Source organism: Cololabis saira, chromosome 7 (genome assembly GCF_033807715.1).
Source record: "Cololabis saira isolate AMF1-May2022 chromosome 7, fColSai1.1, whole genome shotgun sequence".
NCBI classification, from domain to species: domain Eukaryota; kingdom Metazoa; phylum Chordata; class Actinopteri; order Beloniformes; family Belonidae; genus Cololabis; species Cololabis saira.
The window spans coordinates 5,521,943-5,592,906 of NC_084593.1; the positions used below are offsets into that span (position 1 = coordinate 5,521,943).

Genomic DNA, 70,964 nt, shown 5'->3' on the forward strand with positions numbered 1-70,964 from the left:
GCTAATGGGGGGGAAATCCCCAAAGTCAAATTCTGTGTAAAAAAGAGACTTTCGATATTTTCTTCAGCCATGTGTGACTTGCTAAATTGAACATTGATTTTTTTTGGTGGCATACATAAATAAAAGGAAAGCCAGATTTTGAAACTACATTATCTTTTATTCAGAGTTATTTTTTTTTATATAATTTTAAATAGGGCATATTATATATGCAAAAAATAAAAGAATAATAATGTTTAAAAAAGTTTCACCTGGTTTAGAGTATATTTTTGTGTCTGACTACTAAATCAAAAATGATTTTTGCATCTAATGGTCATATCATCACCAGAAGCGGGGAAAACGAGCCAGCTTCAGAGCTAGGCTAGCCGCTACACCGCACAAACCAGCAGTTCCAAGTGTTTTTCTCGCCAACGTTCGCTCCCTAGTCAACAAAATGGACGAGATGAAACTACGGGACATTAACAACTGGATAGACAGCTGCATCACGGTAATAACGGGTCCGGAGATCGGGCCTCCCCTGGCCGGGGGGTGCACAGGCGGGCGCGGCGGCGGGGTGGAGCCATTCTCAGGTGTCTATGTCTTATGTTGTCAGTATGAATGGAGGGATGTTGGACCGTTTCCCCCTCCGCCTGGGGGCTCCGACGGCACCGGAGGCGCCCGTGGAGGTACGGTGGGGCCCTGGCCCGGCTCGCCTGGCCCGTCAACTGGATGGCCGGTGAGGGAGCGTGGGCGTCCTTCCAGGGCCGGCTCCGCTGGTCCTGCCTCCTGGCTTCGGCCTCCGCTCCCCCTCCTTCCCCCCCTTACACGCACATAGGCAGGGGCGGGGGGTCCGGGGCGTGGGGGGCATTGTCCCGCATGGCCCGGCACTCCCCGCCTCACGGTTTTAACAGCACTGTAGACACTGCACATTCAACATTTAATAAATACATTTAACAAGGATACTTAGTTCTGCAGGGGGGGGATCATTGTCAGCATGATACCCTGACCTCCCCCTCCCTGTTTTTATGGCATTAATCACATGCACTCAACACCAGGGTCGGGAGGGGGGCCCACATCACCCGCGTTCCCTCGCCGGCCTGGGATAGGTGGGTCGCGATGCCCGGGCCTGGCGGGGCTCGCCGCGCAGCCTGGGGTGCCTTCTGGCGGTGCTGGACCCCCCCGGGGAGGGGGAAACGAGCTGCAGGCTGCTGTTATGGCTGGCCTTAAATTAAGGCTCCTGTTGCTATGTGGTAACGCGTGAACCAATTTACTCTAATGCCGTTTGGGCATTTCTTTCCCCCAATGTGATGACGTGACAGTTATATCCAAAAACAATGTGAATTTGAAACACTCGCATCCTACTTTCTAAGATCACCTGCATATTTATGGATGTGGAAACATCAATAAACTCAAGGTTTAAGACTTAACATCTTTACTCTACTAAAAAAACACAATAATATTGAACAGCAAGTAAGAACTCTGAAACACTCAGTCTGTCTATGCTTCTCTTCATGACACATATCTTACACTTACCTTTCATAGGTAACACTTTCCAATGAATGTGCATGTAAAACATCTTTCAGATCACTTTAAGCTGTGTCCTTAGAGCAGAAAATGACAGACAGGTCGGAATATTATCTCTGACATATGATTACTTCATATCAACATGGCTCTTGGCTATAGCAAGTCACCTCTAAAAGCAGCATCTCTGTAATGACACGCATCGTTTCGTCTGTTTGGAGAGGAGCCATGCTGCCAGAGGATGCTTTGAGACGGAATGTGATTCCACTCTGCTGTATTTTTTTTTACACAAGGTCTATAATAGTATATTAAATTGAAATCCACCACATTAGTTACTGATATACAGCTTTTATTGTCTCATTTTATCAGCAACCATCAAAATATTTCTGCTCTGCTATTCTTTCCTGTTTAACCTTCGGAAAATCACAACGACTCTATATTCAATTGTATTTATATATAGCATCTGTTACAATACAGGCTTTCCAGAGACCAGAACATGAACCCCGAGCAATTATCACTAACAACGGCAGGTAAAAACTCCCCTAGTGGGAGAAAAACCTTAAAGGGGACCTATTATGGCATCTAATACCTATTTTAAACAGGCCTTGAATGTCTTAAAAGCAAGCTTTTGATTGTTTTTGCTAAATAAATTAGAAATTCAGCCTCTGAAGACCAGCTGAGTAGAGCAGGAAAATGGAGATAGGAAAGAAAGAATAAAGAAAAGAGACAGGAGAGACACAGATATGTTGTCAAAGTTACAAAAGACAAGCTACAGGTCAGCATGCAGCTCTTGAAGCTCTGGCCTGTGAACATCTACAGAAGAGAAAAAGAAAAAGAGGGGGCAGACCAACACAACAAACTACAAGAACAAAGCGCAATATGATGTCAGTAAAATATGAAATGCTTAAAAATCATGTTGTAGTATTTGTATTATGGTATATTTTATGTGTTAGTAAATAAGGGGGCTTCTGTAATCCATCTGACCGCTTTGTTCTTAATCGTTCCTAGAACAACCAAAGGAAGCAGAAGTGACAACAGGCTAAATCAGGGGTCGGAAACCCGCGGCTCCAGAGCCGCATGCGGCTCTTTTTTTTTTTCTTTTTTTTCTTTTTTCTTTCTTCTTTTTTTCTCTTTTTTTCTTCCTTTTTCCTTTCCTTTTTTAATCTCGACATTTCGACTTTTATCCCGACATTTCGACTTTTTTTCTCAACATGTCGACTTTTTCTCAAGATTGTACTTCAACATTAATCTTGACATTTCAACTTTTTTGTTGACATTTCGGCTTTTTTCTCGACATTTCGACTTTTTTCTCGAAATTTTTACATTTTTCTCAACATTTTAACTTTTTTCCCGAGATTGTACTTCAACATTAATCTTGACATTTCAACTTTTTTGTTGACATTTCGGCTTTTTTCTCGACATTTCGACTTTTTTCTCGAAATTTTTACATTTTTCTCAACATTTTAACTTTTTTCCCGAGATTGTACTTCAACATTAATCTCGACATTTCGACTTTTTTCTCGAAGTGCATAATGAAAAAAAAGTCTTCCTCCTCTAAAATATTATTTTTATTTTTCTCCTGCCTGGCCCTAATACTCTTCCGTAGATTTGCAATCACTTCTCATGGGGTCACAAAATATTCGTATTGCAGAAAATCTTGACATTTCGACTTTTTTCTAGAAGTGCATAATGAAAAAAAAAATCTTCCCCCAGTTCTAACTAATATAGAAACATGCAGCATGTGTTTACTTCATTCTAAGGCTGATACAATACTATGGCTCTTTCAACATTTTTGGTTGCCGACCCCTGGGCTAAATGGAGGAAAAAGCTGTTAGTTTCTGATGGAACGAGGTCTCTTCTTGCTACAAGTTTAGAAGTTGTGTCCAAGACAAATGCATTTGTTCAGCATTAGTTGGCCGCGCAACTTTGCAGATGTGTTTACCTGTTTTTTGCTGTTGCAGTGCCTAAATAAGGGAAACATACTGCGATCAAAGGCAATTTCACAATTCGAGGAACAAAGGACATGTTTTTTAAAGTTTGTTGAACTGCCAGTGGGTGTGTTTGAAAACTGGGGAAAATAAAAAGTAATTTTATTAATCATACACACTGTATAATTGCATTTTAATCACTCTGATTCCCCTGAAAGTTCAAAAAGTACAATTACTAGACGGTTACGATACATGTACGCATTTAAATTTATGTCTGTTATTTTTACACCTTCACAGAATATGATTAACATTCAATACCATGAATGAACTAACAATTCAGACAATGGTGATGGATGTTTACTTTTCATTTTACAGTATGTGGTCAGATGTGATACAAAGAGCTAGATTTTTCAATCTTGATATTTTTTACCTTTTGCACTCAAAAGTGAATAATTTTGAACGGTAATGTAATTTGCTGCATTTTAAATGCACCTGACACTCTCAATTCAAGATGATGACCGTCAGAGAACATCTGGCGATTAAACACTGTTCACTGTAGACCGTTAATCCCAGTCCTAATCAGCTAAGCAATATCACAAACTGAAGAAGCACAAATGATGCCAAGAACAACATCCCCTCAGAGATGAAAAGTTAATTAGGGTAAACACTGGACTTCCTTTCACTATTATTTTAACAATCTCGGAAACTGTCTTCATTTTCTGGCTAATTTCATCCCATTAGCTCTTTGTAACAGACAGGTGGACACCGTGCAGTACATTTTTTTTAAGATAGAGACAGTACTCGAGTTGTAAAAAAAGAATCAGGGGGGATGGTGGATTTTATCATATGGGGACAGATAATTTGTGCTGATTACAAATAATATAATATATTACAAATAATAGCAGTGACCAAAACACCTGCAGAAATACTGCAGGAATGACATAGCAGCAGTTAAATGCAGCCTTCTGTAAGCTTTAAATATCCACTGGAATTACATCAAATACATCAAAACACAACAATAAAAAACACTTTTCTGAACTTATCAATATGACTCTGTCCTTCACAGGATAAGTAACATGGATCACTGCAAAAACTCACAATCTTAACAAGAATATTTGTCTTATTTCTAGTTAAAATGTCTCATTTTAGTAAAAAAAATCTCATTACACTTAAAACAAGACTCATCACTGGAAAAAACAACAATTTTCACCTGTTTCAAGTAGATTTTCACTTAAAATAAGTAGAAAAATCTGCCAGTGGAACAAGATTTTTTTGCTTGTAATAAGAAGATAAATCTTGTCCCACTGGCAGATTTTCCTACTTATTTCAAGTGAAAATTTACTTGAAACAGGTGAAAATTGTCAAATAAGTTATTTTTCTGGTGTTATTTTTCTGGTGATGACTCTAAATGTTGAAATAGCAGTAAAACCACATTCATTGATGAAATGACAAAAGGGATGGAAAGGGGCGATGGCAGTTTTACAGGGGGGATGATTTGGACCGTTTTTATTTCAGGGGGGGATGCCGTCCCCCCTCATCCCCCTCAACTCCAGTACTGGATACAGACCCTCTGTTATAAGACTTTTATCTTAATTAATTAATTTATCTTTATTATCTTAATTGAATGCAGTCACCGTGCAGTGGCTGTCATAACTGGTGAAATACTTACGTTACTAGCATTTCTGCAGCTTTTGCTCTTGGGGGCCCCTGCAGTACAGGAGCTACGGTCCTTAGCTAAAAGGACGCTAGTACTGCCATGATGCTAATGGACAAAAGAAAAAGTTAGTAAATTAAATTTACTTTACAAAACCTAGAACCACAGACACAATATGGAAAATTTGGCCTTTCAGATCGTAATAAATGATGAAGCAATAAAGAGAGTAAACTCTACAAAGTTCCTTGGAGTCCTCATTGATGACTGTCTAAATTTTAAATGTCATATAGATCACCTTGTGGAATCTAAATAATAAATATGTCGGTCTGTTTTTCAAACTGAGACAGCTGCTTCCACGCTCTGCCCTTCTCACTCTTTATAAAACCTTGTTTGAACCTCATTTAAATTACTGCAATATTATTTGGTGTAATACTTATCCCAGTCATCCAAAAAATTAGAAGTTTTACAGAAAAAAATTATCAGTGCTTCCATCTCCTGGACTGAATTTAATTCACCTACTCGCCACCTGTTTGCCCAGTATGGTATTCTTACTATGGTATTCTTCGCCTTAAAGAATATAACTACTTCCATAATGCATGTACAATATCAGGTGGTCTCAGGTTTGAATCCCAGATTAACTCAACTCATCCCAATCTCCGTTCCCCCAGCACACCCACAAAACTAGACACAAACACCTTTGTGGCAGGGTGGAGGAGCAGCCACTCAGCCGATTGGGCACACCTGTGCCCAATCAACCTCTCCACCCTGCCTGGCTACATAAGAAGTGGCTGCACACCAGCAAGAGGTTCTGCTGGGAGAAGGTTCTGCTGGTGCACGTGTGGCGGTGTGATTGAATAAAGGAGTTCCTGCACTAAACCCTGTGTCCTCTGTCCTGTCGGTCGGCCCCAGTGGCAACGAGCTTGCTACAACCTTATTATAGGGAAAAAACGTAAACTTGTGGGAACAAGTTTGAGTGTTGTGTGTCGGGGAAACACAGATTTGGAATGAGTTGAATGATGAGCCTTAAAAAGTCACAGTCCATCTCCATATTCAAACGCCAGTAAAAGAAACAATTGTTAAGCTCATATATATAAATGTACACTTCGGAATCACAAAACGTTTCCTGTTAAGTGTTTGTAATGTGATACGTTGTATGTAAGTGGTAGTCTAGTATAAAGTGCATGTTGTGTTGTTTAGTGTGTATTAAGTGCAAGTGTATTCCTGTCTACTGTATTTATGTTCATTGGCTGCTACCATAAGCTTTTGAAGCTTCTCCAGGAGACCAATTCACATGTGTGAGTGTGAATAAATCAAATCAAATCAAATGTGAACATATCTTGGCACAGCTTGATAGGAACATAAACACTAGTTTCAGTCGAATTATTTGCTCTTAGACATCAATCCAGACATGTAGGGTGTCATCATGTTTGTCTAAAGATCAACAAACCAGATTGGATGACATTAATGGGACATCAAAACAGGAAACCACACAATACAGCAAGCTCTCCATAGTGCTGTTCCTCGCTATTCTCTGAACATTGTTCTCTTTTGTTGTGTGGAGAGTAGCCTCACTGTGACCCACTTCAGAAGCTCCACAGAAGCGACAGTCTGCTCTACTCCACTACGGATACATGACCAGCCAATTTTGGCGCTCGACCGCATCTAATCTGCTTCAGTTTACACACGGCAGCTCAAACTGGTCGGCCCTCCGTCAGAAGGTCGATGGTTTGGTTCCCGGCTGTGTGAGGTTCTCCCCATGCTTGCAGGCAGTACTCCAGTTGTAAAACAAAATCAGGGGGGATGGTGGATTTTATCATATGGGGACAGATAATTTGTGCTGATTACAAATATAATATATTACAAATAATAGCACTGACCAAAACACCTGCATGAAACTGTCATACATGTATCGTACCTGAATGCGTGAAATTCATAGCTCAAGTTTAATGTAATAAAGGAAAGCTCTTCAGAATTACTGCAAAAATAATATAATGAATAAATAAAGGAGGCAAATTTGAAACATATGGTCCCATTTCCATTTCAGATTGTCCACAGACTTTTCAATATGAGGATGAAGTTTTATTTTTTATATTTTGTCATTCATGTACTTATTAAGAAAAACAATTCCTACGTTTTCTTTATATCCACACAGCAACCCCGCAATTTAGTTTAAATGGAGCAACTTTCAGGAGAATACCAATGAAAACAGGTTGTGCAAATCTTCAGGGGATCATCAGCATTGTTTCTTTTTCTTTACCCACTTCTTCTCTGGCAACTGAAATCATAATGAAGAGTTTGAGGTTTCACGCTGCTTTATCATTTCACAAAATGAACTCTGTTACAGTTCATTATATTACCCCACACTCTCCCTGCTGAGGTCTGCCGTACTCTTAAAAAGAAAAAGAGTTCCAAGGGGCATCAGTGCATATGAGTGCAATTTGAATATGTGACAGAGCTGGAATCATGTATAATGAATGAAATAGATGTTTCCTTATAGCCTGGGTCTTTAACGACACATATTCTGACAGTCATTAGAGGGAGCAAAGCAGTACTGGAGTTGTAAAACAAAATCAGGGGGGATGGTGGATTTTATCATATGGGGACAGATAATTTGTGCTGATTACAAATAATATAATATATTACAAATAATAGCATTGACCAAAACAGCTGCAGAAATACTGCAGGAATGACATAGCAGCAGTTAAATGCAGCCTTCTGTAAGCTTTAAATATCCACTGGGCTTACATCAAATACATCAAAACACAACAATAAAAAACACTTTTCTGAACTTATCAATATGACTCTGTCCTTCACAGGATAAGTAACATGGATCACTGCAAAAACTCACAATATTAACAAGAATATTTGCCTCATTTCTCGTTAAAATGTCTCATTTTAGCAAAATAAATCTCATTACACTTAAAACAAGACTCATCATTGGAAAAAACAACAATTTTCACCTGTTTCAAGTAGATTTTCACTTGAAATAAGTAGAAAAATCTGCCAGTGGAACAATATTTTTTTGCTTGTAATAAGAAGATAAATCTTGTTCCACTGGCAGATTTTTCTACTTATTTCAAGTGAAAATTGACTTGAAACAGGTGATAATTGTCAAATAAGTTTTTTTTCTGGTGATGACTCTAAATGTTGAAATAGCAGTAAAACCACATTAATTGATGAAATGACATAAGGGATGGAAAGGAGGGATGGCAGTTTTACAGGGGGGATGATTTAGACGGTTTTTATTTCAGGGGGGGATGCCATCCCCCCTCATCCCCCCTCATCTCCAGTACTGGAGCAAAGGTAGGAAGTTTGAACTTCTTGTATTTGACAAGATGCTTATGTGGGAGTTTGTCTAGTGAGTTGATGAGCTTGTAATTGTGTCACAATAGCCATAGTATGTCCATGTCCCCCTTACCCTCTAGATGAAGTGAGACGTCGACCTCGGTGAGTCACAGCACAACTCACTGACTGTGGCATTTGATAAAACTCATTGGTCGATGTAATATGTTCAGTCTTCTTGCTTCTAAATATATATTGGCCCCTGGGATTTTTAGGAAACTAATATAAAGTATTTTTCAATAATTCTGTTTTTCATTGTTTTTATTTTTCAGATAACTTGCTCTTATACCAACTAAATTTATCATCTCTGCATGTATTAACCTTTTTTGAGGTTTTTCTTATCCATAGTGGGAAGAAAACATATTGCATAAGAATCTCAAGGGATAAACCGATTTTCTGCATTAATTTGACACAAATCTTAATCTAAGTTACAATGACAGACAAATACAATGTGCTCAAGCTGATAACACATGCAATTTTAATTTTACGTCTTTATTGAAACATGCATTAAACATTCACAGTGCTGGAGGAAAAATGGAAAGAACCCACAGACAAATGACTTCATCAAGTGCTAACTAGAAACAGCTGTTGAAATGAGATTGAAAATGTGATTTAAAGCTTTTTCGATTGATGAGACACTCAGATATGTTTGATTTGTTGCCCATAGGAAGCATGTGTCAGTGTGAACCAGGTCTGACAAATAGGAGACTTCTGGAAACATGATCAAGGGTGGTTTTCCTGCATAAGGATGCAAAGGGATGCAAAACAATGTCAAAGGTTTAGGCATCTGTAAGTTCATAGTGAGGCAAAGGGTCTATAAACAGATAGAGTTAAGTACTGTGAATACTTTTCCTAAAAGTGTATGTCCTGCCGGGATGACTCCAAAGACAAAAAACGGTATCAGTCTTATACAAGTCATTGAATAGGAATGTTATGAATGGCAGAACCACGATGGGATCCACAGATTTAAACGAAAAAAGGAACATGTCTGAGCAGGTAAAGGCTAGTAAAGAGATCTATGGTAATTACAGTAGCAACAAAACTGAGAAAATGCTTTGTTGTGATTGATGAGTCTAAAGCCTGAATTATGAATTAGTTCTGCGTCAAACCAACGCCGTGCCTACGCCGTCACCGTGACGCCGTCGTGAACCTTCGGACTTCTCCGTCACTCCATTTCTCCGCGGTGCAGTTCCCCCCGCGACCGCTAATTCGCAATCTTTTCCTGAATGGTTTATCCGACTTTTTCCGGTCACAGTGAATCAAAGAAATAAGGACAACTGAAAGTTCACGACTGCTTCAAAGCGGAAACCGGAAATGCGTTGCTTCCAAGTGAACCAATCACAGCCCTCTCGTCTGCGTGTGGTCTGCGTCGCCTCGACGCGTAGTTACAATTTTCGGGAGGTGCAGGTCAGTGGCGGCGTCAGTGGCACATGTAAGTGGCACGCTGTGCTGTTTTGAGCATCGTTTTATGTGCGTTCCGGGACCTGTGCTTGTCGCACCTGCACATCATATGTATTTATGTATTTCGGCACCAGTGCCTTCAGACCAGCTGCAGAAACAAATTGAGGGGGGGGCATTACATTTTTCCAGGGAGGCACACCTATTTAAATCTATATTTTATGAGCTTCTGGCTTAACAGCAGCTCCTTAGCAACTCCCACAGTGTTTTCTCACTAACAAGAGGCAGTTCCTCTTTAAATATATAGAAATAAAACAAAATAAAATAAATAAATAAAATTAAACTAACAAAATAGAGTAATGACTGTTGTGCTTTGTTCATTTATTGGAGTAAATGTACACAGAGGATAGAGGCGTTCAGAGCTGCAGCTACAGCGAGGCAAAGCTCTTCTTCCAGCTCCACTTCCTGCGTGCAGAGTTGCAAGCATGAATGTTTTTTTCCGGTGTGACTGTTTGCTTTGGTGCAGGTTCCTAGAAGTGGCTGCCGCTGCTTCCTGCTCTCTCTCGTCACTCGTCCTTTTTTCACACCTTTTTGCTTTCTCTCTCACTTCTTCTTGTTCTTCTATTGTGTTGAAGTCTGGGGGAACAGCTATAAAACGGTAATAAACCCAATTTATTTACTTCAGAAGAAAGCCATTAGAACTGTTAGCAAGTCTGATTATTATTCGCCTACAAACCCACTGTTTATTGACCTCAAATCCTTAAAATTAATTGATATAGTTGAATTAAACACTGCACTCCTAATGTATAAGGCACACAAGCATCTCCTTCCATCCTTATCCAGAGTCTGTTCCAGCTAGAGAGACTGCCATGTATAATATAACCAAAACTAGGATAAATACTAAAGAAAGATTCATATCAGTTACAGGAGTTAAAATATGGAACAGCCTAAATAATGAATTAAAAAACTGTAGTTCAATAAATACATTTAAAACGATGTATAAATCCAATATAATCGAAAGATACAGAACATTAGTGTGATACAAAACTATATATATATACTATATGTTGCTAAAATATAAAACTTGCGGGCCAAACTAACATTACCTTTCATATTAAGGTGGGGGGCCACAAGATACCGGCCCGCGGGCCGCGAGTTTGAGACCCCTGCTCTAAAGAGATGCGTTTGACCGGTCTACAAATCATGACTGCAGCACATACGTAGGTCTTTATGGTTCTATGATGGGTTTATCTTATCTTTGTGAAAAGCGGTATCATTTAAATTATAGTATAACCCAAGATGGATAGATGGATGGATGAATGAATGAATGAATGAATGAATGAATGAATGAATGAATGAATGAATGAATGAATGAATGAATGAATGAATGAATGGTTTATTTCGGACAGAATACATTGAGACATTTACATGTTCAGGCTGAAGCCAAGGGCTTATTATAGCCTATCCTGTGCAGTGTGTATCATTCACACAATATGGCATCCGGTGGATGATAATACACAAATAAGAAAAAAAATATATAAAAAGAAAACAAAGAGAAACTGTCATTGCATTATGTTATATAAAAATAGTAATACCAATAATGCAAAAAGGGGTATATAGTGGTGCTATTTTCATGTTAATCTATAATAGGCTATACCAACATAATTAACAGATTTCTTTATAACTGTTTATCGTTTTATATTTAAAAAATGTTTTGAAAACATAAATTGGGGTAAACATTCTTAAATCCTTATCACAGCAATTCCACAATTTGACACCTTTCACGGAAACACAGTTTTCTTTTCTTTCTTTTTTCTTTTTTTTGGATAGATCTACTTTGTGTACCAATATCACACATAGCTTTGGCATTTCCAATACTGTGCTGTGATGGAAAGGTGACATTTCTTTTATTCCCACTTTGTCTATGTTTATATTAGTGGATCATTGACAGACTGGTGTAAACGCCAATGACAAGCTGATGCTGATCAAATCATTTGAATCACAAGTAGGTTGGAGCTGAGAACATCTAAAACCTGCAGAAAAGTGGCTGAAGAACACTGCTTTAAAGGTCTTCAGTGGTTGATATCTCAAATATTAACATTTCTACATCATCAGTTTATGCAGTTTCTTTTTTTTTAATCCACAGTCTCATTCTGGAGCAATTTTACTGGCAAGTTTCTTTTCTCATTTTCACAACAAAGCATTAGACTCCAACACTGCAGGTGGAGAATCTGACTTTCATTGCATTAAGAGTTTTTAATTCTATCGTATATAAACACAAATGAGCCTCTGTCTATGAAAACAAAGGCCGGCATGCATGGAGTGTTTGAATTGCATGATTCTTTATATAAAGAAAGCTGAAAGATTAGAGGATTCATCACGTCCTCTGGGAGTCCAGATGAGTCATTCTGTGTTGGCAAACAAAGCTGCTGCAAGTTAATAAGGGAGAGAGGAGGACAAGAGGTGGTTTTGACGAAGAAGTAAGGCTGTGGCCTCTTCTTCTCCTCAGAGACGGCAGTGCAGTCAGACAGTTGAGTTCACTGAGCAAAAGTATCGCTGCTTTGTCGATGAAAGAGAAACTTGTTGCCACTCCTGATTCTTGAGTCAGCTGTGAAGTATCCCTAAACCAGTCTTGTATAAGCCTTAGAATGAAGGCAACACATGCTGCATGTATCTATATTAGTTATAACCGGGGGAAGATTTTTTTTCCATTATGCACTTCGAGAAAAAAGTCGAAATGTCGAGAAAAAAGTAAAAATTTTGAGAAAAAAGGCGAAATATCGAGATTAAAAAGGAAAGGAAAAGGAAGAAAAAAAGAGAAAAAAAGGAAAAAAGAAGAAAAAAAATAAAAGAAGAAAAAAAGGAAAAAAAAAGAAGAAAAAGGAAAAAAAAAGGTCAAACATTTTTTTTAAAAAGTTCCAGGAGCCACTAGGGCGGCGCTAAAGAGCCGCATGCGGCTCTAGAGCCGCGGGTTGCCGACCCCCGCCCTAAAGGAATTCCCCAGAATCTTAAACAGACCTTTTACATAAGACCCAAGAACTTAGCCTATACAGCTGCAGCATAAATAGAAATGTCAGTTTTTAAATCTATAGCTTTATCAAAAGGACAAATTACCAACTTAAGTTCTACTACATTAAAGAAAGAGGGGAAAACGATCATTTTCCTCTTCATCCAAACCTTATTCGCTGGAAGGCACCCCTCCTATGAGCTAGTTTTATATTCCCTCTGCCTCGGGTGCCTCTCCATTAGCAAACACGACTTCTGGGAACTTATTTGGGCTCACAAGTCCCATCCCCTTTGGCATAGATTTTAACTTGGTGCTGATTGTGCACACTGCAGCCAGGAAATGATGTTCAGCCCAGCGTCTAAGCCCCTTTTAATTTGAGTCGTCTTTTTTCATTCACATCTATCATCTCTCTGTATGCCAAAACATCAAAAAAGCACCTTCCATATTTATCTTACTGTTATTGTTCTTCCTTTTTTTTTCTTTAAAGGGGACCTATTATGAAAAACAAGTTTTTTTCTTGATTTAACATATATAAAGTGGTCTCCCCTCACCCTGCCAACACAGAGAAGGAGTAAAGCAACCAAATTCTGCAGGGTCTGTTCACCCCGCCCGGAGGATCCTTCCAGTGTCACGTGACTTCTACGAGCCGTTCAGATTGGTGCATTTTCTTTACGTCACCAAAATGCAAACCACGCCTCGGTCTCCTCCGCTGCTGAAACCACGCCCACAACTAACTCCGCCGGCCGGAGCGTCCGCCATTGTTTGGAAGCGGTGAATCTTGTGACAGTAAAAATGAGGTTTTGCATCGACCCTTACCCTCATAAAAGGATCAGTACCAACAGTACGGACCCGACAACTGCACACGAGTCAGCGGTAAGTGACGTTATTTTTTTATGTTATTTATATTTGTTTACCGGTATGATCTTTGCATGGGCTAAGTATTTAGCTTAGCTCCGGACTGGAGCCGGACCGGTGAGCAGCTCCAGTGTTCCCTAACGGAGTGTTAGGTAACACCGGAGCTCTATTAGTAATACATTTTTCTTCTGTTTATGGTTTCAGATCTTCCAAGCACCTGAAGCTTCAACGACACCTTGAGAAAACGCTCGGTCCTTCCTTGAGCCGTCAATAGTGCATAAATGTTATTTATATACATCTTATGTTCTTTTATTTTTTTTAACAATAAAGGTGCCATTTGTGAACATTCAGTGTTGTGATTTCTTTACAGTGAACATGATTAATTTGTCTTGTAACATAAGGAATGAAATGATCAGGAATCGGCGTAAATAACTGTGGTTTAACTGTTTAGAATTCAATTAAATCTTCCTGTGTGAATTAGTGTGAAGACGAGGTGACCCGTTCCCTCTTCAGGGAACTAAAGCTGATTTATGGTTCCATGTTACACCAACGCAGAGCCTACGGCGTAGGGTACGCGTCGATTTAACGCAGAACCGTAATTCAGGCTTTATGGAATTGATCGTATGGGACTAGGGCTGCCACCTTTCAGAAATAGAAATAAGGGACGCCCTGATTTCAGCAGCACAGGAGCCAAAAAAAATGCACTAAAACTGAATAAAAATGTGTTTATTTTATATGAAAAACAAAATGCTTTGATTTAAAGTTTAAAATGCTTTAATAGCATTGAACTTTCATGACTGTAGAGACAGACAACCATATAGCAACTGAAATAGCCTCCTGCTACGTATGCTATGTATGTCCACATCAGCCCAGATGTATAATATACATACAGGTGAAGAATATGGTGTAAAAGTTAATTTATTTCAATAATTCAACTAGAATATGGTGTAAAAGTTAATTTATTTCAATAATTCAACTAGAATATGGTGTAAAAGTTAATTTATTTCAATAATTCAACTAGAATATGGTGTAAAAGTTAACTTATTTCAATAATTCAACTAGAATATGGTGTAAAAGTTAATTTATTTCAATAATTCAAATAGAATATGGTGTAAAAGTTAATTTATTTCAATAATTCAACTAGAATATGGTGTAAAAGTTAATTTATTTCAATAATTATACTAGAATATGGTGTAAAAGTTAATTTATTTCAATAATTCAACTAGAATATGGTGTAAAAGTTAACTTATTTCAATAATTCAACTAGAATATGGTGTAAAAGTTAATTTATTTCAATAATTCAACTAGAATATGGTGTAAAAGTTAATTTATTTCAATAATTCAACTAGAATATGGTGTAAAAGTTAATTTATTTCAATAATTCAACTAGACTATGGTGTAAAAGTTAATTTATTTCAATAAATACAAATCGCGTCCCATATTAGTTAAATACGGGACGCAACATTTTTTTCTCAAATAAAGGACAATTCCGTATTTTACGGGACGGGTGGCAACCCTATATGGGACATGGTTTAATAGTTCACGCAGCCGCTGCTCTTCTGCCAGAGCGAGGCTTTGTTCCCTCCCCTGCTACACGTCATTCAGACAGCCAATCAGCACAGAGCCTCATTATCATAGCCCCGCCCCCTCAGAATCCCTCATAGAGTAGGAGGTTAGAAGCGGTAAAAATGAAGACATGGCCCAGAGCCTGAATTTCGGATTTATGTAGAAAAAACAAGCTTTTGATTGTTTTTAAGACATTCAAGGCCTGTTTAAAATATACATTAAATGCCATAATAGGTCCCCTTTAATCTCTATTACTGCCACCGAGTGGTATGAACTGGTAGGTTTCTAGCTCAGTGGATCCTGCCGGGTCGGCACTGTAATGGAGACGCATTAGAATAAAGGAGTGAACAAACAGTTTCTCCACCATTCACCACTGGATTCGTACGACCAACACAACTATCATGCTGACAAAGTACATCATTTACAGTAACAAAAGAACCAGTGGCTTTCTATCCAAGCCTTCTCGGATAATCAACAATAGTCTTTAGTTAACCTTTGTTTAAGGGCTTTGGCATTTTACCTTTTATTCTTCCCTGTTCCATTTTCCATGTGTGCCGCCATCAATCATACCCTGGCAGTTTGAGTAATATCTCATTGTAGCAGAGACTTGGCATGAGAGGATGTTCCTGGCTTTGGCTTTAGCCTGGTTTTGTGTTACTAGAGGTCACTGGGTTTCAATCACTTCATTCCTCCAAAGAAACAATCGTTATTGTAGTCTCAGTGCACAAAGCAAAGGCTGGGGATGAGAAGGCAAGGAGAAGAAGAAAAGATGGCCAGAAAGAGGAAAAAGATTTGGAGGAGGGGGATTTTGTTTTTGCATCAGGGATCTAAAGTTTTCAGTTGTATTTGACTGTCGTACTCACAGAGAAATTCTACCAGGCACGCCCACCTTCTTCATTTACATCAGGCCTAAAAACATTACTGTTTACTGAAGCATACTCCTAAATTAAATACTTACCTGCTGTACTCTACTGCCCTTATGATTTTATTTTTTATTTAACCTTTATTTAACCAGGTAGTAGCCCATTGAGATCAAGGATCTCTTTCACAAGGGTGACCTGGCCAGGAAGGCAGCAGTGCACGTCAAAACAAATAAAATCACAAGGTTAAAAGACAGAATACAAAACAATAACAGAGGAACAAAGTAGCAATAACATGATAAAACCACGTCTTATAAAGTGCAGATGCATAGGCGGTCACAGCCAGTTAACAGTAGGTAATCACATCAATCATGTAAAGTGCAGATGTTGAGGAAGACATAACTACCGTCAGCTACAGAGACACTAATGCTTTCACGCTCTAGGTCCTGCAGGATCCAACCAAAGTCATCGAAGGATATCAGGTCCGTCAGTTTAAAGACTTATTTTTAAACAACTTGTGCTTTTTATCATTTTACCTCTTTTCTTATCATTTTATTTCATTTTATTTGTTATTTAAGCGTACTCTTAAAGGAGCTTGAGGCCGGATTGTGGCAAGATTTATGAAAAAAATCCGTATACATTTTAAGTTTTCTAGTAATAATGTCAGATGAAGCGTTCCAAACCCAAAAGAATGTTTCCTCTAGTGTATCTCTCCTTTGCCTTGAACAGGCTGTGTGCTGCAAAATGTGCTGCAATTCAGTCCCGAATTTCCCGCGCTGTCCTGTGGATGTGACGTCACATGACGCTGCATGCACGTTCTCCCCGTTCTCCCGTGCCGGCTTCACTGTTGGCTGCAGTACCCCCAACGGCTGTCGTGGTGAAGGGTGGCGCTAGAGAGTCTCATTTCTTAAAAGGAGCCTCAAGCTCCTTTAAAGCAGCCCAATGTAACTTTCAGCTTTTGTTGAGTTTGGCGGCTCCTTTGGACAAAAGCGGTAGTGCTTTACCAGAAAGAACTACATTTCCCATGAGCACCAGCGTGTACTGCCGGAAAACTCCTGTCCCCGTCGCTGCATTTGTTTTGATATTGAATGAAATAAGACGGGACGGACTTTCAGCCCGGTGGCTTAGTGGTTAGCACTGTTGCCTCACAGCAAGAAGGTTCCCGGTTCGACTCCCAGGCCCGGCAGGGGCCTTTCTGTGTGGAGTTTGCATGTTCTCCCTGTGCTTGCGTGGGTTTCCTCCGGGTACTCGGGTTTCCTCCCACAGTCCAAAAACATGCATGTTAGGTTAATTGATGATTCTAAATTGCCCGTAGGTGTGAGCGTGAGTGTGGTTGTGAGCATGGTTTGTGTGTTTCTATGTGGCCCTGCGATGGACTGGTGACCTGTCCAGGGTGTAAGCCCTGCCTCTCACCTGAAAGTAGCTGGGATAGGCTCCAGCAGACCCCCGTGACCCCGCAAGGGATAAAGCGGGTATAGATAATGGATGGATGACTTTCAAAACTACTTTTCTGTTTTCAGAGGTCGTTTGCAGGATGGATAGAGAAGAGGTAATGCATCTATTTTTGGCAAAACAATATAATATGACGATGTTGAAAATCACTAAGTTCAACTTGGTTTTATTAGTGAAGTCACCCCCGCCCCCCTGTCCTGTTTCAGCCAGATAATGCACCACAAATTACAATAAACGCTCTGGTTTTGTTCTACTGCACCTTTATCCTGTCACGTTTTTTAGAGGGACTTCGTCATATATTAGTATTTCAACATACTTGCAAATACTTAACAATTCTGTCTCATCCCTCCTCGTCTTTCAGCTCACGCCAGCGAGTGAACGCCGGGCCAATGTTTATTCTTGTCCGGGCATTTATCTTGTTACTCTCCCGCTTTCTTTTTTCGCCTCCTCCGATAAAACTTTTATTTTCTTGGGTTTTTCCGCTGCTTTGGCCATGACACCAGCTTCTGCTGAGCTCTGCGCTCCACGCCCCGCCCAGCTTTCGTCTCCACTACGAATCGGGAAGGAGGGGGAAGTGACGTATGCCGTAAAGCAGTCAAAGCCGTAAAAATGTGTAGTTTTTTAGTGTGGCAGGGTTCCTACCATGCTCCTCAAAGTTACGTAGTGCCAGTGAAGGAGATACAGACCCCTCAGACCATGACAGAGGTTCATTAAACCTGTTGGAAGTTGATGTTCCATCACAATGATGATGATGAAATATTAGATTAAGGTGGAAAAGTTACATAGTGCTGCTTTAAATTAAATACTTTTTGAAAACCGAATAAGATGTACCTGCTGGACTCTACTGTCCTTACTTTTCAACAACTTGTGCTTCTTCTTATTTTACCTCTTTTCTTATCATTTTATGTCATTTTATTTGTTATTTACTGTTTAATTGTGTCTTGCCGCTTTTAATGTTGATGTAAAGCACTGAATTACCTTGTGTTGAATTGTGCTCTATAAACTTGCCTTGCCTTACAAGTTATCAGTCATCTTCTTGTCTGAAACGACAGCTGCGTATGTAGATTTACCAGACACATCCATCCAAGTGTTGTGTCTTTAATTAAATCTGACTTTAATATCTCTAAATAGCTCAGTGTCTTGAGACTGTACGTCCCGGCAGTTCTGCCACAGGTGAAATCAGACCATCAGACCACTTTACCAGCTACTGCTTTCATTAGGATTTAGAAATGTTCTTCATAATCAAGTCTTGTAACCAGTTTTAAAAACACTCCGAGAGCAGATCAAATGCAGTAGATCATTTAAAGTTGATCTTTTTTAATAAAAATGTGAGTGACAAGATAGAGATGTTTGCTTTGAAATGTTTCATTAAGTACTTTGAAGGCTTAAACAAATTCTTGGAGTAGTATTTTGAAAACGGAGGTGTTTCACGTTAGCGGCGTATTAAATCCAGTTGAGTGACCAACAAAGTCTATCAAGGGAGTTGATAATATGTTTTGTAGAAGGGGCAGGAATGATCCTTTTATTCTGAACATTGACGGGACAAAAAAGAACATTTTGGATTATAACTTTAAGGGAGAAAAATTCACCTGGACAACAGACTAGATTGGAGACGCAACACTGAGGATGCTTATGAGCAGTACTCGAGTTGTAAAAAAAAATCAGGGGGGATGGTGGATTTTATCATATGGGGACAGATAATTTGTGCTGATTACAAATAATATAATATATTACAAATAATAGCAGTGACCAAAACACCTGCAGAAATACTGCAGGAATGACATAGCAGCAGTTAAATGCAGCCTTCTGTAAGCTTTAAATATCCACTGGGCTTACATCAAATACATCAAAACACAACAATAAAAACACTTTTCTGAACTTATCAATATGACTCTGTCCTTCACAGGATAAGTAACATGGATCACTGCAAAAACTCAAAATATTAACAAGAATATTTGTCTTATTTCTTGTTAAAATGTCTCATTTTAGTAAAAATAAAATCTCATTACACTTAAAACAAGACTCATCACTGGAAAAAACTACATTTTTCACCTGTTTCAAGTACATTTTCACTTGAAATAAGTAGAAAATGATTTTTTTTGCTTGTAATAAGAAGATAAATCTTGTCCCACTGGCAGATTTTCCTACTTATTTCAAGTGAAAATTTACTTGAAACAGGTGAAAATTGTCAAATAAGTTATTTTTCTGGTGTTATTTTTCTGGTGATGACTCTAAATGTTGAAATAGCAGTAAAACCACATTCATTGATGAAATGACATAAGGGATGGAAAGGAGGGATGACAGTTTTACAGGGGGGATGATTTGGACCGTTTTTATTTCAGGGGGGATGCCGTCCCCCCTCAACTCAAGTACTGCTCATGAGAAACAACAAAGTAGACTGAACTTCTTGCAGAAATTCTCAGAGTTTGAAAAAGAGCTAATGTATTTTCTGTGGATGGGGATGGGTCTGTGTTTCCCCCGTCTGAGCTCTGAGCAGACGGATCTGAGGGACCACAAGTTAGTGCAGTGAAAAGAACCAATTTAAAAAAAAAAAATCAATCCTGTTGCCACGAGTCATTTTTCCCGTCTCTTCTTTTTCACAAGTGAAAAGGACAAAGACTTGACAAGACCAGGAGAGAAGCAGAACTGAGGTTGTACAATCTGAGAAATGAGAACTGGAGTGATGTTACTTTCTCATGAGTAAATATCCACTCTTCTCTCTTTTTAGCCCTTTTTCGATCTAAACTGACTTCTTACCAGTTGTTTGTTTACTATGGATTTTCCAATTTCTCCAGTTTTTTTCACCACATATTATGTATGTATGTTAATTTTGGGGGGCAATTCAACTTGACAGTTAACATTCTTAAAACATCTGCGACATCCAAACTCCACTCCAGCAAAACACAGGATCAGTGCAAATAACTGAACTTCAGTTATCCCAAAACCAAGGACATTTGAAAAACAACTAAGTGCTGATTAGGCTGGTGCAAAGCATTTGTGCATGACTGCGGGGACAGACGTGCCTCATTCTCACACACACACACACACACACACACACACACACACACACACACACACACACACACACTCGCACACACACACACACACACACACACACACACACACACACACTCGCACACACTCACTCACACACACACACACATATGCAGTTTCATTTAAATATTTGCAACACCGAAACCTTTTCTGAATTTTCAAGTCTTGCAAATTCAGACTCCACCATTCCTGCCAGTCTAAATTCATTGGTCCCAGAGTCACAAAAGTGTGGCAACAAAAAACACAAGAGGAGGAAAGAAAAGAAAGCTAATTCTGAATAACTTCAGAATATTCAAATTAAAGCAAAACAAAAACAGAATTGATAGACTTATTCATATACACTAAAATTTGCAATATTAATATTTTCAAATTTCCAGTTTCTGTACTGCTCTCGCATATTCACAAAAACAAAACAAAAAAAACACTTCGCATTTGTTGTAGGGCAGGAAATGCACCAGATCAGAGGACATTAGTCTGAGAAGGAGTTATCTTGAAGGAGGAGAATGTTCTGCAGGTGAAAAGACAAGCTGGAGGTGTTGTTAGCGGCTACGCTCCACAGGTAGGCAGTGAGCTATCGGACGAGGGTAAATTCTAGAGTGAGGTGGTGAGAGTGTCCCCGGGATCAGTGGGATCAGCCATCAGTAGCTTCATGCATGCAGGATGAGGCAGGGGGACATCTCCAGCTCTGACTGGAGCAGGGGCGGCTGCTGCTGCCGGAGCTGCTGCCGGAGCTGCTGCCTGAGCGCTGGCCTGTGATGCTGGAGAGGCTCCCACAGACACACCAGCATGTCACTGTTTGCAGATTACACTGTGATCTGTAGTGAGAGCAGGGACCAGGTGGAAGTAAGCCCTGGAAAGGAGATGGATGAAGGTTAGCTGCAGCAAGACAGACTGTGTGTGTGTGAATGAACAGAGAAGTGGACAGAGGTGTCAAAAGTATTCACATTCATTACTCAGGTAGAAGTATAGATACTAGAGTTTAAAAATACTCCTGTAGAAGTTGAAGTATCAACTCAAGTTTTTTACTCAAGTAAAAGTATAAAAGTACTGGTTTCAAAACTACTTAAAGTATAAAAGTAAAAGTAATGTAAGGGGGAAAAAAGCCATTAAGGACAAAAGCCATTGAAAATGAATGCATGTTAGTATAATGCAAATATATGTATATATATATATATATATATATATATATATATATATATATATATATATATATATATATATATATATATAAGAACCATATATGTGTACTATTGAGCATTAACATGTGTTTCAGAGAGCAGCAGATATGATGACTAGTTGCCTATAAGTATTGTAATGGTGCAAAAAGTCAAACTTCAGAGGCATGTTATCATTTATCCTAACCTTTATTGGAATGTACATCCAAGTTTAGTTGCAGGAATCTGAGGGAACGGATGTAAGAACAAAACTGGACAAGAACATCTGAAACAACCACAACCAAATTCACTCTATCCGGATGGAGCAATTTAACTGGATAGTTTTTTTTTAAAGGCCGGAATTGTCAAGGTTTGACATTCCCCCCAGCTTTCAGTTTCTGTTTTGCCCCACCTGTGTCCCATCTGCCCTGATTGTCTGCACCTGTGTCTCGTCATGTCTCGTTATCCCCTGTGTATATCTGGTCTTGTCATTCCCTTGTTCCCTGTCGGTCCGTACTGTTTTGTTCCTCATGTTTCCGGCCACGTTCTTCCTCGTCCAAGTTTTTTGATCCCTTTAGTTTGTTTTGATCCTGCCAAGCAGCGCTTTGTTTTTTCCCTTTTGATAAATAAATCCTATTTTTTGCCGACTCCTGCCTCCCGCCTCCTGCTCTCCTGCGTTTGGGTCCACACCTTACACACCAGTCGTGACAGGAATGAAATAGAGTAACAAGGCTGTTTTTAAAATGTAAGGAGTAAAAAGTACAGATAATTGCGTGAAAATGTAAGGAGTAAAAGTAAAAAGTCATCTGAAAAATAATTACTCCAGTGAAGTATAGATAACCAAAATTTCTACTTAAGTAAGGTAACAAAGTATTTGTACTTCGTTACTTGACACCTCTGGAAGTGGAGGATTTTACATCCAAATTTTAAGTACTGTACTTAAAAGTACCCCAATGTTAAGAGGTTGAAAAGAGGTTAAGAAGCGCATGCAAGCACACTAAAGAGTATCAGCATGGATGAAAGGAGAACCGCGACGTCGTCTGTTTAAGAAAAAACAGGAGGCAGAGTTGGAAGTTGCAGAAGTTTAAACGTTGAGGTTCTCTTTGGGAGTGATGAGAATCAGAGGGACAGTGCATTTTAGATGTTTTGGAGGGAAACAGAGGAGGGATGTGAATACATCGTTGGAAGGATGTTAATGTCAGAACTGCCAGGAGGGAGCCCTCTAGGAAAAGGGGACGTGCAGTCAGTTGGTGTCAGAGAAGAGGATGCAGAGCATGGGGTTAGACGGAGATAGACCCCTGAAGGTAAAAGCCAACCCACAATTACATAACCATTTTAATATGCACTCAGGTAATCTGAGGAACATTCTTCTTTTCCATCGTTGGACTCGGCATGTCAAGAGGAACTAATTTTGCTTCAGTAGTGAACTCTTCTTTACACGTTACTCTAAGCTCAACAGTTGTGAACGCATTCCTGTAACATCTTCAGAACGGGGCTGGGCTGATTTCCTTTTTATGCCAAGTATTTATAGTGTGGTGGTGGCTTGAAGCAAGGCACATCTTGCCCTTCACTGAAAGTGAATCTTCCCTCTGTGACTTGAGACACTCTTAGTGTCATCACATTTTTCACACATGGAGTCGCCTTGAGGCGCCTATGGTACATTTGTTCTTTTTAAGGTCACCTAATTATGAAAACCAAAGTGAAACTACATTTTTTTTCCTCTACTGGAAGGGTATCCGTGCACATTCTCCAGCTACTGGCAACTCCACAAGGCCCTGGACTACACAGTGTCATCTATTAAGTAGATTTGATGCAATAAAGTGTTTATTCAACAGTGACACTTAATTCGACAAGGAACGCAGCCTCTCGTTGTAGCAGTACCCCTTCTGACCACATGGGGGATATCGCATCACGGGATGTAAAGCCTGAGTTATGGTTTTGCGTCAAATCGACGCCATGCCTACGCCGTCACCGTGACGCCGTCACCGTGACGCCATCATGAACCCTTCGGACTTCTCCGTCACTCCATTTCGCTGCGGTGCAGTACCCCCCGCGACCGCTAGTTTGCGATCTTTTCCTGAATGGTTTATCCGACTTTTTCCGGTCACAGTGAATCAAACCGATAAGGACAACTATTGTGCAAAAAAACTAAACCAAAAAAATCCCACATACACAAAGAAAAGAGTGCTGAAAGTTCACGACTGCTTCAAACCGGAAACCGGAAATGCCAAGCGAACCAATCACAGCCCTCTCCGTCTGCGTTTGGTCGGCGTCGCCTCAACGCGTAGTTACAATTTTTTGGGAGGTGCACGTCAGTGAGGGCGTCAGTGAGGGCGTCAGCGACGGCGTCAGCGACGGCGTCAGCGACGGCGTCAGCGACGGCGTCAGCGACGGCGTCAGCGACGGCGTGTGGTATGCGTTGATGCGTAGACATGGCGTTGTTTTGACGCAGAACCATTCATCAAATTTACACAAATTACTCATTACTCAAAAGAAGTTTGTAAGAATAGCTACTTCTGCCTCCTATTTGGCCCCATCTGCCCCTTTGTTTAAAAAATTAAATGTATTATCCATCTATGATATTAACATACTCCAATCATGTGCTTTCATTTACAAATGCACTTATCTTGCAAATATGCTTCCAAGTACTTTCAAAGATTTTTTTAAGACCAATTCACAAATTCATAACTATAATACCAGACAATTTGAGGATCTCCATTCTTCATTCAGTCGTACCAATAGCAGTCAGTTCTCCATCAAAGACAGAGGTGCCTCACTCTGGAATTCTCATATACGTATTGCAAAATATTCACTGTCTATTAATAGTTTTAAACAGAGATTGAAGACCAGCCTTATTGATCAAGCATCTAGAAGTGCTTCCACTTAACGTGGACTCACTTCTGCACGTGCACAGACACACACACACACACACAGACACACACACACACACACACACACACACACACAAACACACATGTGCATGCTCACATGCAAGCACACGCACTCATTCAACCGAGAAATTGTCTGTTTATATCCATCTTATTGGAACGCTTTCTTTTTGTTTTTTGTTTTTTGTTCTTGCTATTATTTCAATACAATGTATTTTCTTGGTGAGAACTTTGAATAAGCCCATTTACGGCTTCCTTTCTCACCTGCACATATTTTCATGCTTTTATGTTTATGTTTATGTATTTCAACTTTTGTACCGTTTTTTTTATGTTGTGCAAATAAACAAATCAAATCAAATCAAACCATAACTCAGCCTTAAGACACATTGCAGCGCACCTCTCCCGGGACCATCCTCGCACTCAAGTATTGAATCTCTGCAGGGGGTCGGTGTTTCCATTGTGTGAATGGTGTTTTTTCAAATAAACACAGTTCTCGTAACTCTCCGTATTTCTTCCCACGAGAAGTCTCTTCATAACAACAAAAAAGAAAATCCTCAACATTGTTGAAGATGGACCAAAACATCTTTAATCTTTGAGAGATTCTCGCTTCTGCTGTTGAGGGGCTGGTCAAATGACAAAGGCAGCAGATGATCATTCGAATGATAATTCAGCCTCATGTAATGCATAATAATTAAGTAGTGCTACAGCACAATTGTATTATATTGATGAGGCCGAACAGCTGGAATCTAGATTTTTATGTCTTTAGATGGACAGACACGGGATGTAGAGAGAGACCGAACAGCTGACTGAACCACAGTGTTTACATCCATGGTTTAAACATACAGCGGGAACAGTAATGTGATTTTTATCTGACTATATTTATATACGATGTTTATATCACTGTACAACGCTGTACATTAAGAGACATTTCTTTATTATATTTTTAACGTTACACCAGACGATACAAGGCTGCACATAATATTAATAAGATAAGATCATGATTAGAGATTAACATTCAAGGCTGCACATTATACACATATTGATATAAAGCTATAAAGGTCTCTCTCTACATCCCGTGTGTCTGTCCATTGAGCTGTTACGCTGAGAGCGCCCCCTGCAGGTTTGGAGCACTTCCGGTTGTAGTGACCGGTTATGAAGCGTTTTTCTTTTGAAGATGGTTTCTTGTTTTATATTGTTTTGTGCTTTGCATCGTTTCTCTATTTGCAGCGTTTGATGATGCTGCATTTGTCTTTGTTTTTTGCACCACGTTTTTTCATTTGCACCACGTTCCTCTTTTTGTACCTCGTTTTGAGTTTGTGAATTTGAATCGTTTCTGTACTTGAAGCCGTTTTCCTTAACTGAGACCAAGGCCGGTTCTAGGGGGGGGGCAGAGGTGAGCTGTGCCCACACAAACGTGCGTCCTGCCCACCCAATCAAAGTAATGGGAATCATTTATTTTTTTATAATTTTATTTTTTTTATATATATAAAGTACCATTTCTGATTGGATGGGCACTGCGCATCATTTTTAGACACAACAATGAACGCATACCGCAAAAGTTGTGTCTCGGAGACGTGAGACGTGTTCAGAACAGCAGACACACTGAAGGCTGATTTATGGTTCCGCGTTACACCAACGCAGAGCCCCCGGCGTAGGGTACGCGGCGACGCGCACCGTTCGTTGTTCGTCACTGCGTAACCTACGCCGTAAGGCTGATTTATGGTCCAACGCACCAACGCAGAGCGGTGCGCATCGCCGCGTACCCCGAGACGCCTCTCTCCATCCCGGCGAGGGCGGAGAGCGCCGGTGCGGGTGGCGGTGCTGCGGTGCCGTGCAGGCTCTGGAGCCGCCAGCCTGCCGCAGGACCTTTTAAATCGACACAGAGCCTAAAATACATAAAATAAATGCAGCCTCAACAGGGCAAAAGCCAGTGTCCTGTTTGTGTTGGTGTTCTGCCATTTTTTGCTGCTTTGCCAAAAAAATGCTACCTAATGGTTTTCTACCTTTGCAGAGCTACAATTTTACTGTGTTTTACTCCCTAAACCACTTCCTTTACCCCCAAGTGGTCCTTGTCTCTTGCCAGTCCGTCATTGTAAATAAGAACGTGTTCTTAATGACCTGCCTGGTTAAATAAAGGTGAATGACTGAATGAATAGCAAATAAAGCAATAGAATTGTTTTTTTTTCTCTTTATCGTATTCACAAAGTGTAATGCAATTCATGTCATGGGTAATGTATTTTGAAGGATCAAATACTCAACATCCCATATTATCCATGTTACATCGTGCAAGAAATGATTGGCGGGGCAATCAAACTTTGAAAATTGACTGTGCGCGTGCGCAGAACCACAAAGTAGCATTTCTTGGCAGGTAGCAAGGATTGGCAGAACACCGGTCCCAAGCCCGAGTAAATGCAGAGGGAAGTGTCAGGAAGGGCAATTGGGTTAGCATACTGTGGAGAAGATAGATTAACTGATATGATGATAGCATAGTTTTCAATGCATTTCGGGGGTTTGACCCCCCAAAATATTTTCGCCCGCGCCGCATTGCAGCACGGGCAGCATGGGCAGCATTGCCCACCCTACATTTCAGTCTGCCCACCTTAGTGGGCCTTGCTAAATCCGGCCCAGACTGAGACGCATTAGGCCGTTGCAGTGCGTTTGGCCCTTGTCGGCCACCGTAGTTCCACAGCCCAGAGAGTTACATTTCCCATAGTTGATCTGCTGTGATAAATCTATTATAATGGAAGAAAGCAGGACACGCAGTATACCTTGTTGTATTTGATATATGATTCTGTTGTTTCTGTCTAATTTCTTCAACATCTTTGACAAACAACTTGTATAACAGCAGCTTCTAACCTTCACTGTGCATTCAGGGTGTGCTTTAATGGTTTACTCTTTTCTATCGGCCTGTGTCGCAGGACTTTGGTCATCCAGCAGGATTACAACCTGAAGCAGCTGAAACTATTCCTGCATGACTGATCAGCTTCACTGAGCTCTGATCTTACTCCTTTTGAGCATCTGTGGAAAGATGTGAAGAAGTCACTGTTGAAGTCACCGCTCAAAACTGAGATGAGCAGAGTTACGGCTCGGGAAGAGCAAAATACCTTTCCTGCTGAACATTGAAAAAAATGTATCTAAGCGCATGTAAATATAACATATTTAAACCTGTGATATTAACAATTAAAAATGAAGTTTGTTGCTTTACATGAATACATCTAAATTTGAACTTAATCTGCATTTGTTCAAAAAACAAGACATTGTGCATTTTTTCCTTAAAGGAGCTTGAGGCCGGATTGTGGCAAGATTTATGAAAAAAATCCGTATACATTTTAAGTTTTCTAGTAATAATGTCAGATGAAGCGTTCCAAACCAAAAAGAATGAGTCCTCTAGTGTATCTCTCCTTTGCCTTGAACAGGCTGTGTGCTGCAAAATGTGCTGCAATTCAGGCCCAAATTTCCCGCGCTGGGCTGCAGATGTGACGTCACATGACGCTGCATGCACGTTCTCCCCGTTCTCCCGTGCCGGCTTCACTGTTGGCTGCAGTACCCCCGACGGCCGTCGTGGTGAAGGGTGGCGCTAGAGAGTCTCATTTCTTAAAAGGAGCCTCAAGCTCCTTTAACACAATTAAGTTGACTGTACTTGCAAAATGTATTATTTACATACAAAATATTAAGTAGTTTATACAAAGACTAGTCTTTCTTGATCTACATAATAATCTCATGCAAAAAGTTGCCTTCATTTTTTTAAGTAGATCAAGCCAGATATTTGTAACAGTGAAGGCTGTGCAACACGATGTGAAGGAACCTTTGTTTCTGCCCCTGCCATTTCCATTTATTTTAAAACAGAGTAGGCTCTCGTGGGGAACCAACAAATGTGCACCTGTAGCTTTTTTTTTAATCACATATCAGTTTATCCACAGATTGTTATACGCGAGGGACGGAACGGATTGAGTAAGAGCTGGAAAGAGATGATTAAACCACCTCGCCGGGAGTTCAAATACACATTTAATCCATTTGTGTTAGATTTACATCATTACAGTTGCACAGTTACAGTTTTTTTTATCGTTGCTTCAAATGAAATATGTATTGTGTTTATAATTATCTCTCTCTTTCATTGTTTTAGCAGCCGAGCCGCAGGGGGACGGCAGGTAAGAGGGGGTGGGTAAAAGAGATTTAAATGTGATACAGTTATCAAACAATAGATTCTCATTACTCACAGAGATTTGATCTAAAAAGGTTTCAACGGAGGTAAAAAGAGGTCAATTGATATTTCAAAATTAAACTATAATACATCTGTGAGAGCTGTGTGGAGGGCTGGGAGTAAAACTGTGTTACTGAGAGTAATGTTGGCCCATCAAAGTTCAATTTCCTGTTAATTTACTAGTTAAGAATGATGATTTTTGATTATTTGTCTCATTTTATTGATCAGATTTCATCTCGCTTAGAGTAATGTGTGATGGATGGATGGATGGATGGATGGATGGATGGATGGATGGATGGATGGATGGATGGATGGATGGATGGATGGATGGATGGAAGTGTAAACACACCATTCACACAGTCACATTCTTTGATCCTCTGGGCCCCGATCGATGTTCATCCCTAATAGGTCAGATATTGATTTGGCCTGAGGAGACTTTCCACGGCTCAGCGAAGACCTTAGTGCTCAGAGAACGTTGTGCATGTTAGCACTGATCTGCTAACATGCACAGTTGCATGTACATGTAAACCGTACAGCGTGACCAGGGATTGCAAACGTGCACCAGAGCATTTAAACCTTGTCAAGTTAAATGTAAGGCTCAGTGGAAGTTTTCTTCTGAAACAAAGAAAGAAACAAAACACACTCCCAATAGTCCATGTTCCAGAGCACATATCAGAACCACTCAAGGTGACAAAACTTCCTTATAATTTTTGAGAATATCCATGTCTGTATATGATATTTTGGTGTGATAACCTTCCTGAGTGGCAGCTGGATCAGAGTTATCAGCTCATGAAGTTTAGAAAATTACATTTTAGATGCTGCTGCATATCCTGGTTTAGACTCATGTTCAGGAAATCTGTCAATGTTTCACAATATTGTCTTTGGTATCATTTTAAGCATTCATATACCAACATAGAGGTCACTGCAGCTCTTTAAACTAGAAACAACACACATGTTTACACAATTTTCCCCTAAATTATATACTATCTTTTATCCCTGTGTCATCTAGGAACAACAGAGACACAAAATACAAAAACTGGAATACTCACAGGACCATAAGGATTCAGGAAATGTATCACATCTTAGTTTGAATGAATGCTTAAAAGGTCTCCTTTAAAATGATACTAAAGACAATATAGTGAAACATTGACAGATATTCTGTACATGAGTCTAAACCAGGATATGCAGCAGCATCTAAAATGTAATTTTCTGAACTTCATGAGCTGATAACTCTGATCCAGCTGACACTCAGGAAGGTTTTCATACCAGAATATCATCTAATTTTCAAAAATTATAAGCAAGTTTTTGGTCACCTTGAGTGGTACTGACCAGTGAGATTTTGGGCTCTGGCCCCGGGACTAAAATGGCGACACCTAGTTTTAAGTTCTGTTAACATGTCCATGTTCGTGCATTCCTCTATGTCAGTGTCTCCAAACCTGGGGTCCGGGCCCCCCCTTAGATCTCTGGGGGGGGGAGCGCGAAACTTTGTCTGCTTTATATATAGGATATGTAGTTGTACAAATTATATTTGTGCATGTTAAATAAATAAAAAATCATAATAACACACCTGATGGAATACTGTAATCCAAGTCTGTATAAACCCACTTACCGTAGTATTTAAAAATGACCAAAATATATTTCTAAATGTTGAATAATGATAGAATAATATGTTTTTAAGTTTTTATCCTGCTAAATAATTTAATCATACTACTACTCTGACAGGTTGTTAAAGGAAAAATGTTAAACATTTTTGCCCTCAAATTAAAAGAGACATTTTTCAGAAATATTTTTATGTCCTTGCATTTATTTTTTGTGCGTTTTTTATACATTGGTGACACAAAATGAAGGTGAGAAAAACAAAGTCATATGTATACAGGGTAAACCAAAGAGAAATGTATCAAAAAAACATAATTAATGTTCATTTTTTCAATTAAAGGTTTGTAACGCATCACTTTACTCTTTTGCTGCTAGTACGTACGGGTCAGGGGGCCGGCTGGTCTAAGACACAAGTAGGGGGACGAGGAAAAAAGGTTGGGAACCACTGCTCTATGTGACAGATGACATATTGCTGACAAAAGGAACTATCAATGCCACTTAAAGACTGAATAATTAGTTGAACGGTTCTTTGGACGTGTCGACTGATTCTGAAACTGTCAAATAACTGCAGCATTCATTGGGAAGTAATTCAGGAGTCTGCCGAGCAACTGTGGCCAATAAGTCCAGTGCACGCAGGCTGCAGTATGAGTCTCAAAGTCTTTCTTCTTTTAGTTCTTCTTCTTTTGGCTTTCCTCCTCAGGGGTCACTGCAGAGGTTTTTCATCTTACTCTCTCTGCTGCATCTTTCTCGTTGCACCAATCAGCTACACATCCTTTTTTTATCACATCCAGAAATCTCCTTTTTGACTTTTTATTAAAAATATAAATTTACTGCGGCTTTTTTCTATCAATGCGCTCACCATCCCTCCTCTTTGTGTCTCTGCAGCATCTCCATCGAGCCTCGTCCCTCACTGTATCTCCAGGTCACTAACCCCGTTATTTTCAAACTGTCCAGTATCTATTTTCCTCTTCTTCTACCCGGCTGAGATTATGTGCAAGCAGTACTCGAGTTGTAAAAAAAGATCAGGGGGGATGGTGGATTTTATCATATGGGGACAGATAATTTGTGCTGATTACAAATAATATAATATATTACAAATAATAGCAGTGACCAAAACACCTGCAGAAATACTGCAGGAATGACATAGCAGCAGTTAAATGCAGCCTTCTGTAAGCTTTAAATATCCACTGGGCTTACATCAAATACATCAAAACACAACAATAAAAAACACTTTTCTGAACTTATCAATATGACTCTGTCCTTCACAGGATAAGTAAAATGGATCACTGCAAAAACTCACAATCTTAACAAGAATATTTGTCTTATTTCTAGTTAAAATGTCTCATTTTAGTAAAAAAAAAAATCTCATTACACTTAAAACAAGACACATCACTGGAAAAAACAACAATTTTTACCTATTTCAAGTAGATTTTCACTTGAAATAAGTAGAAAAATCTGCCAGTGGAACAAGATTGTTTTGCTTGTAATGAGAAGATAAATCTTGTCCCACTGGCAGATTTTCTACTTATTTCAAGTGAAAATCTACTTGAAACAGGTGAAAATTGTCAAATGAGTTATTTTTCTGGTGTTATTTTTCTGGTGATGACTCTAAATGTTGAAATAGCAGTAAAACCACATTCATTGATGAAATGACATAAGGGATGGAAAGGGGGGATGGCAGTTTTACAGGGGGGGATGATTTGGACCGTTTTTATTTCAGGGGGGGATGCCATCCCCCCTCATCCCCCCTCAACTCCAGTACTGTGAGCAAGGGCACATCGCAAATCCTAAATCAACGAACCACAAAACCATCTGGCTCCATCTGGTCGGCATCAACCCATCTGATGTCATTTACACAGATGTACAAGGGTTTAAATCAGATGCAAAAAACCCAAACAACATGTCAGGGTCGTTTCACAGGGACACGGAGCGGGGCGGCGGCGCGGATCTCTGGGCAGCAGATGTCAAGCGGCTGCAAGGTCATGACTCAGATCCCCAGAATCACCGGGGAAACGAGGAGGAAACACGGAGCAGGAATAGAGAATGAGGCCAGCATTGTTTTCCCAGATTCTTGGCTCAACAGAAAACTAAAAAGGAGCAAAGGCTTCCATTTCAGACAACAGGCCGGATGATTTACAGGTCAGTGCATCGTCGTGAAGGAGAGGTGACGAAGTAGTGAGGAATGACACCTCCACGTTGATGCTGCCAGTCCTGACAGGTTTACTGCAGGTAAGTTATGGAGCCAAATCAAGGCCAAAAGTTTTGCTAATTTGAAAATAAAATTTGAACCTGAAAATTCTTTTTTACATTTTCAATTTTTTTTTTTTCGGTATTGGATCTTTTTTTCAGTTTCAGAACTTTTTATTTCAGTTTCAAATCTTTTTTTTTCAGTTTCACTTCTTTTTTTTTCAGTTTAAATTTTTTTTTCAGTTTCAGACTTTTGGCCCGGATGTGGCGTGGGGGGCGTGGCATCAACTGAGAGGGGCGTGGCATCATGAGTGACAGCATAACAGAGAATGCGGGGCACGTTCCTCAGTCATGTTGCCTTCAGGAAACGTAGGTTTTATTTATATCTTACTTTGAGATGAACTTGCATAATTAATCCATCAGTGGCTAACAGCCTCGTTAATATATTCTGGACTCATCACTTGCCTTCTTTCTTTTTTTTTATTGCGTGGTTGTCTGCTTCCTTTTCATTTTTGTAAGTTAACACTGCAGAGCTAAAAACCAGATTGATAGAGACCACTGTCTTCAGGGACGCTGGGACATTTCAACATATGAGGGGGGTACAAGTGTTGGGAAAGATAATACCTACTGAAATCCATCATGTTGTTCTGATATGCATTTGTAGTTATTTTATATGTATTAAGTAATAGAATAAATCAATACAAATAGACACAGAGTAATTACATAAATGTATTTAAAAAAAAAACATTTACATTTTCCCCTGAAGCCGAGGTGTGGCAGCTGCCGTACCCAATTGACGGCCCTGATCTAAATGACAATAAAATTTCATTTTTTTTTTCCAAAATATGCTCTCATACTCGCCATGTGCACGTATTAACACTTCTAACTCCAGTGGCGTGAAGTATGTGGATCTTCAGATGCAAACTAATGTTTCCTCAAAGGGATTTTGTAAATTGAAAAGATAAATAAAGTTAAAAAGAAAAAAAAGAAAATGTATGTCGCTCTTTTGTGTCGCCGGTTGCCATGGTGAATCCTTGTATCAGCGCTCTACTGACTGGCTTTTTATTTCCCTCACGCTCGCGCTTAACTCCCGGTGAAACTACTTAGAGTTGAGTAAATTACCTCAAATCCGCTGTTCTGGAACCGAAAACTCTGAGTTTCCGATCTCAGAGTAGATCAACTAAGAGTTCAGGATTAGACTCAGTGTTTGTTGAACCTGCTTTGTGAAACGGACCCCAGTTCAACAGTCACACTTTAAAGTTTGACATTTCCCACTTCCACATACTACCAAGTAGGGTAGTATGTACTGAAAAAAAAATTGTAAAAAAATTGTAAAAAAGAATTTTCAGGTTCAAATTTTATTTTCAAATTAGCAAAATTTTTGGCCTTGATTTGGCTCCATAGTAAGTGAAATGATGAAATGAGCTGAAACTAATACGACATTTACCCAAAAGATTATTTTATTTTAACAAACCCAAAACCCAGCTTTCTTTTCTTTGCATTCGCACCAAAGTCTTCAGGGTTTATATGTAATAGACATAATCTAGGTTCAACAGGAATTGTACACTCTGTTAATCTGGAAATCAGGCAAAGGGCATCTTTCCAAAATTCCTGGAGTTTCTTACATTCCCACATACAATGAAGCAAAGTTCCTCTTTCTATGTTACACTTAGGGAAATTGTCTGGAATGTTGGGATTAAAATGATTTAGTTTAACGGGAGTAATGTAGGTTCTAAAGAGCCATTTGTATTTATACATCTATTCTTAATCTATTTGATGTGAATGCATGGGTGCAGATCCCGGGGGGATGGGGGGGACATGTCCCCCCCAATTTCTGAAAAACATGAGTTGTCCCCCCCAATGAAAATACCCTAAATTATTCAAAATTGAACAGATGTATTTTCAGACTTAAAGGAGCTTGAGGCTCCTTTTAAGAAATGAGACTCTCTAGCGCCACCCTTCACCACGACGGCCGTCGGGGGTACTGCAGCCAACAGTGAAGCCGGCACGGGAGAACGGGGAGAACGTGCATGCAGCGTCATGTGACGTCATGTGACATCACATCCGCAGGACAGCGCGGGAAATTCGGGACCGAATTGCAGCACATTTTGCAGCACACAGCCTGTTCAAGGCAAAGGAGAGATACGGTAGAGGAATCATTATTTTGGTTTGGAACGCTTCATCTGACATTATTACTAGAAAACTTAAAATTTTTGACGGGCTCGACAATGACTTTTTGTTAACGTTCTGTTTACATTCGTACCTGCCCGTAGCCAACATGTGGCTCACTCACTTCTCCGCTGTTTTCCTGCCTCCTCCCGGTCGTATGCGTCTGTTTTCAACGAAGCCTTTTCAATAATCAATTGGTGGATCAATGGATTATCATATACCTGTTAGGATGGGTGTATTTGTGTAGTCTTATCTGTCATAAACATAAACATAAACATGGGTACATTTTGTTGATAATTTTCATGATTTTGTTGTCTCTTCTCTGAATGAATGAATATATAAATGAATGAATATGAATTTATTGTCAAGTTGTATTATCCATGAGTTGTCTAGATACAGATAAGAAGAGTTAGCCTATTAAGATACAGGATCTCTTCTTCCAGGGAGTCCTGGAAAATGACAGATGAAAACGAACATGGACATTTATGTAAATAAATGTGATGTTGGGTCGACTTGTGCTGTGTTTATTGTGCTCTTAGCAATGGGTTAGAACTGTTTACCACCATAACTGTGTTAAAACATGATCAGTTAGTTTAAACAACTTGTTTAGGGCTCCATATTGCATCCATATATCAATTGATCGTGCATAAAGTAGTCCCATAGGATAAAAGGAAGATGGTGAGAAGAATTTGAGATGAGTAGACACTACATGCCCAAAACCCTTAAAATTATGATTTAGGAATATAACATTTAAGTAAACAGTTTTAGGATAAATAAACAAGAAAGGTAAGCACAATAAATGATTCCCTGTGCAGTATTTTTTGGCGAGCCTTTACCAATTTATGGCATGGTATGAGTTGCATATTGGCAAAAAATTTTAAATTAAAATCACGTTGGTGTCCCCCCCCAATCCTGACATCGGATCCTCACCCCTGTGTGAATGTGTGCAGCAGGAGCCGTCTTTGTCTGAACGGCAGGTACCGAATGTTTCTTGTACGTTATCAGAGGGTGGGTGCTGTGGAAAGAGTTTTTATATCTACAGTATATTCTCTCTAGAACAGGTTTATACATAAAAAATACCACAGATGAGACATGAAAAGGGTCCAAAGTGTCAGCTTTGAAAAAGAAAACAAATTTATGAGTTAATGGTGCTTTTAAAGAGTAATACAGTCTTGTTTCAATCTGGTGCATTTACATTTAACTTGCCTTTTTCCTCCCTGAGGAACAAGCAGATGCTTCATTTTAAACCTCTGTGGTGCAGATTAAAGGATTGAGCCCTTAACACGTTTCCTGGAACAGCTGCATTGCACCAGGTATCCAAACTTTCTTTCTCAACTTTAAGAATGCTGACTTTTGGGATTTCCGATATCCTCTTCTCTTAACTCCACCCTCTGATTTCCCTCCTCCAGCTAAATGCCCCGTTGTGTCCTCATAATGATCTGTTCAGGGGGAGGCTGCCAAGCTGAGGGGCATTTTCCAAACCCCTAGTGTTTTAAGTGCATAAACACAACCAAACTGTTACTGTCAAGTTCAGCCACGTCGGGCAACAATTATGAATTATTAAATGATAAAAACAATAGTAATTATATTAATAATGAGACCTGCTAATTCCTATTCAGGATCACAGGGATGTGCTGGATCAGGGGTCGGCAACCCGCAGCTCCAGAGCCGCATGCGGCTCTTTAGCGCCGCCCTAGTTGCTCCCTGGAGCTTTTTCAAAAATGTTTGACCTTTTTTTTCCATTTCTTCTTCTTTTTTTTCTTTTTTCTTCTTTTTTTCTCTTTTTTTCCTTTTTTTCCTTTTTCCTTTCCTTTTTAATCTCGACATTTCGACTTTTTTCTCTAAATTTTGACTTTTTTCTCAACATTTCAACTTTTTTCACGAAATTCAGCATTCATTCAAGCTAAGATGTGATACATTTCCTGAATCCTTATGGTCCTGTGAGTATTCCAGTTTTTGTATTTTGTGTCTCTGTTGTTCCTAGATGACACAGGGATAAAAGATAGTATATCATTTAGGCAAAAATTGTGTAAAAATGTGTGTTGTTTATAGTTTAAAGAGCTGCAGTGACCTCTATGTTGGTCAGAAAGATTCACATCTTAGCTTGAATGAATGCTTAAAATGATACCAAAGACAATATAGTGAAACATTGACAGATATCCTGTACATGAGTCTAAACCAGGATATGCAGCAGCATCTAAAAACGGCTCGGCAACCCGCGGCTCTTCAGCGCCGCCCTAGTGGCTCCTGGAGCTTTTTCAAAAATGTTTGACCTTTTTTTTCCTTTTTTTCTTATTTTTTTCCTCATTTTTTCTTTTTTTTTCTTTTTTCTTCTTTTTTCTTTTTTCTTCCTTTTTCCTTTTTTAATCTCGACATTTCGACTTTTTTCTCGAGATTTCAACTTTTTTCTCAAAATTTCGACTTTTTTTTCGACATTTCGACTTGTTTCTCAAAATTGTACTTCAACATTAATCTCGACCTTTTAACTTTTTTCTCAACATTTCGACTTTTTTCTCGAAGTGCATAATGAAAAAAAATCTCCCCCTAGATATAGCTAATATAGATACATGCAGCATGTGTTGCCTTCATTCTAATACAAGACTTTTCATTTTTTTGTGGCTCCAGAAATATTTGGTTTTTTGTGTTTTTGGTCCAATATGGCTCTAAAACATGTTGGATTGCCGACCCCACATCATCATAATCAATAAGTCATAATCGGGTTTACAGTATATCACGTAAACAGTGCAGATCTGCAGTGACAGAAAGGTGTGTCTACATCCATGTCCAGTGTTTCAGCCCAATAAAAATGAAGAGTCTGTGCTGCTACAGTAAATGCTCAGTTCTGTGTTTTATCTGCAGACTGGTGAGTCACGCCGCCGGTGCTGAAGTGGCTGTGACATTTACGTCTCTAGAGGAGGAAGGACAAAACAGAGAAATCCAAAGAAATTTAGCCAAATCCCACTTTATATTGCCTGCATCATCAGTATTTATGTTTTAAAGGCTTTTTACCTGCACACTTTTCTCACATACTGTTATGCTTTCTGCACGTGTGTGTGTGTTTTGGGTGTTTGCTTATTTGGCTTTTATCTCTGTGTGTGAAACCGCTTATCGCTGTGTTTACGGATGCCCCGCTGAATGCCTACTTTGTTCAATCATTGACACTTTGCTGTCACTGCAAAAGCACTTCATGCACGGCCCCTGATTTCAGACGCAGGAGACACGTGTCCTCGTGTGATTAAAAACAAAAAAACTAAATCAATCACATCCTTTTCCTCGCAAGTGCAGAACTGAACAACGGTTCGGTTGTAGTTTAATTTACGGCATATCGAAATATATCTGTAATTTATTTGTTTTACAGTCCCAAAGCAGAAAAAGCTGCATGGACAAGGAAAATGCAAAGGAAAATGATTAAAATAACTCAGTGAAATTTAATGTACATCTATTATTATTGGTTCACAATGTTGCTATTCATTGTCACAAAGATTTGAAGGTTTTCTACCATCAGGGAAACAATATATGTCTCATTTCCCACATTCCTCCTACAGACACATCATAAGATATGTAACAGTACTTCTTCTTCGGCTGCACCTTTTGTAATATGCAGAATATAGTTTTGCATTGTTTTGTTGAAAAATGCATTTAATTCTTTGGAAAAGACGTCTGAAACAAACTAGAATGTGTACTGTACTGTACTGTAACGTCTGACTGTACTTTTCTGGATTAATGATGCCTCCACAGAAGTGGAAATGAGCTTGGCCTAGGGCACTGATACAAATACAGAGCCGGGCTTTTGGACTTGATCCTGATAACAGGCTGTATGATTTATTTTTTTCATCTCTCGTCAAAACCACATGGCATCAATTTCTTAAAAAAAAAAGAAGCAGAGATGCTCATTTGTCTCAGACTCATTAGTATGTGTTCTTCCTTAGAGTGATTATATGCTTCAAAGATGATTTTGAGCGTAGTTTGTGTAGAACAGATCTCAAATGAGGCAAATCCAAGCTTATTCTTCTTTCTGTTCCCTTTCATTCAAGGAAAGAGATTTGTTGTAATTATATTGAACTGTTTTGTTTTTCTTTTAATGAATGAAATAAAGAATACAATGAAAAAATAATAAAACTAAATAAAACTCAAGAGAAGAGGTGGGTGGAGTGGAGGGGAGTAGCTCATTTTGGCCCTGTCCCAATACTCCCCCTACCCCTCGTTCTCATCTCTACCCCTAGATTTTGCACGTTCCCGTGAGGGTAGTGGTGTCCCAATTCCTCTTTTCACCTAGGGGTAGTGAAGAAAACTAGTGTAGTGGTTATGAATCTGTCCCTACGGATCGAGGGATTTCCGATGCTCACTAGTTTGATTTAGGGACAGAAAAATTTCCCAGAATGCTTTTCGTCATCATTTGCGGACTGAATAAAAAAAAAAACATGGCAGACGTTTCTTATTTTTTAGTGAATAAAATCAATATTTTGAGTTAGTTTCTGCATAAAAATGCGTTTTTATTACATTTCTAGTGAGAAATATATACTTTACCTTCATAATATTCACTCAGTGAATGTACATAATCACTCGCTTGCCCGTTGTTGCGAAGTCTTTTTCAAACCTCGCCAGAATAAAGGCTGATTTATGGTTCCGCGTTACACCAACGCAGAGCCTACGGCGTAGGTTACGTACCCTACGCCGTAGGCTCTGCGTCGATTTAACACGGACCCATAAATCAGCTCCCGAGCCAGCAGGCAGAAATCTCGAAATATTCCGAGCAAATTTCTTAACAGGCATAGCTACAACTGTTAGATTTCATCTATTAAACCAACATTTATCTTCCTAAATGATTTATTTCAGTCAGCGGTAATTCTCCACAGAGCTGCAGGTTTTTCCCCGGGACAACGGCGCAGGTTGACCCGGCGATCGCGTCTGTACGTGAGCTGCTGCTGCTCCGAGTCGGCGGCTCTTCTCATCACCGAAAACATCGGGTCAAATTTCTTAACAGGCGTTATTTGGATAAACTGAGCCCAGGTTGGGGATCTTAACGGTTACTTTTACGCCTGAAAAAATATTAAAACTTAATAAAGTGGCATATTAACAGCGCTACAGCTGAAATTAAAACAGCTTTTAGCTCTGGGCTTCCTGATTTTAGGGATGGTGCTGAAAAGTAGGAGTAGTGGGAGTATTGGGACAGACCTGGGAAGATTTCAAGTGCCCTAAAATCTGTCCCTTCTTTTTTAGGGCTAGTGAAAGAAAGTAGGGGGAGTATTGGGAGTGGGCTTTTATCTCATCTTAGTTAACGTTTCTCAGGAAACCAGTCTGTATGACACATATGGAAAATGATTCACACATTTACAGATTAAAAAAAAAGAAATGAAAGAATAAAAAAAGTCTGAGACATCTTCCTTTAAGACATTCTCATGTTTCAATTGTATCCTTGTATTAAAAAATACTGAATAACTCCAGTCTCGTCTGCAGCTGGTTTTGTTTTGGTTTTTTTAATCTATACTTTGTGTATTATGTCGCCATCTAGTGGACGAGACACAGAAGGCAAGTCCTCTCTGATTGGCTTAATTGGCGATGTGCTTCTTTCTGATTGGCTGGTGTAATGTCCGTCCCCAAACATCATCCGTGGAGAATCAAGCAAAGATCATCTCGTCCTGTGTTAGTAAAAGTAAAATTCGTGTATTCATTTATTTTATTTTCTCGGGTAAAATTCTACAATAAATGTATTTATTCAGTTTTCAGTAGTTAAATGAAAACACACATCACTTGAGAACCAGCTTGAGACAAAGACGGACCGTAATAATTGTAGCACCGGAAGCTTTTGTTTCTCGTCGGCGGGAGAAAGTGGAGGGACCGGCTCTGCTTTATGGAGTTTGTAGACACAAATTTGTTGTGAGAGTTTCTCTTTTTGAGCAAAAATGAAGGGATTTGGAAGGTTTGTGAGGTCGGTTTTGGTGTTGGCGGCGGTGGAAGTTTGTCTGGTTTGCTGCGACATCACGGACGGAAACGCGGAACATCTGAAGAGAGAACACTCGCTGATGAAGCCGTTCCAAGGCAAGTTAGCTGTTAGCTGTTAGCTCACTGGGGCTAATTTATACTGTAATTATAACACATGATATTAGTCCAGGGGCCAGAGCCAAACATTTTACTGATCAGCACCACTCAAGGTGACAAAACTTGCTTATAATTTTTGAAAATATCCATGTCTGTAGATGATATTCTGGTATAATAACCTTCCTGAGTGGCAGCTGGATCAGAGTTATCACCTCATGAAGTTCAGAAAATTACATTTTAGATGCTGCTGCATATCCTGGTTTAGACTCATGTACAGGAAATCTGTCAATGTTTCACAATATTGTCTTTGGTATCATTTTAAAGGAGACCTTTTAACCCAGGGGTGCCCAATCCTGGTCCTGGAGAGCCCCTATCCAGGACCAGGATGTTTTAGATGTTTCCCTGCTTCCTCACACCTGATTCTAATTACTCGTCATCATTAGCTTGTCATAAAGGTCTGGACAGTTCTGTTGTTGAAACAGCTACTTTTATCACTGTGTACTGAAGCAGGGAAACATCTGAAACATGCTGGATAGGGGCTCTCGAGGACCATGATTGGCCACCCCTGTTTTAACCCTTGTGCTGTCTTTGGGTCAAGGGAGTAAGGAAGGGAGAAAAGAAGAAAGCAAACAATATGAGCGTATGTAGGGTAATAATCCACATCTAACATACTGTAAAATAAACGTTTAAGAGTCTTGATTTAACAGAATATTTTTAAGTCTTAACTTAAACATTTTGATAGAAGAGGAACATTCAACAATGAACTGATAGGAATTCCAGATTAAGGAGCCTCTATAAGCAAAAGAAAACTGTGTGTGTGTGTAGTGCGACAAAATATTCTAGTTAAAATGTCTCATTTTAGTAAAAAAAAATTCATTACACTTAAAACAAGACTCATCACTGGAAAAAACAACAATTTTCACCTGTTTCAAGTATATTTTCACTTGAAATAAGTAGAAAAATCTGCCAGTAGAACAAGATTATTTTGCTTGTAATAAGAAGATAAATCTTGTCCCACTGGCAGATTTTTCTACTTATTTCAAGTGAAAATCTACTTGAAACAGGTGAAATTTGTCAAATAAGTTATTTTTCTGGTGTTATTTTTCTGGTGATGACTCTAAATGTTGAAATAGCAGTAAAACCACATTCATTGATGAAATGACATAAGGGATGGAAAGGAGGGATGGCAGTTTTACAGGGGGGATGATTTGGACCGTTTTTATTTCAGGGGGGGTGCCATCCTCCCTCAACTCCAGTACTGATTTATACTACATATATAACACATGATATCTCGTGAATTACTCTTTAGCAATTTGAGCACATTGTCATCCTGGATTAAGTGGGGATAAAAAACAACTCTATTGAAAGTTATACAGTATATTCTGGTATTCTGCTGATCTGTCGTGTTATTACATGAGCTTGCAGAATCTGAGCAACTGAATAGAATCAGCTTTATTGGCCAAGTATGAACATGCCAGACAAGGAATTTGTGTTCGTTTTTTTTCGCTCACTGTACCCAGATTTAAATAGTTGCAAACAGTAAATAAACAAATGACTCTTATTAACATATATACAGTTTAAAAAAAGTGAAAGTTGCAGCAGTATGAGGGGGACATGGTTATTGGAAGGTGAATTGTTACAGCATATGATTGTGGTTGTTGTTATTATTATTGTACAGTGCTTGATTACTCTGAGACTCTATGAGTGATGAGATTCATCAGAGCAACAGCTTGGGGGAAGAAACTTTCCTGGTCCTGGTCCTGGTCCTGGTCCGGTACAGGTCCTGTCCAGGTCCTGGATAGATGGGAAGTTAGAACTTCCAGATCAGGATTCTGCCACTACAGACCTGCATGTTGAGCTGATGGATGTGTCACTATTCATACCTGATGTGTTTGTTGTTCTGGAACAGGGTTAAATCTGGACAACAGGACCCTTTTTCATCCCTGCACAATTAATTCACTAAGCTTAAGCATTATGGTTTACAGTTTAAGATTAAGATTCCCAGAATATTTTTTGAGATGGGATATTTGAGTTTTCTTAAACTGTAAACCATAATCAGCAATATTAAAATAATAAAAGGCTTGCGATATTTCAGTTGATTTGTACTGAATCCAGAATGTATGACATTTTTGCATTACAGAAAATAAAGGACTTTATCACAATATTCTAATTTTCTGAGACAGTCCTGTATATTCAGCTACCTCATTTTCTCGTCTGTAATTACTTCAGAGGAGCATTTAAAGAGTTTTCTTTATAAAGAGGCGTTTAATCTTTCTTAAATTCCCAGGGGTCCTTTTTTAAGGTTTCTTTTTATGATTTCAAGTGTGTATATTGTGTATTATCTCTTTTTAGTTTTATTTTCTGTGGCACTTTGAGATTTGGGTGTTTTTCTAATATTAAAGGCACAAATGTACGGCACAGTGCACCAGTTTCCACATCAGACTTTTAAATGCATTTGGACTAGTCGCGGGTTTGTCAGCCATTTATAACGGTGCAAGATATTTGCAACAAAATCCTTTTAGAAGTTGTAACTCTGAAAGCAGCGGCTGTGCCGTTTGAGATTCCCAAAGTGCCTAAAGCGACGACCCTTCAACCTGCAGGAATGCAATTTGCATTTTTGTAAAGATTTGCAAAGCGCCTTGAACGTGCCCAGAGGACACAGAAGCATTGGTTAAATTTGCACACAAAGAAAGTTCAGGCAACAGGAAAACTCCAGCTGCCGTTTTAACCCGGAGCCGGTCCTGAACCAATTAAGATATTTTAACTGTGGGAATTGTTTTCTTAAAGTTTGTCTGAAAACACAAAGTTTCCCTCTAAGACAGTTAGTTCAGCTGAGATTAAATACTGAGAATTTGAGGTTGAGAAAAGAACAATTTTACACAATATTCTTTAACCCTTGTGCTGTCTTTGGGTGAAGGAAGGAAGGAAGGAAGGAAGGAAGGAAGGAAGGAAGGAAGGAAGGAAGGAAGGAAGGAAGGAAGGAAGGAAGGAAGGAAGGAAGGAAGGAAGGAAGGAAGGAAGGAAGGAAGGAAGGAAGGAAGGAAGGAAGGAAGGAAGGAAGGAAGGAAGGAAGGAAGGAAGGAAGGAAGGAAGGAAGGAAGGAAGGAAGGAAGGAAGGAAGGAAGGAAGGAAGGAAGGAAGGAAGGAAGGAAGGAAGGAAGGAAGGAAGGAAGGAAGGAAGGAAGGAAGGAAGGAAGGAAGGAAGGAAGGAAGGAAGGAAGGAAGGAAGGAAGGAAGGAAGGAAGGAAGGAAGGAAGGAAGGAAGGAAGGAAGGAAGGAAGGAAGGAAGGAAGGAAGGAAGGAAGGAAGGAAGGAAGGAAGGAAGGAAGGAAGGAAGGAAGGAAGGAAGGAAGGAAGGAAGGAAGGAAGGAAGGAAGGAAGGAAGGAAGGAAGGAAGGAAGGAAGGAAGGAAGGAAGGAAGGAAGGAAGGAAGGAAGGAAGGAAGGAAGGAAGGAAGGAAGGAAGGAAGGAAGGAAGGAAGGAAGGAAGGAAGGAAGGAAGGAAGGAAGGAAGGAAGGAAGGAAGGAAGGAAGGAAGGAAGGAAGGAAGGAAGGAAGGAAGGAAGGAAGGAAGGAAGGAAGGAAGGAAGGAAGGAAGGAAGGAAGGAAGGAGGTAGGTCAGTTTGACCCAAAGACAGTACAAGGGTTAAGGGAATACGTTTTTTGTTTTTCTCATCTAAAACAACAATTCCATCATATTTCACGTTGAATCAGTGCTGTATTTTCTCGATTGTGTCTAGTTGCTGTGGCTGTTTCAATATAACAAAGGTGTTTGGCTTACGAGGGTTAGTTAGGTTTGTTCTACATTCCCCCCCTTGTTCCACAATTATGAACATGTTCCTGAGCTCTCAGTAGCTTAGTGAGTCTTCACTGTGTGCTACTTGTTTTACAGGATGTGCATATTTGCTCATTTTGGAGCACCTGGAGTTTAAAACGACAGAAAGGTGTGAGAGTGTGTACACAAGGAAAGAGCTGAGAACTTTACTGCAGATGTGAAGAGGGCCGGCTGCTGCAGCCATGCGGCTGATTGTGTCACGTGTTTGTGTTGCAGGAGTCGGCAGTCAGTGGGATTTCTCCGGAAACACGTTGGTGACGAGCTCTTACGTCCGACTCACTCCAGACGAGAGAAGCAAGCAGGGTTCCATCTGGAACACCGTGGTGAGAAAAAAAGTTCTTGTCTGGACATTTATTGGTGCAGAAGAAAAATCTGAATTACTGTACGTTTTTATTGTTTTTTATTAAAAAATGTTAAGTTTGTTCTATACGGACCCCCTAAAGGGACACAGATTTTTTTAATATATATAATGAGTGGCCTGTGTTGAAAAAATCAATTTCCCAATTCTAAATCGATTCTCATATTAATTCTTAAAAATCGATTCATATATCTAAAGATTGATTGATTTTTTTTATTTTTTTTTAATGTTTTTTTTTATTTTTTTTCATCATTACATTACAACTTTTGGTTGTTTTTTTTTGTTTATCCCCAAAAAAGGAATATTTTGTTGGACACGAGAATAACTGGTGCCATGTTTTTGCCTTTAAATATGTTTAAAGGTATGAAAACATTAAAGTGTAAGGGTAATAATTGCATAAATTGTCTATATTTCCTTACTTTATATACTGTCTTTGGGTTACATTTGCAAAAAATGCTAAAAACCAAATGCTCAAAAATTTAAAACCAAAACAGACCGAAAATGGAACAAATAAAAACGGAATGTGGGGAAAAATAAAACCGATTTCATCCGTCTCTGTTTCCTCCCTGGATCTGTTTGGTAATTCTGACCCACATGATGTTTCTGAAAGCAGTTCTATCAGCATTCTGGGAGCTGATTGGTCCTTACAGCATCATGCCTGCAATACTTGCTGTTTAATCTCAATATAATACTAGTAGTAATATGTTGCAGAACTACAGTCATATAATTCATGCAACAGCTGAAAAAAAAGTTTTAATAACACTAACCCAAATCAATATCGGAATCGGATCGAATCAAATCTTGATGATCGATTCTGAATCTTAAGAATCGGAATTGAATCGATTCTTGACATTTGAGTCGATCCCCAGCCCTAATAATGAGTTTTACGCGCGCGCGTAAAACCTTTAAGTCAGCACGTAAAGTTGTTTACTTGCAACCAAAGTGGTCATGTCCTTATAATGAAGTCCCAGGTTAAAATATAGCTCAGCTAAATCCTGTAATGTCATTTCCATTCATAAACAGAGCAGGAGCAACTGTACGGTCTCCTGTTCCAGCAAAACTCCCATGTACTTGTTTTTACGCGCTCACGTAGAACAACTTTTAGGCGCTCACTTATAAGTTTTGCGAGAGCGCCGCGTGAAACTCTTTTGTGAGTGCATAAACGTTTTATGTGCTCACGTAAACAACTTTACGTGCTCACTTAAAGGTTTCACGCTCGCGCGTAAAACATTATGTATATAAAAAAAAATCCCTGTCCCTTTAGGGGCTCCGTAGTTTTATAATCAATAACCCTGGGAAAATTATTCCACGACTGTGCTCAGTGTGTGTTTTTTATTCTTTGCAAAGAATAGTTGGTAGTCTGCCAGAGTGTGACCAAGAACAAAGGATAAGCAGTAATTTTAACGAAGAAAGTTAAAAGGAAATCAGAGATACGACTCAGCTGAAGGTCGTCTCTCTCTGAGAATTTCCCACTGTCGTTGATTCAGTAAAACGATGTTGCGCTCTGAGCAGGTCGGGTCATAATACAGACTAAACAACCACTACGGCCTCGGCAACACAGGAAAAAATATCTCCAACGTAGAAGGAAGTGTCATTTTGTTGAAGTGAAATATGAAAAGGATTTTAGTCGATGCTAATGCCTCTAATGCCTCCTTTCTAATTCTGCTGTCGTCCTGCAGCCGTGTTACTTGAAGGATTGGGAGATGCACGTGCAGTTTAAAGTTCATGGGTCAGGAAAGAAGAATCTCCATGGCGACGGAATCGCTGTCTGGTACACAAAAGAGAGACTGCATCCAGGTATTGTTGGTTGTTTCCACGTCATTTCAGCGGAGCTCCTGCTTCTGCAGAAGAAACTCCCCCATTTTTGACTTGGCTTCATTTTTTTTTTTTAGCCTAATTTTGCATTAATGTTTGGATTTACTGAAACGGCTCCTCATCTGCCCGGCTGCCTCTGCTCACGTGCAAATATTCTGGAAAATGTGAGGATTCAGCTACTGTCGAGGTTCATTAATAGTTCAGTATTTTTGTAGTTTATTGGGGCTTTTGTTGAATCTTTGCTACAATCATGAAAATATATGTTAGAATTTACTCTTAGCTGGTTCAGCATCAAGAAAATTATGAATTTCCTTGAAAATATTTCCAACTGTGAAGCATCTTGAACCCTGTAATTGTCTCTCTTGAGGACTCAGGGGTCGTTTGACTGACTAGAGAAAAGCTGCATGTTCTGGGTGATGGACTGTTGTGTAAAAATGGTAGTCATATTTTTCTACAGTTGTTTTTATCAAGTTACCAGTTTCCTGAGTTCTTAATGAAACGTCGTCATTAGTCAAAATACCACAGAAGTGAAACACAACCAATCTCTTTTAAACTATGATGTATTACAGGACTGTCTCAGAAAATTAGAATATTGTGATAAAGTTCTTTATTTTCTGTAATGCAAAATGTCATCCATTCTGGATTCATTACAAATCAACTGAAAGATTGCAATCCTTTTATTATTTTAATATTGCTGATTATGGCTTACAGATTAAGATTCCCAGAATATTCTAATTTTTTGAGATAGGATATTTGAGTTTTCTTAAGCTGTAAACCATGATCAGCAATATTAAAATAATAAAAGGCTTGCAATATTTCAGTTGATTTGTAATGAATCCAGAATGTATGACATTTTTGCATTACAGAAAATAAAGGACTTTATCACAATATTCTAATTTCCTGAGACAGTCCTGTATATCTTCTTGTAGCACATGATTTTATCTGGATTTATCTGCTCCTCGGTGCACAATGCCAAATTGATTATTAAAAAACAACAAAAAGTTGTCCCACTAGGAAACGAGCTCATGGTTATTCCTTAAAGGCAACTGCTCTTCTTTCTCCTGGCTCTTAAAGATCTTTTCTTTTCCATCCAGAGGACATCGTCAATTAAAGAGAACCGTCCTCTGGAGTCCAGGGTATAAATGGCTCTTTTAAACATGTTTGGTATCATTTTTTTCAGTAACACCTCGTGTGTGAATTTACTGTTATTTTTTGTCATTTAGACAAACCATATGAACACATTCCAGCTAAAATCTCAGAAAATCAAATCTCAACAGGTTAGACTTGGTTTGTATTTTATAGTTTTATTTTTTTAACTGCGAAAACAACAAGCATGTTTAACAATTTTAGTTTTTTATACTTTAAAATGTAAATATTAATTGTGAGTTTCAAAAAGCATGTACAAATTAAGCAAACAACTTGGTTAACATATACTTTTACATTGCAGCCAATGCCTCACACATGTCAGTCCTGACTCCTCCAGGTGTTTCTTCCTGCTGTTTTCTACGCTGGCCGAGACCCGTCACTGCTGAAAATAAAAGTAACGCTGCAAACAGAAACAAACGCCGCTGCAAATAAAATAAACGCTTGGCAAATAAAATAAACGCTTAGCAAATAAAATAAATGCTGCAAACAAAAAGAAACGCCGCTGCAAATAAAAGAAACGCTGCAAATATAAATAAACCCTGTGACAAATAAAATAAACCCCACTGCAAATAAAATAAAAAAACGACGCAAATAAAAAGGCCACAACGGAAGTGAATTACCGGGGACTATTTTTGCCGATGCACCGGTGTTGCACATTAAAAATGACACGTAGCGATGTTGAACACTAACCTTTTCACTTATTTTCTCGTTCGTTGTTCTTCTTATTCCTCGCTCTTCTTATTTCTTCCTTTTCACTTACGTCTTCTTCATCTTCTTCTTCTCCTCTCATGTAAAAAACACTGGTGCATCAGCAAAAATAGTCCCCGGTAATTCACTTTAGTTGTGGCTTTTTTATTTGCGTTGTTTTTTTATAAATATGCAGCACCATTTCTTTATATTTGCAGCGTTTCTTTTATTTGCAGCGCAGTTTGTTTTTATTTGCAGCGTTTATTTTATTTGCAAAGCTTTTATTTTATTTGCAGCGTTTCTTTAATTTTCAGCAATGGCGGGTCTCGGCCACCGTAGTTTTCCACACCTGGAGACAGAGTCACCGTCCTCTTTACTCCCACATCTTTCCTCCTCCTCCTCCGCAGCAGCCACTACATCATTGTTTTGATTGGTTGATCTGGAGCATTTTTCCCACCAATAGCGAAGGAGATGTTTTGTTTAGTTTTTTCTTCTTTTGCTAGTGAGTGATTTTCTGAGACTGGTCAGTTTCTTCCTGGACCAAACGCTCCCCAAATGTGATGAAAATATTCAGAACAAATCCTGGTGCATATTATTAATCACAACTGTCTTTATGCAGTTTGAAGTCTGCTCTTTCAACACAAGCTGAAACGGAGACTCAGCGAAGCTTTCTGCTACGTTATCGTACATCAGTCATGTGATTCCAGAGACTTAATGGAAACTGAAACAAGAACTAAGAGCCAGAAGTCCAGTTGTCTGTGAGGAAGTGCAGCTCCAGCTGCTGCTGTGGTTAAAGAGCAGCATGGAAACACGTTACCACCACAGTCAAAATCATGACACCTTCATCTTTGAAGTTTAATCCTTATTACAGTGTTGCTAAAAATAGCAGCAGATATTGCTGCTGATCGGTTCCAGGTATCGGCCTCAGAAAATCCTGAAACCTTGAAAAATGCAACATTTGTTGCAACGTTTGTTTGTAGAGATTAGGTATAAATAGTCCAGGGGCCAGTCCAGATGTCAGCACCACTCAAGGTGACAAAACTTACTTATAATTTCTGAAAATATCCATGTCTGTAGATGATATTTTGGTATGATAACCTTCCTGAGTGGCAGCTGGTTCATAGTTACCCACCCCCTTCAGAAAATTACATTTTAGAGTCTGCTGCATATCCTGGTTTAGACTCATGTTCAGGAAATCTGACAATGTTTCACAATATTGTCTTTGGTATCATTTTAAAGGGGGGCTTTTAAGCATTCATTCAAGCTAAGATGTGATACATTTCCTGAATCCTTATGGTCCTGTGAGTATTCCAATTTTTGTATTTTGTGTCTCTGTTAAAAGATAGTATATCATTTAGGTGAGAATTGTGTAAAAATGTGTGTTGTTTATAGTTTAAAGAGCTGCAGTGACATCTATGTTGGTCAGAAAGATTCACATCTTAGCTTGAATGAATGCTTAAAATGATACCAAAGACAATATTGTGAAACATTGACAGATTTCCTGTACATGAGTCTAAACCAGGATATGCAGCAGCATTTAAAATGTAATTTTCAGAACTTCATGAGCTGATAACTCTGATCCAGCTGCCACTCGGGAAGGTTATCATACCAAAATATCATCTATCTCAGGGGTCGGCAACCCAAAATGTTGAAAAAGCCATATTGGACCAAGAACACAAAAAACAAATATGTCTGGAGCCACAAAAAATGAAAAGTCTTGTATAAAGATAAGAATAATATTTTAGAGGAAGATTTTTTTTTTTTATTATGCACTTTGAGAAAAAAAGTCAAAATGTGGAGAAAAAAGTCGGAATGTGAAAATGTCGAGGAAATAGTCAAAATTTCGTGAAAAAAGTCAATGTTGAGAGAAAAAAAAGTTGAAATGTTGAGAAAAAAGGCGAAGTTTTGACTTTATTCTTGAAATTGTACTTCAACATTCAGCTCTAGAGCCGCATGCAGCTCTTTAGCGCCGCCCTGGTGGCTCCTGGAGCTTTTTCTAATATGTTTGACCTTTTTTTCTTCTTTTTTTCTTCTTTTTTAATTTTTTTTTCTTTTTTCCTTTCCTTTTTAATCTTGACATTTTGACTTTTTTCTCGAAATTTTGACTTTTTTCTCAACATTTCGACTTTTTTCTCGACATTTCCACTTTTTTCTGGAGATTGTACTTCAACATTAATCTCGACATTTTGACTTTTTTCTCGACATTTTGACTTTTTTCTCAAAGTGCACAGTAAAAAAAAAAAATCTTCCTCCTCTCAAAAATGTTTTCTCCTGCATGGCCTCTTACTTACTCTTCCGAACAAAACTTCGTTAACAGAAATGTTGAAATGCAATATTTATTCTACACATTTTTACAGCATTGGAAAAAACGTTCATAATGTTTGTTTCATGTTTGTCCTCCTACAGAAACCATATTAAAACAAAAAATATATTTCCCTCCCTCATCTATTTACATTTTCAAACATTCGATCTACAGACATGGATATTTTCAAAAATTATAAGTAAGTTTTTTTCACCTTGAGTGGTGCTGATATCTGGTCTGGAACATGGACTATAAAGTACCGCGGCGCAGATGTGAAGCTGTAAATCCAAACACCCCTCACTCTCCCTGCACGAGTTCCATCACATGCAGATGTTTGTGCTTGTTGCCCCAGCTTGTCTCATCACTGCTCACGTCTCGCCTCATCTCTGCCTCCATCCTAGGCCCCGTGTTTGGAAACCACGATAAGTTTCTTGGCCTGGCTATTTTTTTGGATACCTTCCGCAATGACCTCCATGGGATGGATGTAAGTGTGTGTGTGTGTGCGTCTCGAGGGGATTGACCGGCTTGTTTCTTTGCAGGGCCTGTGTTTTCCAACAAAGCTAACTTCCACGGGCTGGCTGTTTTCATAGATACTTACTCTAACGATGAAGCGACGGATGTGAGTGCTGGCTCGGGGCTTTTCCTTCTCCGCATGTGTCTCGGTGTCCAGTTTGAGTTGTTCACTGTGAAACATGTCGTCAGGATTCAAAACATGTTGATATTTAAAAAAGCCCAACGTATGTACAGTATTTTTATGTGCTTGTCATGTTTGTGGTTGTTTTTTGTTTTTTATTAATAGTTAATTTTCTCACATTTTTGACTGAAAAGGTGTCCACGAGGTCATTCGTCTAACACAGGGGACGGCAACACAAAATGTTTTAGAGCCCTATTGGACCAAAAACACAAAAAATAAATATGTCTGGAGCCGCAAAAAATAAAAAGTCTTGTAGCAGCCTTAGAATGAAGACAACACATGCTGCATGTTTCTATATTAGTTATTACTGGGGGAAGATTTTTTTGTTTTTTCATTATGCACTTTGAGAAAAAAGTCAAAATTTCGAGGAAAAAAGTCAAAATGTCGAGATTAAAAAGGAAAGGAAAAAGGAAGAAAAAAAGAAGAAGAAAAGAATAAGAAAAAAAGGTCAAACATTTTTGAAAAAGCTCCAGGAGCCCCTAGGGCAGCGCTAATGAGCCGCATGCAGCTCTGGAGCCACGGGTTGTGCAGAAAAAAATTGGAAATGTGGAGGAAAAAAGTCAAAATGTCGAGGAAAAAAGTCAAAATCTCGAGAAAAAAGTGAACATTTCAAGAAAAAAGTCAAAATGTCGAGAAAAAAGTTGAAATTTCGAGAAAAGTCGAAATGTCGAGATTAAAAAGGAAAGGAAAAAAGAGGAAAAAAAAGGAAAAAAAGAAAAAAAAAATGTCAAAAATTTTTGAAAAAGCTCTAGGAGCCAGTAGGGCGGCGCTAAAGATTGGTTGCCGGCCCCTGGTCTAATGCTACTTTATGTTCCATTTCTGACCACGATGGGGAGAACCACACCTACAAAAGTCTGCTATGGAGGTTTCACTTCATTGTGACTTACGTCAGAGGCCGACCAAGCGTCAACCGTCTTGCTTCCACACTGAGGCTCATTACATGTGGAACTGAGAATGGCTGCAGTTCCCCGACTGGCCACTAGAGGCCGCAAAAAACTCCACTGACTCCATGTTAAAATGTCCAACTTTGGAGAAGAAATAAACTTCTTTACAGTCTGGTTCAGAAAACCATTTTGGTCTCAGCTGTTTTGTTTTTTGTACCAAACCAGGAGAATTTATATCAAGAAATACATGTATTTCTAATATGATTGATTGACAGTCGGCTCAGCCAATGCCGTTATCACTTCCTCCACTACGATGTCAGTGGAAGCAACCAGCCGTTCGTACAACCCGCGTCGGCTAAACGTGACGGCCTTCTTTGACTTTGCTGTCATATAAACATGTTAAACGTTGTATCCCGCTGGAAACGTCTGACGGCAGCTCTGCAGATACTTTCGTTCGTTCGTTTTTATTTATTTCGAACATGTATAAAAAAAAAACAAGAAGAAAAGATGAGAGAAACAAATCCAGGTTACATTCCACCACATAAAGAAAAACAATAACACATCAAAACACATATTTCAGTTACATGTTGGAAAAGGAGTGGGAGGAAGTATAAATGTATTTAATCCCACCGCCTTTCCACAACTAAACATAAATGATATGCCTGTATTTACTTTTTATACTAAACACTAATTTGTCAATCATTTTTACAAAAATAACTTGTTTAATACCAGATGTAAGCTCTATCATAAATATAATATAGCTATGATATAAATATAATACGTATATATCTAAGTATACAAAGACAACATGACGAAATAGCAAAACACGCACAGCTGCTGATCTTTAAACACAGTCTTCACTTTTATACCTCAAATGCAATGAGAAATAAATACAGGTGGGCATGCTTCGGATATTTAAAACATGCAGGACGGTCAGTCCTGAGGAAACAGGTCAGTGGGGCTGACACGTGAACTTTCTGTCATATTCTGCCCCCGTGTGGTCAGAAGTGGTTGTGCTTCATCGTTGCTTTAACCAGCTCTTATCTTAAGATAAGAATCTCTGTGTAAGTGCCACTTTTGCGTTTTTATCTGCCAACAATTTTGCCAATTGGTCAGAATTTTGGCGACATGGTGATGCGGTACTCCACCAGATCTGAAGCCACTTGTCTAATTTTAAATGCATGATTCATGGTAGAAGGGCAGCGATATCAACATGATCCTGAGATGTGAAGGAATGACTGCATTTGTACCTCAAATGTTTTCTCGTGCACGACTTATTTTCTGTCTCCATCTGTCCCTCATTTTTATTTCAGAGTAGTTGTGTAGCGACTTCTTGTCCGGTTGTATTTGAGTATTTGCCGTGTCCCAACAGCGCTCCTTTCCCTTCATCTCGGCCATGGTGAACAACGGGTCGGTGAGCTACGACCACGGGAAGGACGGGCGCTCCTCGGAGTTGGGCGGCTGCTCGGCGGAGATCCGGAACAGAGAGCACGACACGTACATGGCCGTCCGCTACTCCAAGGGAAGACTGACTGTAAGAAGCAAAGACTCTGTTGTCTCTAATGCAGCTCTGCTTTGGTTCTTATAACTTCAGAGCAGATTAACTGCTGCTTTGCAACTGGTTCAGAGTCTGGGATCTGTATTCATCATGGACTTGGCCTGGTAGTTTAAGACATTAAAGGTTTAGGTGCGTTGATCTCTGCACACGGCCCTGCTGAGCACACGGTTCTGCAGGTGACGGTCCATTTACTCATGTCCCAACCAGTTTATACAATAACCTAGACCAGGGGTCTAAACCCGTGGCTAGCGCCGCCCTAGTGGCTGGAGCCGCCCTAGTGGCTGGAGCTTTTTCAAAAATGTTTGACCTTTTTTTTTTCCTTTTTTTCTTTTTTTTTTTGACGTTTCGACTTTTTCTCGACATTTTGACTTTTTTCTCGACATTTTGACTTTTTTCTCGACATTTTGACTTTTTTCTCGAGATTGTACTTCAACATTAATCTCAACATTTCGACTTTTTTTCTCGATATTTCGACGTTTTTCTCGACATTTTGACTTTTTTTAAATTTTTAACAAAGAGTTTTTGCAGTGGATATTTAAAGCTTACAGAAGGCTGCATTTAACTGCTGCTATGTCATTCCTGCAGTATTTCTGCAGGTGTTTTGGTCACTGCTATTATTTGTAATATATTATATTATTTGTAATCAACACAAATTATCTGTCCCCATATGATAAAATCCACCATCCCCCCTGATTTCTTTTTTTTTTTTACAACTTGCTTACGTTCAGTTTGTGTCCTGCAGATAATGGTTGACGTTGATGACAAGAACGAGTGGAAGGAATGCATCGACATCGGAGGCGTTCGTCTTCCTACCGGATACTTCTTCGGTGCCTCAGCGGCAACGGGAGATCTCTCAGGTAGGCAGGAAACGGAGAGCGGGAAATGCTCAGAAGTTGTAATCACAACTTCTGCAGTTCAACTTCTCTGGTTTTAACCATAGAAAAGCAAAGCTGTTACCGTGGCGACCCTCTGGAGCGGGGGTCGGCAACCCGCGGCTCCAGAGCCGCATCCGGCTCTTTAGCGCTGCCCTAGTGGCTCCTGGAGCTTTTAAAAAAAAGTTTGGCCTTTTTTTCCCTTTTTTTCTTCTTTTTTTTCCTCTTTTTTTTCTTTTTCTTATTTCGTCTTTTCTCGTCCTTTTTCCTTTCCTTTTTAATCTCGACATTTTGACTTTTTTCTCGACATTTCGACTTTTTTCTCAAAGTTTAGATTTTTTTCTCGACATTTCAACTTTTTTCTAGACATTTCGACTTTTGTCTCGAAGTGCATAATGAAAAAAAAAAATCTCCCCCCAGTTCTAACTAATATAGAAACATGCAGCATGTGTTGTCTTCATTCTAAGGCTGATACAAGACTTTTCATTTTTTGCGGCTCCAGACATATTTGTTTTTTGTGTTTTTGGTCCAATATGGCTCTAAAACATTTTGGGTTGCCGACCTCTGCTCTGGAGTCATATTTCTAAATGTTCAAGTTCACCGGTGCCATCTTTTGTTCCAGATAACCACGACATCATCTCCATGAAGCTCTACCAGCTGATGGTGGAACACACGCCAGAGGAGGAGAACCTGGACTGGACCAAGATCGAGCCCAGCGTCAGCCTCCTCAAGTCCCCTAAAGGTAGATCAGTGTGTTTATTGTGATAAAGTTCTTTATTTTCTGTAATGCAATTCAAAAACTAAAATGTCATACAGAGGGTTGCAAAAGTATTCACCCCCCTTGAACTTTGTGACCTTTTGCCACATTTCAGGCTTCAAACATAAAGATATAAAACTGTAATTTTTTGTGAAGAATCAACATCAAATGGGACACAATCATGAAGTGGAACGAAATGTATTGGAAATTTCAAACTTTTTTAACAAATAAAAAACTGAAAAATTGGGTGTGCAAAATTATTCATCCCCCTTTACTTTCAGTGGAGTAAACTCTGTCCAGAAGTTCAGTGAGCATCTCTGAATGATCCAGTGTTGACCTAAATGACTAATGATGATAAATGGAATCCACCAGTGTGTAAACACGTCTCCGTATAAATGCATCTGCACTGTGATCGTCTCAGAGGTCCGTTTAAAGCGCAGAGAGCATCATGAAGAACAAGGAACACACCAGGCAGGTCCCAGATACTGTTGTGGAGAAGTTTAAAGCTGGATTTGGATACAAAAAGATTTCCCAAGCTTTAAACATCCCAAGGAGCACTGTGCAAGTGATAATATTGAAATGGAAGGAGTATCAGACCACTGCAAATCTACCAAGACCTGGTCGTCCCTCTACACTTTCAGCTCATACAAGGAGAAGACTGATCAGAGATGCAGCCAAGAGGCCCATGATCACTCTGGATGAACTGCAGAGGTCAGAGGTCACCTACAGCTGAGGTGGGAGACTCTGTCCATACGACAACAATCAGTCGTATACTGCACAATTCTGGCCTTTATGGAAGAGTGGCAAGAAGAAAGCCATTTCTTAAAGATATCCATATAAAGTGTTGTTTAAAGTTTGCCACAAGCCACCTGGGACACACACCAAACATGTGGAAGAAGGTGCTCTGGTCAGATCAGACCAAAATCTAACTTTTTGGCAACAATGCAAGACGTTATGTTTGGCGTAAAAGTAACCCAGCTCATCCCCCTCAACACACCATCCCCACTGTTAAACATGGTGGTGGCAGCATCATGGTTCGGGCCTGCTTTTCTTCAACAGAGACAGGGAAGATGGTTAAAATTGATGGGAAGATGGATGGATCCAAATACAGGACCACTCTGGAAGAAAAACCTGATGGAGTCTGCAAAAGACCTGAGACTGGGACGGAGATTTGTCTTCCAATAAGACAATAATCCAAAATATAAAGCAAAATCTACAATGGAATGGTTCACAAAAAATATGTCCAGGTGTTAGAATGGCCAAGTCAAAGTCCAGACCTGAATCCAATGGAGAATTTGTGGAAACAACTGAAAACTGCTGTTCACAAATGCTCTCCATCCAACCTCACTGAGCTCAAGCTGTTTTGCAAGGAGGAATGGGCAAAAATTTCAGTCTCTCGATGTGCAAAACTGATAGAGACAAACCCCAAGAGACTTACAGCTGTAATCACAGCAAAAGGTGGTGCTACAAAGTATTAACTTAAGGGGGATGAATAATTTTGCACGCCCAATTTTTCAGTTTTTTATTTGTTAAAAAAGTTTGACATATCCAATACATTTCGTTCCACTTCATGATTGTGTCCCACTTGATGTTGATTCTTCACAAAAAATTACAGTTTTATATCTTTATGTTTGAAGCCTGAAATGTGGTAAAAGGTCACAAAGTTCAAGGGGGGTGAATACTTTTGCAACCCTCTGTACATTCTGGATTCATTACAAATCAACTGAAATATTGCAAGCCTTTTATTATTTTAATATTGCTGACAGTTTAAGATTAAGATTCCCAGAATATTCTAATCTTTTGAGATAGGATATTTGAGTTTTCTTAAGCTGTAAGCTTAAGAAGAGAAGAAAAAAAGAGAAAAAAATACAAAAAAGAAAAAAAAAAGGGAAAAAAAGAAGAAAAAAGGAAGAAAAAAAAGGAAAAAAAGGAAAAAAAGAAGAAAAAAATAAAAAAAAAAGGTCAAACATTTTTGAAAAAGCTCCAGGAGCCACTAGGGCGGCGCTAAAGAGCCGCCCTCTGGAGCTGCGGGTTGCCGACCCCGGCTGTAACCGGTTTTTCCTCCACTCTTCCTCAGACAACATCGACGACCCGACCGGGAACTTCCGCAGCTCGCCGCTCACGGGCTGGAAGGTTTTCCTGCTGCTGCTCTGCGCTCTGCTGGGAATCGTGGTGTGTGCCGTCGTGGGAGCTGTGGTTTTCCAGAAAAGACAGGAGAGGAACAAGAGGTTCTACTGAGCGGAGAGAGAAAAACCACCAGTTAGTCCCAACGCTCCGTTGAGGAATGAACTGATCCAGACGACAGTGAGCACATTCAATGTGAATTCTTTTGCTGAAGATTGTACAAATGTTTTTAACTCCTGAAGCGCTGCGTCGTCGTCGTCGTCGTGAGTGAATTATTACCTGTGACAGCAGGACGAGTGGCGACCGTCGCCGCCTACCCTCAATGATTTGTTTTATTTTTTTTGTCCTTTTTTGTTTTTTTCCGCTTATTTCTTGCAGGGTTTTCAATGAATTTTGCAAACTTGGAAGTCGTTTGTGAAAAGATTTGTGAAAAGATTTGTGAAAATCTTTCCCGTCGGTCGGTTGTGGATGAAACCGTTTTCATTTTTCTGAGTTTTTATTAACTTTGACATCAAGTGGTGATTTTGGTTTTGATTTATTTCTTTGTCTTCCAACCTGTTTTACTGCTTATTCACTGGAAGAAAAATGTAGAACTGCACACAAACTGGATTAATTTGATCTGCAGAAATAAAAAAAATACTCTGGAGATTTCACCTCACGGAGCAAATGCAGCGTTGTATTTGCTGATACGAGGTTGTCGGTACTGCTTTTTATTACCGGATGCGAGTTGCTGCCCGATGTGAGCGGTGCAACAGTCGGGGGAATCTGTTCATCCAAGAAAACTAACATCTTTTCAAACGTATCTGGCTGTTTTCACCTTCAGTATTCCATCTTTGATTTCATAACCAACATAAAAAATCTTCCATTTCTTGGTTGCTCTCCATCTCCTGGGTGGAAAAAACTACAGGACTGTCTCAGAAAATTTGAATATTGTGATAAAGTTCTTTATTTTCTGTAATGCAATTTAAAAAAAAAAAAAAAAAAAAAAAAAAAAAAGTCATACATTCTGGATTCATTACAAATCAACTGAAGTATTGCAAGCCTTTTATTATTTTAATTTTGCTGATTATGGTTTACAGTTTAAGATTAAGATTCCCAGAATATTCAAATGGCTAATAAAAGGCTTGCAATATTTCAGTTGATTTGTAATGAATCCAGAATGTATGACATTTTTGCATTACAGAAAATAAAGGACTTTATCACAATATTCTAATTTTCTGAGACAGTCCTGTATAGATAATGTAAGATTCACTGTTATTGTTTACAGTTCTTTGTAGATTTCCTGCCATCGTTGCTTCCAGAGCAGATAAACAACCTAAAGCATTTAGTTTTACTACATCTGCACCGAGAGACGTTTCCACGACTTGCATCGGGCAGTAAAACTGTTCTGAAAAGACAGTTTGGGGATGAGATTTGTGTTACGAAACGTGTGTTTTTCTCTTCTGTATCTGAGAAACGGACTGTTGTTGATGTGAAGGAGGACACATTAAACTAAAAGGTTATTTTGCTGTGATCCTAACATTTGTTTTTTTCTTTCATGCCACTGGAACTATTGAACAGTGCAATTGTGTCTTCACTCTTTGGATTTTATATTCATGAGGTTTGAGTTTCTGTATGTTTTCTTTTCTTTTCTTTTCTCTCTGAGACTAATGAGATGAGAAACTCAACAGTGGTTTAGTTTTCCTCTGAAATACATGCCGTTGGAGGTGAAACTAAGAGTTATTCAGAATAGATAAATAAACAAATACTTGCTGCAAAACCCTATTTTGTCCAAGTATAACATTGATAACTCCGAGATTCAGTTTGATATAAGAAATTGAGAGGCGTGACTCAAGAGATTGGTTCATTTAAAGGCAGGGTAAGCAATTTTCTGGATGGCCTCACATCTGCCGGTGTGCAGACAAACGAGGAGAGGTGTTTCCTCTAGAAAACACGTAGCAAAAAGTTTACGGAGCCACTTTAATTTAATTTAATTTTTTCCTCTTTGTTCTTGTGAGACGGGCAGCTAGCAGCGCGGAGTGGGATATTCAGCGCACGTGACTAAAATTGTTCAGGGTTAGAAATCAAGTAGAACTATTTACCCTACCTTTTCTTTTAGATATTAATACTCTTTTTAAGGAGTTTTTTGTTAATTTCCATTAACAGTTGATTAAAAAGATCACCTGATCTCCTCAACACGCCTCTACGAATGCTGGAGACATTGTAAGGCTTTTTGTTCAGTATTCAAGCGGTGCATGGTTTTGTATTTTCTATGATTTCAATTGTGCCCCCTCCAGATTTCTTGTTGCCTTTTTGCTGTACAGTTAGTTTTTTTTAGACAGATATGCAAAGGACCCTCTTTAATTCTTTCCTCGTTACAGAAACCAACTCCACAAGTCCGATTCGTAAAAGCAGAAAGTAACCGTGAACTCGTCTCCTCCATCGCAGCTTCATAACGGTCCTAGTCAACCTTTCTTCTCTCATCTATATTGTGTTTGTTGCTGGTCTGCTTTTAATCCCATAATGTTCCTTTTTACGTCATGTTTGCGTTGGTGAACAACTTCTAACTGAAAGGTAAAACTGAGGGTTTGATGAGTCGCTGCAACCCGTGTCTGAATTTCTTTTCTTTTTGTAATTATGAGATGTTTTTTCCTCTGTCCCTTCACTCCTGAAGCTGTTTCTGTTTCCTTGCTGGTTTTGTGATGAGTTTTGAAGAACCTCCTCGCATCAGAAATAACGTATTAAAAACATCAACAACAACAATGTAGTTTGACTGTGTGTACTTAAATTGTGTCATTTATTTATTTATGTCAAAACAGGCACAGTGCACAATCAGACATTAATCTTGTGAATACAGGACTGTCTCAGAAAATTTGAATATTGTGATAAGTTCTTTATTTTCTGTTATGCAATTAAAACAAAACAAAAAAATGTCATACATTCTGGATTCATTACAAATCAACTGAAATATTGCAAGCCTTTTATTATTTTAATATTGCTGATTATGGTTTACAGTGTAAGATTAAGATTCCCAGAATATTCTAATTTTTTGAGATAGGATATTTGAGTTTTCTTAAGCTGTAAGCCATGATCAGCAATATTAAAATAATAAAAGGCTTGCAATATCTCAGTTGATTTGTAATGAATCCAGAATGTATGACATTTTTGCATTACAGAAAATAAAGGACTTTATCACAATATTCTAATTTTCTGAGCAGGTTGATGGAATAAAGATTTTATTACAGTTAAATTGGGATAATTGCAGTCCCAATTTAACCCATTTATCCCAATTAATTCCTGAAAAAGTGAACGTTTTGCCAGGTTTCAGCATCATCTCCCCTGGTAGGTCCGACGTGTCGAGCAGATCTACTTGATCACAGTGGAGCGTTAAAGAAACACAGATATGACAACATATTATATAGTTATTTAAGGACTATTCCAGAGTTCAATCAACCGATCGATTTATTACTGGATGGTCATGAGTGTAAACTATTATAAGCAGTACTCGAGTTGTAAAAAGAAATGCAGCCTTCTGTAAGCTTTAAATATCCACTGGGCTTACATCAAATACATCAAAACACAACAATAAAAAACACTTTTCTGAACTTATCAATATGACTCTGTCCTTCACAGGATAAGTAAAATGGATCACTGCAAAAACTCACAATCTTAACAAGAATATTTGTCTTATTTCTAGTTAAAATGTCTCATTTTAGTAAAAGAAATCTCATTACACTTAAAACAAGACTCATCACTGGAAAAAACAATTTTCACCTGTTTCAAGTAGATTTTCACTTGAAATAAGTAGAAAAATCTGCCATTGGAACAAGATTTTTTTGCTTGTAATAAGAAGATAAATCTTGTCCCACTGGCAGATTTTTCTACTTATTTCAAGTGAAAATGTACTTGAAACAGGTGAAAATTGTCAAATAAGTTATTTTTCTGGTGTTATTTTTCTGGTGATGACTCTAAATGTTGAAATAGCAGTAAAACCACATTCATTGATGAAATGACATAAGGGATGGAAAGGAGGGATGGCAGTTTTACAGGGGGATGATTTTGACCGTTTTTATTTCAGGGGGGGATGCCATCCCCCCTCAACAGTACTGATTATAAGGGATCACTAAGATAAGAATCAATGTAAAGTTTTGATTATGAACAGGAATTGCATTTGCAGCACGATTGCCGTTATTTCCAGTCCAGACAAGTCTCTGACAAGACTCATAAATGCCATTCTGCTCCTGTGGACGGGGTTAAAGCTACCAATATCCTGTCCACAGTATAGTCCACGGTATAACTTAAGCCTTAACGGACACATGCACCTTGGTCCTTTTTAGGATTGTGTACAAAAAGTGTATAAAAGGTTTGTAATTAATGGTAACAAAATTCATGTTTCCAAAATTCACGGTCATCTAGTAAGAAACTTCTTTTCTACTTCTTTTCTAGCCAATTAGTTATGGTGGTAATGTAGCAGGCAAGGGCGTAAAGGTGGGTGTCCGTCCCCCCCCAACTAGGACCCTCCACCAAAATTTGTATTATTGTGGGGTTTTTTTTAAACAGACCAATAGATGAATTAAAAGAAAATTTCACAACTTTTCTTTTTGTACAGAACCAGTTTTAAAACCGCAATACTTCTCAAACCTGGATGAAATGTGTGGTAAAAGAGGATATAAAGTTTAACAAATGAAATGACTATTTTGACTGGGACTTGGTCTAAGGTGGTCTCACTTTTTTTTTTTTAAAAGGAGGGAAATTGTTCCTTTTTTCAGAAATGAAAGAGAAGTTCTAATGACAAACTGTTTATATATATATATGTATTTTCCATGAAAAGTCACACTTATTCACCACCATACGTTGTGAAATGAATAAAAAAATAGAGTCAAAACATTGACAAGGTTAGAAATAATGATTTGTATTTGAAATAAGACTTTTGTTACATCAAACTTTGCTTTCGTCAAAGAATCCTCCATTTGCAGCAATTACAGCATTGCAGACCTTTGGCATTCTAGCTGTAAATCTGTTGAGGTAATCTGGAGAAATTGCACCCCACGCTTCCAGAAGCAGCTCCCACAAGTTGGGTTGGTCGGATGGAACTTCTTGCGTACCGTACGGTCAAGCTGCTCCCACAACAGCTCAATGGGGTTCAGATCTGGTGACTGCGATGGCCACTCCATTACCGAATACCAGCTGCTGCTTCTGCTCTAAATAGTTCTTGCACAATTTGGAGGTTTTTTTAGGGTCATTGTCCTGTTGTAGGATGAAATTGGCTCCAATCAAGCGCTGTCCACTGGGTATGGCATGGCGTTGCAAAATGGAGTGATAGCCTTCCTTATTCAGAATCCCTTTTACCCTGTACAAATCTCCCACCTTACCAGCACCAAAGCAACCCCAGACCATCACATCACCTCCACCATGCTCAACAGATGGCATCAGGCATTCTTCCAGCTTCTTTTCATTTGTTCTGCGTCTCACAAACGTTCTTCTTTGTGATCCAAACACCTCAAACTTGGATTCATCCGTCCACAACACTTTTTTCCAGTCTACCTCTGTCCAATGTCTGTGTTCTTTTGCCCATCTTAAAGGTATTGTGACATCATTTTTAACATGCTTTTAACACTATTAAAAGTCTTGGCCAACATCCCTTAAATGTGTCCAAAAGAGTGTAACAAGAAAAACTTCACTCTAGTACTCCATTCTGTCCTTTTTATTAGTGTTTTTTTGCGCCGTGAAAAACGGGTCCTTTTTCCCCTTTCCTGTCAATCATTGCTCCGCTCCTCCTCCAAACCTCCTCCAACCAACCGCTACACACTTCTGCCAGCGTCTCCACACACACGCGCGCACACCAAACCACAAACACCGACACACAGCCCAGACAGGGCGACTACAGCCCGGTGATGAAGTCCAACCGGGACCAGAGGACCGGGACCGCAGCTCCCCGCGAGCAATACGCTCACAGCGGCGTCGGAGAGTTAAGCCGGGAGCGACAGGCGAAGCATGCACGGAAAAGCAGCAGGGCGAAGCAGACAGTCCACAGCAAACAATCACAAAAATAAAGGCATGCAAATAAATTGTCCCCTTATCTTAAGTCCAGTCAGTGGCCGCGGGTCTTCTTAGCAGTTTTCCTCCGGTGATTAGAACAAAAGAGGCTCTAAACAGCTCCGTGTTAAGCCTGATTTATGGTTCTGCGTTAAATCGACGCAGACCCTACGCCGTAGGGTTCAGCGTATGGTGCGCGTCGCCGCGTAACCCTACGCCGTAGGCTCTGCGTCGGTGTAACGCGGAACCATAAATCAGCCTTTATGGTGCGCTGGAGAGGAGCGGAGGCAGGGAGCTGGGTGGAGGGGGCGGTGATTTAGCGGGCCCTGACGTAACGACCCGCCACCAAACCAGATGCGCCGTTTTTGCACAGTTATGCGGAAAATCCCAGAAAGCACACAATACACTGAATGTTAAAAGTTTGTTGTTTTTTGGGTGTAATTGATGTCAAGACACCCAACAAAACACAAAAAAATCAAGAAAAATGTGTTTTTCATGTCACAATCCCTTTAATCTTTTTCTTTTATTGGCCAGTCTCAGATATGGCTTTTTCTTCACCACTCTGCCCTGAAGCCCAGAATCCTGCAGCCGCCTCTTCAGTGTAGATGTTGTAAGTGTTTTGCGGGTATATTTAATGAAGATGCCAGTTGGGGACCTGTGAGGCGTCTGTTTCTCAAACTAGAGACTCTAATGTACTTATCTTCTTGCTCAGTTGTGCAACGCGGCCTCCCACTTCTTTTTCTACTCTGGTTAGAGCTCGTTTGTGCTGTCCTCTGAAGGGAGTAGTACACACCGTTGTAGGAAATCTTCAATTTCTTAGCAATTTCTCGCATGGAATAGCCTTCATTTCTAAGAACAAGAATAGACTGTCGAGTTTCAGATGAAGGTTCTCTTTTTCTGGCCATTTTGAGCGTTTAATTGACCCCACAAATGTGATGCTCCAGAAACTCAATCTGCTTAAAGGAAGGTCAGTTTTGTAGCTTCTGTAACGAGCTAAACTGTTTTCAGATGTGTGAACATGATTGTACAAGGGTTTTCTAATCATCAATTAGCCTTCTGAGCCAACGAGCAAACACATTGTACCATTAGAACACTGGAGTGATAGTTGCTGGAAATGGGCCTCTATACACCTATGTAGATATTGCACCAAAAACCAGACATTTGCAGCTACAATAGTCATTTACCACATTATCAATGTATAGAGTGTATTTCTTTAAAGTTAAGACTAGTTTAAAGTTATCTTCATTGAAAAGAACAGTGCTTTTCCTTCAAAAATAAGGACATTTCAATGTGACCCCAAACTTTTGAACGGTAGTGTATTAGTTTTTTACCATCTAAAATATAATTTACTCCATGAGTTTGAGCAGGACCCGGTTTAAAGTTTCCTCAATGCACAAAAAAGCAGTGGTGGAGTGGTTTTCATTAATAATTTATTCATTTCATTCAATTTGAATTGGACTATTTGTTGTTCTGCTCTCATTTCACCACACGATGGCGATGTTGTATTGATTTTTTTTTTTATGTTTTATCATCTATAAACATTTAGGTGTTTGCCTCTTATCTGATTATAAATCAGGTAATTTTCCTTATCAAATCTCCAAGCACAATTATTTCTTAACCCACAGTAATTCACATTTTTCTTTAAATATTAATTTTTAATTAAGTACATACATCACCACTCTTCTCTTCTGGTACCTTTGCCACACACACACACACACACACACACACACACACACACACACACACACACACACACACACACACACACTCACACTCGTGATCCCAAACCACATCATCTTCATGAGCCGTCGCCGTCTGTATCCGTGACTGAGGGACTATTGATGCACTTAATTGAATTTTTTATAACCAACTCGTGACTCACATCCACAGACCGGCATCCCATTCACAGGCTAATAATCCCGCTCTGAAAGGCTTTTCCTGGTGTGTGTGTGTGTGTGTGTGTGTGTGTGTGTGTGTGTGTGTGTGTGTGTGTGTGTGTTACGCTCCCTCTTCCACGCCTGGCAGCCGTGATTGAGCTCAGGTTTGAATGACAGAGTGAGTTTTAGCCTCGGGGTCAGCGGCTCAAACGCTCCCACCTGGACCTGGAGGACGTGTTGGTTCCAGCCCCGTGGTGGGGGAGGGGAGGGGAGGGAGACAGGGAGGGCCAACTCAGGGTTATTCTTCATCAGTTATGAATCTCTTCATCTATTTGTGTGAATAATGGCCTTTTTATTGGGGAAAAAGATGACGTGAGTGTTAAAGGGGACCTATTATGGAATCTAATACCTATTTTAAACAGGCCTTGAATGTCTTAAAAAACAAGCTTATGATTGTTTTAGCTAAATAAATTAGAAATTCAGCCTCTGAGCCATGTCTTTATCTTCCCATTCTCTAACCTCATTATCTATGTGGGATTCTGAGTGGGCGGGGCTATGATAATGAGGCTCTGTGCTGATTGGCTGCCTGAATGACGCGATACACCCATGGATCTATAATATTAACTGGATGGAACATCGAAAATGGCCGCCCATTCATTTCAATGTAAGTTGCTCACTCAGTCATACGCCGAAAACATTTCTGACTTCCAGGTTTACTTCCACGTTGTGGGGCCCATAGAGCATGCACAGTTGAGTCACGTCCCATCATGCCCCGGGGCAACATCAATGGCACCGACACGGCCGTCACGTCACGCCCAGAAAGAGACTTTTCTTTGACTTTTATAAAACATTTGACGGATATAAAGTCCATGACTTAAAAATATAGAATACAAAGATTAGTAATTGGCGGTGATTACAGCTGGAGGTTCCTGTGAACAGTTTTAGAGGCTTCTCTTTTACTATTGCGGTCTATGGGAAAAAAGCTTTCTGGGCCCCATGGGATTTTTTGTTGCAGTACCGCGGCTGGACACTGGGAGAAATCGGTGTGCCTTCTGAGTCCGAGACTCGGGGGCTGATACACCGCTAAGGAAAAATGGTGGAAGCTCCGGCTGGTGGAGTTAGTTGTTAGTGGTTTCACACATCGTTCCGTAATGACGGGAGCAGAATCTTATTGGCTCGTAGATCCACATCAGACTGGACGGCTCATCCGGGCGGCTGTACAGACACTGGAAAATTTGGTTGCTTTCCTCCTTCTCTGAGTCTGGCAGAATGAGGGGAGACCACTTTATAAATGTTAAAGCAAGAAAAAACCTGTTTTTCATAATAGGTCTCCTTTAAGTGTTTCGTCTGCTTAAAAAAAAAACATTCAATACGTCTCATGAAAGGCCATTCATGAGTTTTAATGACATGACATTCAGCTGGACATGTATAGTGTGTGTATACATATATATATATATATATATATATATATATATATATATATATATATATATATATATATATATATATATATATATATATATATATATATATATATAATAGAATAGAAGACTTTATTTATCTCCCAGAGGAGAAATTCAGTCGTGCAGCTGCCAAAACACACACACACTTTATACAAAACATTTAAAATAGAAACAACCAATAAGTAGTTAAATAATAAAAAGAGCAATATAAAAAGTAGAAAAAGAGTATGTACAAGAGAGAAAAAAATAGTAAACACCAAAAAAAAGAAGAAAAAAAATATATATATATACCGGTATTTGTTTTTTATCAATCAATCAATCTTTATTTCAGACTACAAGATCCATATTGACAAACATGATACAACAGAAGTACAAAACATAAAATAAATTAAAATACAGATTTTAAAAAACATTCAGGGACTCTCTCCAGTGTTTCCAAAAACTGGAAGAGTATCGAATGCTGCTCCTTTCAGGCATTGTCAGTGTCATTATTATTTCATTTTTTAATACATATATATATATATATATATATATATATGTAAATCTATGAGTTGTAGTCTGTGGTGTAGGTGTTAATAGTAGAGGACGCAGTAACGCGGCTGCTGCTTCTCTGCTGCTTTCAGTTCAGCTCTGTTTCGTTATCTATAACTGAAGCTTTTTTTTTAATTATTAAATTATTTTCGTCCTTGAAGACACGAGAAGAAGTGCTGCCTTTTAAGTGTTTTCATGAATCAGTGGGGGATCAACTTAAAGAATAAAACTCAGCTTGACAGAGCCAAGCAAGTATAATCGTATTCATACCTCCTGTGGGTTTGTTTTAACTCAATATTTTACTTGTTAGACAAGAAAAAAACAAAAAGACGTTTGTTTTGTTTTTTAAATAGAATAAAATGAATTAATTTGAACCTTTCACAGAGTGAGAGTAATTTATTGAGTTCATTTCATTTGTCTTTAATTTTTTCTCAAATAAGTTTTAACTTTGAAAAGAATTTAAATGGTCAAAGGGTTTTCTCCTTAATGATATTTTCCCAGAACACTTTGAAGAGGTTCTCCTGCATTTTGGGAATTAGCTCAACCACAGTCTTTTCTTTTCTCTTATTAATTATTACATTAAATCACCAAATAACAATAACAGTACATAGAGGCCTCCAAACATTTTCTTCTCTGCTGTTAAGGGCGATATTTCTGTGTTGTACAGAATTGTTTTGTCCAACTAAGAAGGTTCTGTTCTGACTCTGGAGATGATTGTGCAAAGGAGGATTCTTCAAAAATGAAGAAGATCATCAACAACCCTGAACATCGTCTTCACAACTCACTGATTCAGCAGTGGAGTCTTCAGTCAGAGGTTTCTTCAGATCTGCTGCAGCAGGAGATCCTTCAGACCTCTACAAGAGATCCTTCAGACCTCTACAGGAGATCCTTCAGACCTCTACAGATCCTTCAGACCTCTACAGATCCTTCAGACCTCTAAAGGAGATCCTTCAGACCTCTACAGATCATTCAGACCTCTACAGGAGATCCTTCAGACCTCTACAGATCCTTCAGACCTCTACAGGAGATCCTTCAGACCTCTACAGATCCTTCAGACCTCTACAGATCCTTCAGACCTCTAAAGGAGATCCTTCAGACCTCTACAGATCATTCAGACCTCTACAGGAGATCCTTCAGACCTCTACAGATCCTTCAGACCTCTACAGGAGATCCTTCAGACCTCTACAGATCCTTCAGACCTCTACAGGAGATCCTTCAGACCTCTACAGATCCTTCAGACCTCTACAGGAGATCCTTCAGACCTCTACAGATCATTCAGACCTCTACAGGAGATCCTTCAGACCTCTACAGATCCTTCAGACCTCTACAGGAGATCCTTCAGACCTCTACAGATCCTTCAGACATAAAGGAGATCCTTCAGACCTCTACAACAGATCCTTCAGACCTCTACAGTAGATCCTTCAGACCTCTACAGATCCTTCAGACCTTTACAGATCCTTCAGACCTCTACAGGAGATCCTTCAGACCTCTACAGGAGATCCTTCTGACCTCTACAGATCCTTCAGACCTCTACAGGAGATCCTTCAGACCTCTACAGATCCTTCAGACCTTTACAGATCCTTCAGACCTCTACAGATCCTTCAGACCTCTACAGGAGATCCTTCAGACCTCTACAGATCCTTCAGACATAAAGGAGATCCTTCAGACCTCTACAACAGATCCTTCAGACCTCTACAGTAGATCCTTCAGACCTCTACAGATCCTTCAGACCTTTACAGATCCTTCAGACCTCTACAGGAGATCCTTCAGACCTCTACAGGAGATCCTTCTGACCTCTACAGATCCTTCAGACCTCTACAGGAGATCCTTCAGACCTCTACAGATCCTTCAGACCTCTACAGATCCTTCAGACCTCTACAGATCCTTCAGACCTCTACAGGAGATCCTTCAGACCTCTATTTGGAAAGATTTAAATCATGCCTACTGCAACAATTAATTTCCGTTCAGGGATTAATAGTTGCGGTAGGCATGGATTAAAAGTCTTTGAATTTGAATTTAAGCCTCCCTCACATGCATTTTTCTATGTTTACTGTATTGCTGACAAATGTTTTTCGTAATATATTAAACTACGATTCGTTCCCCTTCTAACAGTCCCACGTGTTCCTTTAACTTCATGAAGAGCAATTCTTCTCTGGTACAAACACACTGCCTTGAATTTTGTATTTTTTTGTTTTCCAGTCATTTTGTCCTCTTCTGAAAGCTTTACGGGTAGTTTCCTGTTTCTGAAATGTTCTAGAGAGCAGAATTGCAGTTTCATTATTGTTTCTGTCCTGATGAGTTTGAGGTTTTTATTGCTCCTCTGTACTAGCGTGGGAACCACAGGATTTCATCTCTGCTTTTTGCAGATGATGTTGTCCTGTTGGCTTCATCGGACCGGGACCTTCAGCATGTGCTGGGGCGGTTTGCGGCCGAGTGCGACGCGGCAGGGATGAGAATCAGCACCTCCAAGACCGAGGCCGTGGTTCTCCACCGGGAAAGGGTGGCATGCCTTCTCCGGGTGGGTGGAGAAGTCCTGCCTCAGGTGGAGGAGTTCAAGTATCTCGGGATCTTGTTCACGAGTGAGGGAACGATGGAGCGTGAGATTGACAGACGGATCGGTGCAGCGTCCGCAGTAATGCGGTCGATGTACCGGACCGTCGTGGTGAAGAAGGAGCTGAGTCGAAAGGCGAAGCTCTCGATTTACCGGTCAATCTACGCACCTACCCTCACCTATGGTCATGAACTTTGGGTAGTGACCGAAAGGACGAGATCGCGGATACAAGCGGCCGAGATGAGTTTCCTCCGCAGGGCGGCTGGACGCTCCCTTAGAGATGAGTTTCCTCCGCAGGGCGGCTGGACGCTCCCTTAGAGATGAGTTTCCTCCGCAGGGCGGCTGGACGCTCCCTTAGAGATAGGGTGAGGAGTTTGGTCACCCGGGAGGAGCTCGGAGTCGAGCCGCTGCTCCTTCACATTGAGAGGAGTCAGCTGAGGTGGCTTGGGCATCTGTACCGGATCCTCCTGGACGCCTCCCTAGGGAGGTGTTCCAGGCATGTCCCTCCTCCCTAGGGAGGTGTTCCAGGCATGTCCCTCCTCCCTAGGGAGGTGTTCCAGGCATGTCCCTCCTCCCTAGGGAGGTGTTCCAGGCATGTCCCTCCTCCCTAGGGAGGTGTTCCAGGCATGTCCCTCCGGGAGGAGACCCC

The 70,964-nt window shown here is 39.5% G+C and overlaps 1 protein-coding gene across 2 annotated transcripts; it reads left to right on the forward strand.

Moving 5' to 3' along the window:
- Positions 1-40,636: 40,636 nt before the first annotated feature.
- LOC133446736 (vesicular integral-membrane protein VIP36-like) lies at positions 40,637-60,611 on the forward strand. 2 transcript variants are annotated; one of them, XM_061724753.1, is made up of 8 exons: positions 40,637-40,847; positions 44,898-45,004; positions 46,719-46,836; positions 51,391-51,473; positions 53,940-54,101; positions 54,868-54,982; positions 55,620-55,739; positions 57,832-60,611. In XM_061724753.1, exons 1-8 carry the CDS (start codon positions 40,712-40,714, stop codon positions 57,990-57,992), a joined length of 1,002 nt encoding a protein of 333 aa, XP_061580737.1. In that variant the 5' UTR covers positions 40,637-40,711; the 3' UTR covers positions 57,993-60,611. The 2 variants fall into 2 exon arrangements, with proteins under 2 accessions (XP_061580737.1, XP_061580738.1); XM_061724754.1 differs by lacking the exon at positions 51,391-51,473 and adding an exon at positions 51,529-51,608.
- The last annotated feature ends 10,353 nt before the right edge of the window (positions 60,612-70,964 follow it).

Bases quoted from the DNA above. Each gene is read 5' to 3' on its own strand.
- LOC133446736 (XM_061724753.1), top strand. From the start codon at position 40,712: ATGAAGGGATTTGGAAGGTTTGTGAGGTCGGTTTTGGTGTTGGCGGCG. The intron at 40,848-44,897 runs GCAAGTTAGCTG...TTTGTGTTGCAG, and splicing joins GCTGATGAAGCCGTTCCAAG to GAGTCGGCAGTCAGTGGGAT. The intron at 45,005-46,718 runs GTGAGAAAAAAA...GTCGTCCTGCAG, and splicing joins GTTCCATCTGGAACACCGTG to CCGTGTTACTTGAAGGATTG.